The 72,089-nt window shown below is 42.7% G+C and overlaps 2 protein-coding genes across 2 annotated transcripts; one reads left to right on the forward strand and one right to left on the reverse strand.

Annotated features, from left to right (window-relative positions):
• Positions 1-14,614: 14,614 nt before the first annotated feature.
• On the reverse strand, positions 14,615-17,874 carry LOC129106161 (uncharacterized). Its single transcript, XM_054617504.1, has 3 exons — positions 17,308-17,874; positions 17,121-17,204; positions 14,615-16,669 (listed from the first exon to the last, which is right to left on the reverse strand). The coding sequence occupies exons 1-3, from the start codon at positions 17,716-17,718 to the stop codon at positions 14,615-14,617; spliced, it is 2,550 nt and encodes an 849-aa protein (XP_054473479.1). The 5' UTR covers positions 17,719-17,874.
• Positions 17,875-18,838: 964 nt separating this feature from the next.
• On the forward strand, positions 18,839-23,149 carry LOC129106172 (uncharacterized). The gene is made up of 8 exons (XM_054617519.1): positions 18,839-19,382; positions 19,685-19,803; positions 20,011-20,412; positions 20,520-20,730; positions 21,012-21,223; positions 21,303-21,450; positions 21,893-22,002; positions 22,838-23,149. Exons 1-8 carry the CDS (start codon positions 19,343-19,345, stop codon positions 23,147-23,149), a joined length of 1,554 nt encoding a protein of 517 aa, XP_054473494.1. The 5' UTR covers positions 18,839-19,342.
• Positions 23,150-72,089: the final 48,940 nt, after the last annotated feature.

Raw genomic sequence — 72,089 nt, forward strand, 5'->3', positions numbered from 1 at the left:
AGCTCCAATAACCATCTTTGGCTGTTCGATCAAAGGCAAAATTGTGGTTGTGTTTTCAAAATAAGAAAACATGGTCTTTTACAAAGGAAGATATCAATGGTCTGAGCCCAAACAAGCTGAATGCTGTGATGGAACTCTTAGAGCTAGTTCCTTCGAGACAGAAGAAGTTTCGGCAGACCCAGATGTCTTAAGCAGTAACATTTATTGTTTCTCGATCGAGGAGAACAGGGAAACGCCACGTGTGAATCACAGCATACTGCTACCCAATTCTGAAGATGGTGTCGTTGAGCACAGTATTTAACCTTCCCCAGGCCAGCTAAGTTCCACTATATCCAAATAGGGTTAGTTCATCAATTCAATTCAATTCAATTCAGTTTATTTTGTATAGCCCAGAATCACAAATTACAAATTTGCCTCAGAGGGCTTTACAATCTGTGCACATGCGACATCCTCTGTCCTTCCCTCACATCGGCACAGGAAAAACTCCCCTAAAAAACCCCTTTAACAGGGAGAAAAAAGGAAGAAACCTATGGGAGAACGACAGAGGAGGGATCCTTCTCCCAGGATGGACAGAATGCAATAGATGTCATGTGTACAGAATGAGCAGCATAACAGTTCTTAGATACAACACATTCAATGTATATGACATAAATTATTCATATAATAAGACTACTTATAATAACAGCAGCAATTATTACAGTAGAATTATAGCCATGAAAATAGGGATAGTAATGTGACTAATAATAATAATCGTAGTAGCAGTGGGTGTCAGTCGGCTCACAGCAGGAGGCACGACTACGGTCCAGGTACCACAACGATTCATGGAAACCTGCAGAACGAGAAAGCAAAAGGGCTTCAGGGTGGAAGTAAAGCTAAAATGCTTAATGGTACAGGAAATAGTAATAGTAATGTGACTAGTAATAATAATAATGGTGGTAGCAGTCGGTGTCAGCAGGGCCGTAGCAGGATGCACATCCACGGTCCAGGTACAGCCACGATTTATAGAAGCCTGCGAAGCGAGAAAGCACAAAGACTCCAGGGTACAAGCAAGGCAATAAGCGTAATAGTACAGGCAATAATAATAGTAATGTGACTAATAATGATAGTGGTAGTAGTAGTGGGTGTCAGCAGGGCCTCAGTAGGTGGCACGATGACAGTCCAAATATAACCCCGATTCCTGGGAACCTGCGAGGCGAGAAAGCACAAGAACTCCGGGGAAGAAGCAAAATCAGTAATGTGCATAAATAGGAGATTAATACATAAAGAAGGAGGGAGAGAAGAGGAGAGAGGAGCTCAGCGTATCCTAGGTAGTCCCCGACTGTCTAGGCATATAGCAGCATATTTAGGGGCTGGACCAAGGCGAACCTGAACCAGCCCTAACTATAAGCGCTGTAAGAGCCATATTAGACTTCATAAGATGTGTTCAGTTATATAGTAACGAAAAATGTTGAAATGCTCCTTTAGTTACGCTACTGACGACGTCATAGCCAATAGCCCTCAGTTGAGGTTAATCAGTCTGCGGAGCAAGACAGTTTTTTGACCGTAGTGCCAAGTTGAGCACAGAATGAATCTTGTAACTTTGTTTTTTGTCGAGTAAACTTTTAAAATGGAGTTACTGCCTCTGAAGAATCATTTCGCGTCAAGCTCATTGCAAATACGCAGACTGTTACAGTAGTGGTAATGTGGATCACCAGACAGAGAGAAGAATGCCGCTACAAGCGCTATCAAAAAGGAAGGTCTTAAGCCTGCTCTTGAAAGTGGTGAGTGTGTCTGCCCCCCGGACTGAAACTGGAACCTGGTTCCACAGAAGAGGAGCCTGATAACTGAAGGCTCTGGCTCCCATCCTACTTTTATATACTCTAGGAACCACAAGTAACCCTGCATTGATTGAGCGCAGCTCTCTAGTTGGGTAATATGGAACTATAAGTTCCTTAAGATAAGACGGTGCCTGACCAGTTAGAGCTTTGTAGGTAAGTAAAAGAATTTTAAATTCTATTCTTGATTTAACAGGGAGCCAGTGCAGAGAAGCTAATACTGGAGTAATATGATCTCTTTTCTTAGTTTTTGTTAGAACACGTGCTGCAGCATTCTGGATCAACTGTAAAGATCTAAGAGACCTATTAGAGCAGCCTGATAATAAGGAGTTACAGTAATCTAGTCTAGAGGTTTTTTCTGCATCACTTTGAGACAGGATTTGCCTGATTTTCGCAATGTTACGTAAATGAAAAAAGGCTGTCCTTGAGATCTGTTTTATATAAGAGTTAAACGACAGATCCTGGTCAAAGATAACTCCAAGGTTCTTAACGGTAGTGCTGGATGCTAGAGCAATGCCATCTAGAGAAACTATATCGTTAGATAATTGAATTCGAAGGTGATCTGGACCTAGTAGGATAACTTCTGTTTTTTCAGAGTTTAACATTAAAAAGTTACAGGTCATCCAGGTTTTTATGTCCGTAAGTCATGCTTGAAGTCTAGAGAACTGGTTAGTTTCGTCTGGCTTAATTGATAGATACAACTGGGTATCATCTGCATAACAATGAAAGTTTACTGAGTGTTTTCTGATAATATTCCCCAAGGGAAGCATATATAAAGTAAATAAAATAGGTCCAAGAACAGACCCCTGTGGAACTCCGTGACTAACCCTGGTTTTCATCGAGCTTTCATTGTTTACATATACAAACTGAGATCGGTCTGATAAATACGACTTAAACCAGCTAAGTGCGGTTCCTTTAATGCCTATTAGATGCTCCAATCTCTGTAATAGGATTTGGTGATCAATGGTATCAAATGCAGCACTAAGGTCTAGCAATACAAGTACAGAGACAAGTCCTTTGTCTGAAGCTATTAGAAGGTCATTGGTAATTTTCACCAGTGTCGTCTCTGTGCTATGATTCACTCTAAATCCTGACTGAAAATCCTCAAATAAACTATTGTTATGCATAAAGTCACAGAGCTGATTTGCTACTGCTTTCTCAAGGATCTTAGAGAGGAACGGAAGGTTAGATATAGGTCTATAGTTAGCCAACACCTCTGGATCTAGAGTAGGTTTCTTAAGAAGAGGTTTAATTACAGCTAGTTTGAAGGCCTGTGGTACATGGCCCGTCAGTAAAGACAGATTGATAATTTCTAATAAGGAGTTGCTAATTAAAGGTAAAACTTCCTTAAGCAGCCTAGTCGGAATCGGGTCTAAGAGACAGGTGGAAGGTTTAGACTTAGAAATAGTTAAAGTCAATTGTTGAAGGTCGATGGGAGAAAAGCCATCTAAATATATTTCAGGTTCTACAGCTGTGGATCGATCGGTACTGGTTGAGGGCAGTAGATTATACATTTTTTCTCTAATAGTTAGAATCTTATCATTAAAGAAGTTCATGAAGTCACTACTACTGAGGTTTATAGGAATACACGGCTCAACAGAGCTGTGACTCTCTGTCAGCCTGGCTACAGTGCTGAAGAGAACCCTAGGGTTGTTCTTATTTTTCTCTATTAATGCTGAATAATAGGCTGCTCTAGCATTACGGAGTGCCTTCTTATATATTTTAAGACTGTCTCGCCAGACTAACCGCGCTTCATCCACATTGGTGGAACGCCATATCCTTTCAAGTTTTCGCGATATTTGCTTTAAATCGCGGGTTTGAGGATTATACCATGGAGCAAACCTCCTTTCTTTTATTAGCTTCTTTTTTAGAGGAGCTATAGAGTCTAGTGTCATTCGCAGTGAGCATGCAGCACTATCAACAAGATGGTCAATCTGAGACGGACTAAAGCTAGCGTAGGAGTCCTCTGTTATATTGAGCAATGGTACTGAATAAAACCCTGAAGAAATCGCTTCTTTAAATTTAGCTACAGCATTATCAGATAGACATCTAGTGTAGAAACTTTTGCCTAATGGCGTACACTCTGGTAGAACAAATTCAAAGGTTATTAGAAAATGGTCCGATAAAAGAGAGTTCTGTTGAGAGACAATTACATTTTCTACTTCAATACCATAAACCAGAACAAGGTCGAGGGTATGGTTAAAAGAGTGAGTCGGTTTATGTACACACTGACAGAAGCCAATAGAATCTAGTAATGAACCAAACGCAGTACTAAGGCTATCATTATACACATCCACATGAATATTAAAATCCCCTACAATAATAACTTTATCTGTCTTAAGGACTAAACTAGATAAAAACTCTGAGAATTCAGATAGGAATTCAGAATACGCACCTGGTGCACGATACACTATAACAAATAAAATTGACTTTAATGCTTTCCCGCTCGGGTTTGAAAGACTAAGAACAAGGCTTTCAAATGAGTTGTAATTTAATTTAGGTTTAGGGTTTATTAATAGGCTTGAGTCAAAGATAGCTGCTACTCCACCTCCTCGGCCTGTGCCTCGAGGAATATGAGTATTAATATAACTTGGAGGAGTTGATTCATTAAGGCTAACGTACTCTTCATGACAGCCAGGTTTCAGTAAGACAAAATAAATCAATATGATTATCTGATATTAAATCATTTACAAGTACACCCTTAGATGACAGAGATCTAATATTTAAGAGTCCACATTTAACTGTCCTGTTTTGATGCACTGTTGCATCAGTTGCCTTAACTTTTATTAAGTTATTTTGTATAACTCCTCTTCTGTTGACTTTAAATAATTGAAGTGGCCGTGGGGCAGACACAGTCTCTATAGGGTTTTGGGTGGGTAAGTGGGTGGGTAACTGCTCCAAAGGAAGCGCAGAGAGGTGTGAAAGACTGCGACTCTGCTTCTGCTTCCTGGTCTGAACTCTGGGTCATGGATTAGGTCCACTAATGAACTGGGTCAGATTTCTAGAGATGAGATCCGCTCCATCCAAAGTAGGATGGATGCCGTCTCTCCTAATCAGACCAGGTTTTCCCCAGAAAGTATGCCAATTGTCTACGAAGCCCACATTGTTTGCAGGACACCACCTCGACAGCCAGCGGCGGAATGATGACATGCGGCTATACATCTCATCATTGACCAGATTAGGGAGAGGGCCAGAGAATACTACGGAGTCCGACATCGTCTTTGCGTACGAACACACCGATTCCACGTTCAATTTAGTGACCTCCGAGCGACGTAATCGGGTGTCATTACCGCCGACGTGAATAACAATCGTACGGTATTTACGTTTAGCCTTAGCCAGCAGTTTCAAATGGGATTCTATGTCGCCCGCTCTGGCCCCGGGGATGCAGTTAACTATGGCCCCTGTCTTCGCTAACTTCACGTTTCTCAAAATGGAGCTGCCGATCACCAGAGTTGGTTTCTCAGCGGGTGTGTCGCTGAGCGGGGAAAACCGGTTAGAAACGTGAAGCGGTTGGTGGTGCCCCGTGTGCTTCGACATAGAACTATGCTTCCTTCGGACAGTCACCCAGCCTCCCGGCTGCTCGGGGTTGCCGGGGACGGCTAGCAGGAGCTACGTCTGGTTGGCCCGCACCGACTACGGGAGTGGGCTGGCTAACTGCAGTAGCTAACGACTGAGCTTCAATGGTGCGGAACCGGGCCTCTAACTCACTGAGCCTCGCCTCCAACCTAACAAACAAACTACATTTGTTACATGTACCCTTATCAGTAAAGGAGGCAGAGGCATGGCTAAACATGAGACACACTGAGCAGGAGGAGGAGAGAGAGCAGGAGAGAGAGAAGGAGAGAGAGAAGGAGAGAGGAGCGCCATCGCTAGCTGCTAAGCTAAATGAGGCTAGCTAGCGTTAGCAGAACTGAACAACGTGTAAACTGTTGGTTTAAGCGAAAAGTCGCTGAATTAAGATGTGATATGAGTGTTCAAGTGTTTTAAGTGTAAAACAGGTAATTAGCCGCTATAATAAAGAATGTCACACAATTCACTAGTTTTCGCTGGAGCTGCGAAAAGTACGCTATCAACTACGCTGAGAACCGGAAGTGAGGCAACACGCTTACCGCAGTACGTCATTGAATCAATATGACAGACGACTTGGCGATAAATGAGTAATTTATTAAAAAGGTAATTATATGAATGTACGACAGGATTATTAATTAAAGAACAATACAAAACATGAATGAATGGATTTCAGTTAATCAGGCAATATTATATCAAATAGTGAAGGAAAGTTGTGGACTCTTTCTCCTATCCTTACTCTATCCGGTCAATCTATATTATTATTCAAAGCTTCTATATCTCCTACACCAACTCTGGATCATAGTTCAGTTGAATGTTCCTACTTTGTGCCAAGGGGTCCGGAAGCCTTTTGCGGGTCTCTGCCGTTGCTTCAGCGGTCCTGGGGGTATCAGCTCTGCCGTCAGACTTTCCGGTCCGCCGGAGGTGAGGAGGGTGAAGTTGAGGGTTCACGGACCTGTGGCTCTCCGTTGGCTCTCCGCTGGCTCCGGGGTCCTCACTCCGTCAGCAGGCAAAAGTCTCTGAATTCTTTGTGTCTTGCTTCAAGACGGGCGTTGGATCCGATCCGGTGTTTGGAGAGGGATATAGCTCTGAATAGTTCGATAACTGAGACTACTCGCTGATATTCTATAACTAATCTCGTTTGGACGACAATAATTAAATTTGATATCTACGAGATCAACAGATGTTCACTAAAATGAAGGCTTGCTTGAAAGAATAATTCTAAGATGCTCCAAGGAGTTTGAGGAGGAAAAATACTGGCAAAACTGCTGTTTCTAAAAATAAAATAACGGTCATGTGTTAGGATCTCCGTCAGACTAAAAAAGTACAGCTAACATAAACGAACAACGAAAAACCCAAGAGGACAAGAGGAATAAGAGGACGAACAAAGGAAATCTCCTGGTTTTATCTGTTCAGGATAGGTGTTGAGTCCCAGGGTGTGGCTTGATTTTATGGCTTTGTTTTTGCCAAGATTTCGGATTCCTTTGTTTCCTAGTTTCGATGTGTTCTAGTTTGGTAGTTTACCTAACCTAACATTTTAAACAAATAATAAAACATCATAAGTCTAATATGGCTTTTACAGTAATAATATTACATGATTGTGTTATGGAGTAAGGTGTTACTGCACCCCACTGCTGAATAGAGATGTTACCAATACCAGGCCAGTTTGAAGCCATCATTTGTCAGCTAAGACTCATCAGTGATCGGGAGCCCTAATTAACTGTGAGAAACTATGGCTGGACTATAAAAGAGGTTTGCGTGGGGAATTCAATGTCCAACTGAAAATGCCAACAACCACCCTTCCCTCAAGACTTGGAGGCAACTTGATTTTCACTCAGATCGAAAGCTAATGGTATAAAGGCTATATACCCTCTCTCCCTTTCTTCCACTCTCTTCTTTCCCTTCAGCGGGGCTCTTCTGCTGCAAGCAAGGCTGATCGCAAACATGTTTTTAGGGACTCACAGCCATTTCCTCAGTTCCCTAGAAAACACCATGCATCACATTACCTCGTTTATTTCTTCTGTCTGCAGCTCCATGGGTGATTGGCTTGGAAATGAATGTTTGGCGAAGGGATTAACAGATATCCAGCACAAAATGGAATAGATAAAACATCCTTAAGACTGTGTTCACACCAACCAGTTTGGTGCAGTTTGAACTCTGCTTATGAAGCAAGGGATCCTGGCATCCTCCCCACTGAAATTTGAAAGACTTCCTTTCCACTATTCTAATAAAAAATTCAGCATAAATTAATGGTGAAAATGTCTTTATTCATGTAAAGAAAAACATAAAATTCAGGTGCCAAAATAATAACATTTAATAAAATGTAATGCAGTGAGAGTCTCATGTATTCTGTAAAGAATAGATGTTTCATGAATGAGAACAAAAAAGCAATGCACGGGAGTCAGGAACGCAGAGAGAGAATCTCGCTGTCAGAAAGGCGGAGCTTTATAGATGGACAGCACCAGTACCAGGTGCCTCCAACTAGGGCGATCAACACCTTCAGGTACCTGTTACATTAAAGACACATTCACATATACAAGTAAACAAGCCAGGGGACCTTCATACCCTGCGACACAACACCTTGAGAAACAGGTGCGCCTAAACAAACACCTTTAACATGGGAACCCATACGTAGACTACCACTACCTTTAACTGGAAAGATTTAGCGTGCCTGCCAAATGACTCCCCAACACCAGCAGCACCAATGTCAGCCGTGTTTGTTACTTTATGCTCACTGACGTAGCACGACGAAACAGAATGTTTAAATTGCTCCCGCACAATAAGTCCACACAATAGTTAAAAATCATAAACACCTGAAGCAGAGCACCAAAGAGTGAAATGAGTAGTCAGATCACGTGCGAACTCCAGATGACTCTGATACTCTCCTGTTTTCAAGTTCCTAAACTGTTGACGGTAGGCCTCAGTCAGGCCTCAGTCAGCACGCACTGCAGCATTTGCGTGTGCGCTGAATCTGGCCGTTGGCCATGCAAAACTAAACTCATCGCCAAAAAAAGCTACAAAATACTGCATCTCCCAAACAAACGCGCCTGTTACCCGCTATAAGACACACAGTAATTACGCACGCCGGAAAGCGCAACAAGGAATCCAGGGAAAACCCACTCAACATCTAGTGACGTCAACTATGACGTATATTCCCCCCAATTTGTTACGACCTGGCTCTGAAGCCATGACTAAAGAGAGGGAGACGCAGAGTGAAGAGATAAAAACAAGTCATTTATTTAAATAAAGTCAAACCCTAAAACAACTAGGGAAGCGATGGTATGTGATAATCAGTGAAATCAGTGGTGTAGGTGTGTGTAGTGTAAGGAATAGATATTGCATGAATTAGAACAAAACAGCAACGCACAGGGGTCAGGAACGCAAAGAGAGAGAATCTCGCCGTCAGAAAGGTAGGGCTTTATACATGGAGAGCACCAGTACCAGGTGCCTTCAATCGGGCGATCAACACCTGTTGCATTAAAGACACATTCAAATATACAAGTAAACATGCCAGGGGACCTTCATACCCTGCGATACAACAGTGTGGATGTCTTGTGCTTAAGCCTCAAGCACTCTCTCACTCATTATCAACAGTCATTTTATCATTTTAGTAGTTATCATCTCACCTGCAGGCCAATATTTGAAACAGGCCTGTAAATACATCTGCTTTTTTATTGCATCATCTTTTTTGCATTATTTTTATGTTTATCTTGTAATATTTCTGTGAGACCTATATATTTTTTCTCATCTTGACCTGCTTGTAAAATACTGAAAAAGCACTGTGTCTATGCAGAAACTTTACATTGTGAAAGCAAACAGTGATCTGAATTTTAACTGAAAGTTAAAAGTTATTTGAGAAAGAAGAGTTATCAAAGATTGTGAAAAGAAAAACAGTAGTATTGTTGCAGAGGCTCAATAATTACAGGCTGGCTACTCAAAGAGGCGGCTGTGGCACATGAGGTAGAGCGCTTGTCCCGTAACCACAAGGTTGGTGGTTCAAACCCCTCTACCGGCAACATGCCGAGGTGTCCTTGAGCAAGACACCTAACCCCAAGTTGCTCCCCGGGCGCTTCATTGCAGCCCACTGCTCCTCCGGGATGGGTTAAATGCAGAGAAATAATTTCCCCATTGTGGGACTAATAAAGGCTTAATTATTATTATTATATTATATTATATTATATTTGCTGCACTTTAATCCAATACACACTTGCCTGTGTGTACGTGTGTATGTTTGGGTGTGTGTGGTTCTGGAAAGGTAAACAATACAATGTTAGATAAGATAAGAGATAAGATAATCCTTTATTAGTCCCGCAGCGGGGAAATTTACAGGATTACAGCAGCAAAGAGGAAAGTGCAAAACAAGAGACATAGTAAATAAAAAAACACAGATCAAAATAAGTATTATAAATAAGCAAATGAACAGTAAAAACAGTAAAAAAAAACCCGTAAAGAACAGTAGAGAATCCACAGTAACTGAAATATTATATATACAGACAGAAACTATTATAAATATTATATTGCACAGTGTATTAGTGTATTAGTGTCATGTGGTCTGCTGGGAGCAGAGTTGGTTGTGCAGCCTGACAGCAGCAGGAAGGAACACCTTGCGGTACCTCTCCTTCACACACCAGGGGTGAAGCAGCCGGTGGCTGAAGGAGCTGTACAGAGCTGCCAGGGTGTCCTGCATGGGGTGGGAGGTGTTGTCCATCAGGGATGACAGCTTGGCCGTCATCCTCCTGTCTCCCACCACTTCCACTGTATCCAGTGGACACCCCAGCACACTGCTGTTTATTTAGTCTCTTCCTGTCAGCTGTCGAGATGCTGCTGCTCCAGCAGACCACTGCATAAAAAATGGCTGATGCCACCACAGAGTCAAAGAAGGTCTTCAGGAGTGCTCCCTGCACTCCAAAGGACCTCAGTCTCCTCAGCAGATACAGTCTGCTCTGACCCTTTTTGTATAGTGCGTTAGTGTGATCAGTCCAGTCCAGTTTATTGTTCAATGAACACCCAGGTAGTTGTAAGATTTCACAATCTCAATGTCCTTTCCCTGGATGTTCACTGGTTCCGGTGGACAGTGTTTATGTCGCGCAAACCCCTAACTAAGGATTCCCCCAAATACCACAACAGCAGTCGATGGATCAATTATTAACAGAAATGCTTTATTAATACAATTTCATAAAACAAAGAGCACAAGTAAGTCAAATCTACCTATCACTTAATATGGGAGGGAGAAAACCAGGGGGTAGGCTGGTACTCTGGATAACCGTAACCAAACTTTCGTGAGCCAACCTCGACACACTACACCGCACACGTTGCACACCCTACCCCCACTGCAAGCCTATAGACACAGCAAACGTTGAACTCTGCACACTGCACACGCTGAACGCTACACGCTGAACGCTACACACTGCACGCTACACACTGCACGCTACACACTGCACGCTACACACAGCACACGTTGAACACACGTGAGGGGGACCAACCTCAAGAACACAGAAGGAAGGGCTCGCTGAACAATTCAGCCTGGTATCCAACAGGGCCTGCCGTAGCCACCCCCTGGTTTATAGGGGTCCCATACAAGGAGGACAGACTTGTTGATAAAATATCCCTATAACAGACAACAAACAGTAAAAGAGTATAAAATCGTTCGTCCCAACTCGCGCCAGACCAGTCCCTCAAACGGCGAGTTGGAAAAACAAAGCAAAACAAAATAAACAGTGCTCTAGGATGTAGAGTGGAGATCCGTCCGCCGGCGCCGTCCCTCGCTGGTCACGGAGGCCGGAGCGGACCAGAAGACCTGCACCAGATCCTCTAGACAGAACAGACAAAACGATGCGTCAGGGTGATCAGACGTTACGGAATCCGACTCACTCACGCTTACGCTAGAGTACGTCCCTTTCTGACGGGACTCGCAGGCGTTGTAGGGAAACGACGGTACGTCCGAAAGGTCCTTCCTGGCTTGCGAAGTCTGGTCGCGTAGTCCTCCGGAGGTAGCGGGTAGTGATGAGCGGTCCGGGTAGTGATGAGCGGTCCGGGTTGTCGCCATCCAGGCATAAATCCTTGTGTCCTCGGGCTGAGGAGCGCCCCGAACTCCATGTTTTCGCCCCTTTTATTTCCTGGTCTCTTCTTCTGTGTACAGGAAACACTGAAAACACAACGTACACCCCAACCCACAGCGCCCCTAGGGGCAGGGAATATCGGCTCTAGCCAGAGTCTATTGTTCGGGATCTGGGGGGGGGGAAAAGCAGTCTTTTTAGTTAATATACTGTTCCCCCCTTTAGTCGCCTTCCGCGACATTTACCCCGGCGGAAGTCCACCACCAGCTCTTTGGTTTTTACCAGAGTTGATCTGGAGGCAGTTCCGCTGGCACCATCCTATAAAGTCTTGGTTCAGTTCTCTGTATTCCCTGTCGTCACCGGCGGAGATGAGGCCGACGATTGCAGAGTCGTCAGAGAACTTTTGCAGGTGGCAGTTTGCAGAGTTGTACTTGAAGTCCGATGTGTATATGGAGAAGAGGAATGGAGCCAGAACGGTTCCTTGTGGGGGCCCCGTGCTGCAGGACACCAGATCTGACTCACACTCCCGTATCCTCACATACTGTGGACGGTTGGTGAGGTAGTCCAGTATCCATGCAGTGAGGTGGTGGTCCACCCCAGTCTGCTCCAACTTGTCCCTCAGAAGCAAAGGCTGGATGGTGTTGAAGGCACTGGAGAAGTCAAAGAACATGACTCTCACAGTGCTTCCAGCCTTTTCCAGGTGAGAAAGGCATCTTTGTAGCAGGTAGATGACAGCGTCATCCACCCCGATGCCAGATTGATAAGCGAACTGAAGTGGGTCCAAAGATGAGCTCACCAGGGGGTTCACCAGGGGACTGGTACCACGCAGGACGTCTTCCATAGCTGTGGTACCCTCCCCAGCTTCAAGCTCAAGTTGAAGACGTGCTCCACTATCCTGCACAGCTGGTCTGCGCAGGATCTGAGGAGCCTTGAGCTGATGCCGTCCGGACCCGTGGCCTTTCTCACCTTTATCTTCCTCAGTTCTTTTCTCACCTGGTTATTTGAGAAGGACAAGTTGGGGGAAGGGGGCTGTGTGCTGTAGGTTGTTGGAGTGGGGGTGGGGTGCTGGTGGAGTGCAGTGTTTGAGGAGTGTGGAGGGGAGCTGAGTGTTGTGGAAAAGGGGGTGGAGGAGGAGGAAGAGGAAGAGGGGCAATCTACAGGGGGTGCAGACGATGGGGGTTGCAGCAGCAGGGAGGTCTGGGTGGGGGGAGGGGTGGATGGCTGATCAAATCTGTTAAAGAATAAGTTCAGATCATTCACCCACTGTTGGTCCCCCACAGGCTGTTGGTTGGGCCCCTTGTGGCCAGACATGGCCTTGAGGCCCTTCCAGACCCCGCTGGTGTTGTTCTGCTGCAGCTGATCCTCCATCTTCGTCCTGTAGACATTTTTTCCTTCCCTGATCTTCCTCCCCAGCTCCCTCTGCACAGCCCTCAGCTCCTCCTTGTTTCCTGATCTAAAAACCCTCTTCTTCTCCTTGAGGAGGGTCTTTATATCAGCAGTTATCCATAGTTTGCAGTTGGAAAAACACTGTACAGTCCTGGTGGGTACGGTGTTCTCCACACAAAAGTTTATATAGTCCGTTATGGTGTCTGTGAGACCGTCGATGTCCTCCCCATGGGCATCACTGAATACTTCCCACACAGTCGAGTCAAAACAGTCTTTAAGAGCCTCCTCGGCTTCATCGGACCATCGTTTGACTGTGCGGGTCACAGCTGGCTGCCTGCATACAAGAGGTTTGTACACAGCCCAGAGGTGTACCAGGTTGTGGTCAGATCTTCCCAGGGGAGGGAGGGGTGTTGATGTGTATGCCTCCTTGGTGTTGGCATACAACAGGTCCAGGGTTTTGTTGTCTCTGGTGGGGCAGGTGATGTACTGGGTGAATGTGGGCAGAGTGGAGGACGGAGGGGCATGGTTAAAGTCACCAGAGAGGAGGAGGAGGGCATTGGGGTGTTGTGTGAGCAGCCTGCTTTTAGTCGAGTGGATGACGTCACAGGCCGCTTCTCCGTTAGCAAGGGGGGGAATATACGCAGCTATTGTGATTACGTGCAAAAATTCCCTCGGTAGATAGTTCGGCCTCATGCTAACAGCCAACAGCTCAATGTCCTCTGTACAGGTCTGTTCCTTAACAGTGATGTGCCCAGAGTTACACCATCTATCATTCACAAACACTGCCAGGCCTCCTCCCTTCCTCTTACCGCTCTCCGTTGTCCTGTCTGCCCGTATGATGCGGAAGCCGTCCAGTGCAGCGTTCGTGTCCGGAGTCAGCTCGGTTAGCCATGTCTCCGTAAACACCATGACGCTACACTCCCGGTATTCCTTCTGTTGGCAAATCAGTGCTGATAACTCGTCCATCATCATTTCCCATGATCATTTCCCATGATGATGGAGGGAGGACGGGTTTGAAACGTCTCCTCCTGGCGCAACGTTCTGCCCCAGCACGGCATCCCCGTCTCTTCCTCCTCAGTTCACGGGGAACCTCGGGTCTCTCCTCCGGCAGTAGCAGCGGCGTGTCCCGGAGCGCTAACAGCTGACCCCTGGTGTAAACAATGTGCTGAATCTCCGGACACGGTGGAGAAAAGTGCGATAAACTGCAGGTAGACCACGACAAACTTGACGTGTCTTGCTGCCATAGTGCACTACAGTTAGTAAAGTTAAATAAGTAAAAGAAAAGTAACAAAAAATAACACAAATTTAAAGGAAAAAGCTCAGTGGTGAGCAGGAGCTGCTGTAAAAGGCAGCCACTCGCGCCGTGCCGGAAGTAAAAGTTAACAACAGTTCACTTATAATATTTGCCATAGCCTTAAATAGCTGCATATCCTATAGCTTACAACTTAGCTTTAGCAACCAAACTTACAACACTGCAAAAATTAACAATCTAACCAAGTCTTCCAATCTTGTATCTAGCCAAAAAGTATTTTTGATCTTGTTTTGAGAGCAATATACTATGCAAGCACAGAATGAGTAAGATTATTATTCTTGTTTTGAGAATATGTGTCTTTTTATTTCTTAGTTAGTAAGTAGATCCTAAAACTATATATTTTCCACAGAAAGTAAGCTGAATTATGTCAGATACTCTTTCATGACCACTTCTTAGCTTAGAAAACTTGTTTCAAGACCTCCCAGTAAGCATTCACACACACTCTGGTCACAGTTGTAACATGTTTATTCACATTCATTTCACTGTTTAAGTAGAGCAACATCACCAAGATAATATTTTGTCAGAACATACGTGGTGTTTTTGAAACTGACAGGGTAATATGATGTATGATCCACTAGTTTTTCAGCATCGATGAACTCTGTTGCTTGAGCAAGATTAGGCACTGCAACTTCATAGGCTAAAAGATCTCTATTCCAACCCACTGTCTCATAAAGCTGGTACTCAAAACAATACAATGAGCTGTTTACCACATAAATGTTTTTTATAAATCCGAAGACAGGCACTGTCTCATTTGTAGTGGTGATTATTAGAGACCTGTCACTTATGTACTTGTTCCCATTGAGAATAAGCCACTTTACTTTGACTGTGTGTTGTATGCCATAAATCCCCAAAAAATCTCTCATCTTTGCATTAACATACTCCATATTTGCTACTTCTGAGACAGGACCCAATTCTTTCTCATGTAAAAAAATCGGATGCTCCATACCCATTTCATTTTGACAGCATTCAAAAAGCTGATTATGTTTCACAAGTGACTTACAGACATTTTTGAAGTTCAATTTAGATGACCACTGTTTGAAAAAACAGTGCTTTGACTCAAATCTCATGCACATGTGTCTTATCATAGGGCCCAGGGAAAGAATTTGGGAAGGGAGATGCAGCAGGTAATGTTGCTTAGGAATGACATTATTCTCAGGAAAAAGTTGCTTAAACTGTTTCAAATGCAAAACAAACTGAACATACTCATTTTTCTCTATAGTATTCAGCAGAAAAGGCATGATCTTCAGCAATATCAGCATTTGCCCTGAGGACTGTTTAAGTTTGTTATCATTTGATGCCAAGGTACTGACACTTATAGGGCAGGGTTTGTCACGTACATCTACTGGTGACAAAGGAAAACTTTGCATGGCTGAATTGAACACATCCAACTCCATCTGTCCAGACAGAACAAGGTATTTTAACACACACTTAACTTCCATTGGTGCAACACCCTCAAGAATGATGTGCATTATGTCCTGTGGAGTTTGCCGAATGAGGTCAAAGGCTGGAAAATCAACCAGCTTGCTCCTTCTGTTTATACCATAGGTGGTTTTGAGGGCCGATTTCAAGAAGTCTGTGCTGGCCTTTTCTATTTCATGGCACTGTTGAATATGTTTTTCCATTGTCCTTTTTGTAAAGCGCTCTTCATTAAAATTAATTTGCATTTCCTCAAAGGTACATTCACAATGCCTACACTTACTGTATGCAAAACCAACTCCTTCCTTGAAACCAGCAAGCTCATGCTGCGCAAGTGTGTCACCACACACTGAAATTACAGCACCAAATAACTCGAATCCACCACTCTGTGTTTGGATTGTGACACCATTATACAGCAACTTTAAGTCTTCATCAATTCTTTGTAATACAAAATCAACACCACATTTGTCAATATCATCAGCTTTTGCTATAGCAAGGAGTCTGATTGCAGCCAGCTTTGACCTAAACTTGGGGTTTATGTTTCCTAAAGTATAATAAACCATCAGTAATTTATTTACTGAAGCATGTGACCCGAGAGGATTGCAGATCTCTATTTCATCAGTGTATAAAATGATCTGTAAAGCAGAAGGTTTCACTGAAAACAGTGGGTGGGATTTGAAAAGGCTCCCATCAACAATATCATACAAAAATCCATCTTTGTGACAACTCTGTGGCGTGGTGCGGATCATATCAAAAATCCTAGAATTGGACAACAGCTGTTCAAGACTCTTAACCAGGGATATATAGTAAAAGCTTCTGTTTTTAATTCCAAGAACTCTTGATTGTCCTTTTTTAACTCGACAAACCCTCTGAGACATAACTACCTCCTCTGGTTTAACTGGGTTAAAAAGCCTCTGGATGGTGCTGTCTTGCATGTATGTGGTGGCCATGAAGGAGAAAGGATCTTGAAAATTGTCTAATGTTGCCAGTACTTCCTCTTGTAGCTGCTCCACACTGTCTGAATGTCTTTCAAAGATCCTCTTCATTGTGTCCCTCAAGGTGCTCAGAAGAGTAGTTTGATACTGCTGGACTTCAGAAACAATGTTGTTGACGCTCCTCTGAAACACAGTCAAGAATGAAGTGTAAGATACATGATGTTTGTCCAATACAACTAGCATAACCATTCTTAAGACTCATTTGAAGATTGATCATACCAAAATGGTCACTGTCCTTGAACAATGTGGAGCATTTGCATATTCAAAATTACATCAAAATATGTCCCCCCTGTTGCACCAGCATTACAACAATTAAAGCTAACATTAAGTTTTGAAAAATATTGAAATTGAGGATAAATATGGGGCTGTTGTTACTCTGACAGTGGGAATATGAAATTACACTTTTTCCAGAGTCACCAAACACTCTATAGTGTATAATCTAAGAATATAGAGCATTTTAATACTTGCTTTATAAAATCAATTTTCCTACAGCACTTTTAATATTATTAAAGGATAAACATGTAACCATGATGTTAACATTATAATAATATTAACACTGGGTTATGTGCAATACCTGAGACAGGTGACATCTCTCCCTCACATTGATGGCAAATGCAGCTGCACGTCTGATATTTGCACTTGATGCACCAGCTCCTTCCTGTAAATATGTTGTGTTAATAATATACTATGTACATATAAGACTGGTTCACATCAAATGTTGAATAACATTGTCATACAAAATTGACAATATTAGACCTTACCTGATTATCAGGGTGTGGAATCTGATGACATGTAGGCTCTGGGTTCAACATGTCATTTGCGATGACAGGTGTGTTGCCTTCACTGTTGGTCCTTTGCATTCCCCGTGTTTCAGTGGCACAGTCAGAAAAAACTGGGATGTCAAAATGTTCACTTCCAACCCGAGATAGGTCAGGTGTAGCTGATGTCATCCATCCAGTAGGTGGGTGTCCGGTGGCAAAATATAGAGTATGTGTGCGTCTAATATGGTAGTAAAAGGAGTTGAAGACTCTGTATTCAGCAGTACAGCCATCAATCCCGCATATAACACGGAAATCGGGACTGCGACTATGTGCTGTGTTAATATGGCTCAAGAGGGACTTCAATGTTAAGGCAACGAAAACAAAGCAAATCACACACCTCCAACAGGCCATGTTTCGTTGAAAAAGAAATCCGCTGGACAGATGAATGCTGACAGAAGATGTTTAAGCCATCGAAAAATCTCCACTAATCTGAAAAATTAGTATACACTAGAAAAACACAAATAGCAAAAGGGAGTAGTCCAGGTATTTGATCTTTGAAGTAGAACAGCACTGCATAACCGCTTCAATCTGAATCATTTGAACTTTTCGAAATTTTTCGGGCACATACTGACTAGAGCGGTCAATACCAAATCTGGGCGGGAGGGGGGGTGGATCATAGCAAGATTATTTAATTTGCATCGTGATGTGATTATACAGGGATCAATAACCGGCCTATAAATTAAAATATAATTTATAGTTCTAGGATTTGCCAATTATGTATGTTTGTATGTCATTATTATCAGTTTTTTTACACGTTTAACACACTGCACACTGCACCAACCCCCCCCCCCCAGTACCCTCATGTGGTCACGTCTGCCCTGTGACGGTTGGGAGAACTACAGGCTATCTGGACTGGATTCTGCTGCGGTAAGGAGAAAACAACTATATATTAAAAATTATAAAGTTATACATTTTACAATTACGTTATAGTTTTACTCTTCACATTTACTCCACTCATCGCGAAAACTGCGGCCGTATCAATGAATAAGTCGGTCTCCTCAATCTGAAATCCAGCTAGCTAATTTAGCTAATGTTAGATGACTTTGCAGGTTGGGTGCTACACATGGTTAACGTTAGAAGTGTTTTATTATGCTTTTCACCTGCGACTAATCTAACTAACTAAACGTTGTTGATACATTTTTCGCGATATTTTTTTTATCATGTGCTCTATGAATGTGGAACGTGGAAGCAACAGTAACTTGCGGGGAATGGCGCTAATACACATGAAGCGACCAGGTCACCGCAGCCATAGTCTGTGACCGCAGCCATGTGTTGAGGGAGGCCTGCATGATGCCACACAGGCGATTTTGGGGGGGGGGATCTCGCAAAGATCATAGGCTGGCTTAACGTTACAGAACATAACAGCTGTTTAATGTTTTGTTCCGATTAATTCGGTGCTACCCAAGCCAGCCGTAGTGAGTGATGCACTTCTGGTCATTTTCACAAAAATAAAACACCCGTTGTCTTTTATTATGAAGAAAACCATGAGGGTAGAATTTGCGCTTTTATTTTGTAAACAGGAAGTGAACCTCCCCTCGCTAACGTCATAGCTCACTTGAATCCGTCGTAACTCTGTTTTAAATGACGCTATAGCTCCGGTAACGTCGTGTTTTAAAGCTTTTTCGTGTGAGAAAGTAGCAGTTTAGGTCCCCGTTGTTCCGCCAGTTTATCCAAATAACGCTTGTTTGCACTTTTGCTCCGCCGTGCTGGGAGAAGTGCAGACCAGCCCCACCTGTGGTGGTAAATGGTTGAATAATGACATTTAAGTTACTGTTTGCCTTATTGTTTGTCATTTCCACATATAGAATTTAGCCTTTGCTCAGTCACCCTTGCAGCTTATCCAGGTGTCAGATTCTGTCACTTTTTTGACGGCTGAAAGGCTGAAAAACTGATCTAGAGTGATCCAACTTTACCTATCCATGACTTGTGATGTTTTTTTGTGCCTTCCAGGAGCAACTAAAAGAGCCTTAACATCATGGAGGAATTGGATGATGTTACTGTTTCAGTTCTAAATGGTATGTTTAGGTGTTGCTGCATGCTACATAATATTGATGTGTATTACCATTTAACTGAATTATTGATTATGGATGATGATACCGATCTCAGAAACAAAATGTATTTCAGCTATTTTGCTATCTCAAAACTCCTAGTGACTATTTTTTATTTAGATTTATTCTTAGATAATAGATGGAATAACACAGACACTGCAATTGGACTTTATTTACCTTGTCAAGTTGATTAGTGCTAAATTTATAGGTAAAATGGTATATGGTTTTTAATTCTTAAAGGTTTGTTAATGATTTGACTTTGTTTACAGCTGCCAGCATAGATGAGGCCTTACTCCACACCCTCAGTCGGGATGATTTAAGAGACCTTTTTCCTGGGCCAGAGAACTTTCTCAGGAGGAAACAACTGTGGGCTCTTATTAGCCATGAGGTAAGTTTTTGCCTTTTTGGTTCGTCTCTGTCCATGCCGGGTGTTCCTGTGGTGCCTCTGTGAGTTAATAAACTCTTTTTTGTTTTACGGCATTGGGTTTTTTGTCTGTCTGCATCAGGGTCCAGTTCCCTAAACCGTAACATGTTGTTTCTAATTGTGTCTGTCATTTACCTTGTAATAATTGTGTTTTGATTTTTTTTTTCTGAGGATGAGAATGCCACTTTACCAGACAAAGCTGGCCCAGGTGAAACAGGAACTGTGTCATCACTTCAAGGATCACCTCCAGTATCCCCCCACACATCCACTCCTGTGTTGAAGAAAACCTTACAGCTTCCTAGTCCACCAGAATATGTTATATACACAGACACTGAGTTGGAACTGGCTCGTAAGCACCATTTTGAGATAGGTAGAGAGGGGGAATCTGTAATGTCTAAAGAGTTGAGATGCAGGCTGGTGAGGAACACTGTTACCAGCATGATCTCAATCTTAAGAGCAAGTCAACAAGGAGAGGAGCTCCGGTACCCCTCTAAGCATGAGGTCACCGCAATGGCTAAGAGACTAGTGGAGTATTATCCCATGCTACAGGATAAAGATGAACCCATCAAACATGTAAGTGATGGCAATTTTAGCCATATTATTTTCTTGAAAAGTTATTTTTTAAAAAGTTGTGTGATATTCAAAATGTTTTTTTCAATAAGTGACTTTTTTCACCACAGATGAGCATGTACAGTTATCTTCAGAAGAGAATTCTGAATGTGAAGTCCCCACAGAAGAGGAAGGGGCCCAGACCAGAGAGAAGCAGTTCAACCAAAAGACGTCACATTGACTTCTCTCCAAGTGACCAGGGAGAAGATTATGATGCAGACTCAAGTGGTGGATCAACAATTCTTTTGCCACCTAGGGGCAGTTCTGAAGACGACAGTTCAGGTGAGTGAAAATGTGTAATTTTGGCAATAATGATGGACACGAAGGCTAGGTAATACTATTATAGTTTTGTATATAATGATATATTACAGGTATTTAAACTTTACATTGAAGTTATGATTAGGCTTTGATGTATTGTGATGTGACAGTAGTTTTCACTTATTTGATTCCATTGTGTAAAAATTAAAGTATAACAATCAAAATGTTATGTTTGCTGGCTTAAACCTGTCGTATCATTCAGATGACATGTCCAATACCTGTTGCTGATTTGTATTTCCTTTTAGCGGACAAAGATAGTCCGGCAGCACAGGCCAGGCATTACAAGACTCTGCAGGAGATGTACAAAAAACCAAAACCCAACCAAGATGCTGTCTGCCAGATCCTTGACCTTGAGTTTCAATCAAGAAGAGCCTTCATTGACAGTGGCATTCTGAAAGAAGAGGACAGACCAGCAAAGATTTTCGAGGCATATCCATGTTTCAAAGAGCTTCATCATGTAAGATATGCACTTGTTGTTTTTGGCTTCTCCACAAAGCTAGCATTGTTGCAGTTTTTAACACTTATTTGCATTGCAGGTGATGGATGAGCTGCGGCGGATTCTGGCTAAGGACAACAGCAAGTTCATCAATGAAGTAAAGAAGAGATGGGCCGACTTCTGCTCCATGGTGCAGTTTTATGGTGTTTGGAGGAAAGTGTTGAAGCCACCCATGAGCCTGGGTGCAGGTAAGTCATTTTGCTGTCTTTAATACATGTAGCTGTTTCAACAGACACAATTAATAGAACTGTAGTCAATGCATAACACTGATTAAATGATAAAAGAATGACAGTGTTGTTCATTGCAAAGCATTTTTACCTCACCATAACCATGGGGCAGTGGTGGCCTAAAGGTTAGGATCAATCTGGGTGGGGATAGTGAAAAAACAGCACTTGTCCCTCCCTCATTACCACCTGAGCAACTGCTCAGTGGCTGGCAGTTAAGACTGTGGTTGTACTGGGCAGCTTCCAGGTGTGAGTGTGTAACTGTGTGAATGTGATCAGGGCGTTCCTGCAAAAGAGAGCCTCACTCTCAGTAAACCTACCCTGAATAAATAAAGGTTAAATAAAAAAAACCTCATCAGATGCTGGCTAACTTTGAACTAAAACTTGTTTATTTATTCTGTTCTAGTGGAATCCAACATTGCCTTGTTCAGGGCACTACCCACACTCTTCCCCTCACCGTCTGCGCCACCTAAGAAGATGGGACAGGCCAGTGAGGCATTGCTTCATGTCCTTCAGGTGAGTTTGTTCATATTTTGTTAAGAATTAATTGTCATTAATCATTAATTTCCCAAGTGTTTAGTGGCACACACTCTTTAAACAGTGACTGAGGCACAAGTTATTTTCATGATTTCTTAACCTGGCATGTCTTGACCCATGGTCCTATCTTTAGAGCTCCGTTTTCATATACCACATGTCAGTATGGTTGTGTTCATAGATATATACAGCTCTGGAAAAAAATAAGAGACCACTCTCACAAATGTTTCTTAAATCAGCATCTCTACATCTATGGCAGCCAGTCCATTCCAGTGTTTGTTCAATTCCAACACAAGCCTCCTCATTCTACTTATACTGATCAGGTGATCACCTGAACCAAATCTTATTTTATGAGGATTACAAAAAGATTACAAAAAACACTGCTGTGATTAAAGATTGAGATTATCCCACCAATAATGATTTCTAAACTCTTCCTTAGTTAAAATATAAGTGTTGTGTTGTTTAAAAATGAATATGAACATGGTTTTTTTTACATTATTCGAGGTCTGAATACACTGCATCTTTGTTTGTTATTTTGACCAGTTTTCATTTTCTGCAAATAAATGCAATAAATGGCAATATTTTAATTTCAAATATGAGAGAAATGTCAGCACTTTATAGAATGAAACAAAAATGTTAATTTTACTCAAACGCATACCTATAAATAGTAAAACCAGCAAAACCTATCTCTTAATTTTTTCCAGAGCTGTAGATGTACATAATGGTGTTTAAAAAAATCTCAGTTCACTTGCCCAAGCAGTTTTTCACTTTTTTAGTATACCATAAAGAAACTTCTGTTTTTTGTTTTCTTCTTCAGCCAACAGAAGAGCCAGCCATCTACCTCCAGAAGAGAACCCTCTTCAGCCCTGTTTTGGTCTTTGATGGGTCCCGCTGTCTTCTGGCAATTGGAAACACTCCTGTCACTACATTTGCCAAAGAAGAACTTGGTGAAGGGTTGCTGTATCTGATGGGTTATTACTATACCCTGCATCTCACCTATCCTAAGTGTGTGGCGACCATTCTCTCTGTCATTCAGACAGAGGTCTTACAGGACAGTATCCACGACCGAGACACCACAGGCTCGTACAAAAGAGTCATGGCAGAGTGGAATGCTTTCATTAAGAAATAGAGCTATTCAGGCTGTTCAGCCATGTTCTGTCTTATGAGATTGAGATATTTCATTGTTATCAAAGATAATGAGGTCATAGCCTCTTACCTCTGGGTTTCAGAGGTTAATTTTGCAAATATTATGTTATGATTGTAAATATTGTAAGGAATCTGCAAACACTTCAAATAAATGCTGTTAACAATATTCTCTGTGTATGATTTTAAATGTATTGATTTAAGATAAAAGCTAATCATAACTCTTGAATTAAGAAGAATCAGCTTGTTAAGTTGCTCTGGATTTATGTTTTTTTCACTCAATTTGAGAAAGAAACAAAAGGTGAAATAAGAATTGAAAAGCTAGTTTTGAGATTATTTGACTTGCATACAGTACTTGGAATGAGTGTTTCACCACTTATTTTAAGATATTTCTCACTTGCCTAATATGTATTTATTTTTTCTTATTTTAAGAAATCTTACCAAGTGTGATTATCTTACTGCACTGGCAGATTATTTCACTTAATTTTAGCTTATATCTGCTCAAACCAAGTATTTATTTCTTATATTAAGCCTATTAATTTTTGCAGTGAAGCTAACGAAAGTGAAAGTATCCTAGTCACAGTGAGCATAACAGAACCTAGGACTTCGCCTGCCATTTAAATAGTTTTCAATAAACTGTATGCATCCTTGTCAGCAATATGTACATAAAGGTAGAATTATAACAGACTGTCCGGCATATAATTATAAACATTGCGGGATCGTGCGGTGCCGTAATCGCTGGTAAATTACGTATTTCTACCGCTATTTATAAACACCATAATGACAGAATCATAAAGAGAACAATAATAATGGTACATCCGGTAAATAAACATCATGACTTACATTTCTCTGGATGCACACAGGAATGCAAACTGTCTCTCTGTGTAGCACATCTAACCTTAACAGATGAAAATAAGTCTGAATCATGCTGCTCTCACTCACTACGATAAAGAACAGTAGAAACTAAGCGGCCGAGTCTGTGACAGCGCCCCTAGTGGCTGGGCCCTAAAATAGCCAGTCCTATTGTGTCCTTCAAAACAAGTATTGTAGTATTTTTGTTAAAAAGCTTAACTTATTTCTCATAATCTATCCAGCTCAGCCCACTGCTGTAGCTCTGCCTGAGCTACATATAACTACATTTCAAAAATACATAGAACACGTATTTAAGGCAAAGCAGCGCTGGATGTGTCACATGTGTCAGTGTGGCAGACTTCCCCCTGTGCCCTTTGTTGACTGCATTTTAAATCTACTGCACTGACTGGAATAATTCACTCTCACTGCTCTTTTAAACACCCCATTCCATCCCTGCAGATACCTAAAGCATTTTAATTTGTACTAGGCAGAACATTTTGACTAAATTATTGTTTTGGAGACATTTTTGCAGCATACATACAAACAAGCAAGCAGGAATCCCTTTCTCTTTATCCGAGCAGCAATGCTGAGATTTGATTGTTATTTTCCCTCCATCCTCATTCTTCCTCTCAAAATGCTGCACTTATGGACAAGCCTGCAATGATCATGTGCACTTATTAACAATATTGTGATGGAGTGTTCATTAACAAGGAGCTGAAGAGACTATTCACAGCTCCCCATCCAACATCGACCCCCAATCTTGTGATCCCTCTTTAAAACATTGGTGTTTTGCACAATACATGCAAGCACACAGCCGCTCTAGGCCTTTGGGATTAAAGTCTCATACAAGAAGCACTTCCAAACGCTGTGTGATAATCAATTTGATGTTGCATAAAGGTCATTTCTACTCTTTTAAAGAAACTGAGAACTCTGATTAATATTTCATACATTCATTGATTCTCAGTGACCTTTGATAGGAGAGGGGGTCAATTATCTTACACAGAAAATTATGAATGAAAGCGTTCCTTCTGCTGCATAATGTTTTAAATGCCACATTCATCATAGTTACCAAGGCTGGCAAGAAGAATACACAGTGAAGGAGTATGTGGTTTTTCAGTTGATTTGTTTACTCTCGGTTCATACTTGGGTAATTAGAGGGGCAGAGAGAGTCAAGACAGAGTTCAGATAGGCTTCATAGAATATGGGCCGGCCTCTGAGTCAACTAGAGGCAGAACACACAATGAAGACACATTGAAAACAACTGAAGTGATGCAGCGCAACAGCATCTCTGATGTAACTGGTGGTATTGGCGGCTGTGGCGTAGTGGAGAGCAAGGTAGTTCTCCAATCAGAGGGTCGGTGGTTCGATACCTGGCTTCGGCAGTCGATGTGTCCTTGGGCAAGACACTTAACCCCAAGTTGCTCCCGAAGGCTTGCCATCGGTGTGGACTGGATGTTGCATGAATGTTAGTTAGAGTCTGATGGTGGCACCTTGCCTGTCATCAGTGTGTGAATGGGTGAATGATATGTAATATACTGCTGATTGTAAGTCGCTTTGGATAAAAGCGTCTGCTAAATGACTGTAATGTAATGTAATGTATTGTAGAAAACACTCTCCTTATTAAATAAAAGCTTGTTTCTTTCACTTGTGATTCTGATTGTGAATAGCTGCTACTTGGGAGTGTGATGTAACTGCTGTATGTGTATGTGAGGTGTACTGCAGAGGAAGCAGTGTTAAGAGTGTAGTGGTTTGTATGAGCATGTCTCAGATAGAGCATAAACAGTAATACCAAGGCCACTCATTCAGCCCTTCCTGAACAGGCTCTATGGAATCTCTACCTGTCTGTCTGTGTCTTCTTTGCATTATTCAAGGTTCACTCATCCAATCTACTTCACACTTGACAGGTGTTTAGCAAGCGAACCTATGGAGTCTTTTGTCCAATTTGGTGCAATTTGGATACACGGCTCTTCGGATATTAATAAAATTTGAATAAACAAGCACACGGTGCTCTGTAAAGCACTGGGGGCGGAGCTTCAGAACTCATTGTGGTGGGGTTTTTTTTTGGTTTTTTTAGGGTGGATTAACAGTCAGTTGCATATATTACCAGTGTACCCGGGACGGAGCACCACAGTGGAGGTTGTGGTTGCGGGGAGGGGGGGTTCATTCATCCATCCAACCGCTTATCCAGTTAAGGGTCGCGGGGGTGCTGGAGCCAATCCCAGCTGTCAATGGGCGAAGGCAGGGTACACCCTGGACAGGTCGCCAGCCTATCACAGGGCAGACATATATAGACAGACAACCACTCACGCTCACATTCACACCTACGGGCAATTTCAGAGTCATCAATTAACCTAACCTGCATGTCTTTGGACTGTGGGAGGAAGCCGGAGAACCCGGAGAGAACCCACGCTGACACAGGGAGAACATGCAAACTCCACACAGAAGGTTGTCTGGCCCGGGAATTGAACCCCGGCCCCTCTTGCTGTGAGGCGACAGTGCTAACCACTACACCACCGTGCAGCGGGTTCATTCATATTTATACAAAATATGAATGAATAAATAAATATATAAATCAATATAATAATTACAGTGTGAGTAATGAGTGTGGGAGGAGATAAAAAAAATAAGATGTGTTAATGACAAAAAATTAAATATTAATTAATATATAATAACATAATAACAATAATAGCAATAATTTAAAATAATAATGCTAATATCTGCAATAATAATAATAATAATAACATCATCACAATAATAACATAAAATTGTTAGAAATAGTGACAAAAATGTTACTAAATAATGTTAGTAATGTAATAGCAATCGGATTTTCTGACGCAGCTATGTGCCATCTCGCCTTCCGTTCTCCTCCTAGGTGATTTTAACATCCACATTGACAACACGGACTGCAAATCTGCTACAATGCTTCAACTTCACACAACATATCAACTTCCCCACTCACAGCCGTGGTCACATCCTGGATTTGGTCTGCTCCACTGGTCTCACAATACATCAACTCTCCAGCCTCAACCTCAATATCTCGGACCACCTGGCTATCACCATGGACATTAATGTCCCTGTCCCCATCCCAAAAGACAAGTGTATATCCTTCCGAAATCTCAAATCTATCTCCCCCCCAACTCTTTCTGCCTCTCTTGCCAGTGCAATGTCGGCCTCCCATCCCCCGCTGTCTGATAATCCATCCGATCTTGTAAACTAATACAATGACACACTCTCCTCCTGTCTTGATCTGCTGGCTCCCATTAAAACCAAAACTGTTTCATTCACACACTCAGCTCCCTGCTATACTCCTGAACTTCACCAAATGAAGTCCCGTAAGCGCCAGCTTGAAAGACCGGAAGAAAACCGGTTTAACAGTCCATTTCCAAGCCCACACCGACAACAATACAAAGACGCTCTCATCTCAGCCCGGTCCAACTACTACTCTCAGCTCATTCACTCTGGCTCCTCCAACCCTAAGGCTCTCTTCTCCACAATCAACAAACTCCTGAAACCCAAGGACAACACCTCCAAATCCTTCACAGTGAACAAGTGCAACTCTTTCCTCATTTTTCCAAACAAAAATTGATACTATTGACAGCAACCTGAACAACTCACCCGCCCTTTCCATCTCTCCACCTGCCCCCCCACTTTCCACCCCTCATCCCCTTTCTCAGTTCTCCCGTGTCCCCAATGGAGCTGTCTAGCTTCACAACAGGAATGAGAAGCTCCACCTGTCTCCTGGATTCCATCCCATCCAATCTGGTCAAGGACTGTCTCACAGCCATCTCACCACTCATCACAGCAATCATTAACTCCTCCCTCAGCTCTGGCTCAGTCCCTGATACACGTAAACTGGCTGCTGTCACCCCCATCCTCAAAAAACCTGGACTTGACCCTGACACCATGAACAACTTCCGGCCCACCTCCAATCTTCCCTTTCCGTCAAAAATACTGGAACATGTTGTCGCCGCACAACTGAGAGCCCACCTCATCTCCAACGATCTGTTAAAGCCATTTTAATCCGGTTTCTGCTCACAGCACAGCACTGAAACTGCCCTCCTTAAAGTCACCAACGACCTGCTCCTCTCCTCAGACTCTGGTCACCTCAACATTCTCATTCTCCTCGACCTCACTGCAGCTTTCGACACCATCAACCACAGCATTCTTCTCTCCCGCCTCAACTCCTCCCTCAACATCACTGTTACTGCTCTCTCCTGGCTGAAATCATATCTCACAAACAGACAGTTCATCAGTATCAACAACTGCACCTCCTCCACCGCTCCTCTGTCCCAAAGCGTCCCCCAGGGTTCGGTGCTTGGTCCTCTTTTGTTCATCCTCTACCTGCTCCCTCTTGGAAATATCATACGTCAACACGGTCTCCACTTCCACTGTTACGCCGATGACGTCCAGCTCTACATCTCCACTAAAGCCATCAACACTGTTACTCACTACACTCTGACCAACTGCCTCATTGACATTAAATCATGGATGCAAAGCAACTTCCTGAAACTGTGATAAATCGGACATGATCATCATTGGTCCCTCACAAAAACCAGTCACAACTTCTGCCTCACCATCGACAACTCCACTCTGTCTCCGTCCACACACATCCGCAACCTTGGAGTCGTGTTTGACAGCAACCTCTCCTTTGAACACCATGCCAATCAAATCACCAGAACTGCATTTTTCCATCTAAAAAACATCGCCCGTCTCCGCCCATCACTCTCCCTACCTGCTGCTGAAACCCTGATCCATGCCTCCATCACCTCCAGAATCGACTATTGCAACAGCATTCTTCATGGCACATCAACCAAAGTCCTAAATAAACTCCAATACATCCAGAACTCTGCTGCTCGTCTGCTCACCCACTCCCGCTCCCGTGATCACATCACCCCTGTTCTTCAGAAACTCCACTGGCTTCTCGTCCCATAACGGATCCAATACAAAGTCCTGCTCCTCACCCACAAAGCCCTCCATAATCAGGCCCCCTCCGACCTGCTCCATCACCACACTCCGTCCCGTCGGCTATGCTCCTCTGATGCCAACCTCCTATCTCTGCCAGTCAGGACCAAGCACCAGACATGGGGCGACAGAGCCTTCTCAATAGCTGCCCCCTCCCTCTGGAACTCTCTCCCCAAACACATCCGAGACTGCAATGTTCTTTCAATGTTCAAATCAGAAATCAAAACTCACCTCTTCAAAACTGCTTTTAATGTCTGATTAATGCTGTTTTTTAAGTTTTAAGTTTTTAGTGTGTAGCTCTTAATGATGATTTTAAATGTCTGTAAAGCATCTTTGAGTACTCTGAAAAGTGCTCTATAAATAAAATGTATTATTATTATTATTATTATTATTATTATTATTATTATTATTATTATCATCATCAGTAGTAATATTATGAGCACAAAAAGAAAGGGGAAAAAAGGGGAGACTAGAATAAATATAATAATAGGCTATGATATAGATAAATACTATATAGTTAAAGGACAGAACCAGAATCAATAATAATAATAATATTATAATTGTATATTTGTGCATGTATGTATGTATGTATGTATGTATGTATGTATGTATGTATGTATGTATCTATGTGGATTTCAATTGGTGGACAGGCAAAAGGAAAATAATAAATAATAATGAATTAATAGATAACAATGACTACAATTTTAAAATTACTAGGGTGGGTGGTGTCACATTTGTAAAAACAATAAAGGAGTGATGGAGTTAGGTTTCTGTTGTTCCCTAGTTGTATTTTGTTGTTGTTCTCCTTCCCCTCCCTTTTTCGTGTCTCCCCTCTTCTGCAGGGCGTGTGTGTGTGTGTGTACGTGTGGCAGGAGGGCATGGCTGGCTGCTGATCAGACACACCGACTCTCAGTCAACTCATCATCCTCAGACTACATAAGCTTGGCTTCAACTCCACCTCATTGCCAGATAATTCCGTTTCCATTCGGTGCTTTCGATTCGTACTCTTATGTGTGGTGTCCCTGATTTCCAGTTTCTGAGGATAGTTTTCTTGGTGATAGTTAGGGCTATGAGGCGCAATCAGCGGTTTGTTTTGTTCTGATTAATTGTTGATATGCAGATACAGTGGGTACGGAAAGTATTTTTCACCCTTTGTTTCATTGCAGCCATTTGCTAAAATCGAAAAATTTCGCATTAATGTACACTCAGCAACCCATCTTGACAGAAAAAAACAGAAATGTAGACATTTTTGCAAATTTATTAAAAAAGAAAAACTGAAATATCACATGGTCATAAGTATTCAGACCCTTTGCTCAGTATTGAGTAGAAGCACCCTTTTGAGCTAGTACAGCCATGAGTCTTCTTGGGAATGATGCAACAAGTTTCTCACACCTGGATTTGGGGATCCTCTGCCATTCTTCCTTGCAGATCCTCTCCAGTTCTGTCAGGTTGGATGGTGAACGTTGGTGGACAGCCATTTTCAGGTCTCTCCAGAGATGCTCAATTGGGTTTAGGTCAGGGCTCTGGCTGGGCCAGTCAAGAATGGTCACAGACTTGTTCCGAAGCCACTCCTTTGTTATTTTAGCTGTGTGCTTCGGGTCATTGTCTTGTTGGAAGGTGAACCTTCGGCCCAGTCTGAGGTCCTGAGCACTCTGGAGGAGGTTTTCTTCCAGGATATCTCTGTACTTGGCCGCATTCATCTTTCCTTCAATTGCAACCAGTCGTCCTGTCCCTGCAGCTGAAAAACACCCCCATAGCATGATGCTGCCACCACCATGTTTCACTGTTGGGATTGTATTGGGCAGGTGATGAGCAGTGCCTGGTTTTCTCCACACATACCGCTTAGAATTAACGCCAAAAAGTTCAATCTTGGTCTCATCAGACCAGAGAATCTTATTTCTCATAGTTTGGGAGTCCTCCATGTGTTTTTTGGCAAACTCTATGCGGGCTTTCATATGTCTTGCACTGAGGAGAGGCTTCCGTCGGGCCACTCTGCCATAAAGCCCCGACTGGTGGAGGGCTGCAGTGATAGTTGACTTTGTGGAACTTTCTCCCATCTCCCTACTGCATCTCTGGAGCTCAGCCACAGTGATCTTTGGGTTCTTCTTTACCTCTCTCACCAAGGCTCTTCTCCCACGATTGCTCAGTTTGGCTGGACGGCCAGGTCTAGGAAGAGTTCTGGTCATCCCATACTTCTTCCATTTAAGGATTATGGAGGCCACTGTGCTCTTAGGAACCTTGAGTGCTGCAGAAATTCTTTTGTAACCTTGGCCAGATCTGTGCCTTGCCACAATTCTGTCTCTGAGCTCCTTGGGCAGTTCCTTCGACCTCATGATTCTCATTTGTTCTGACATGCACTGTGAGCTGTAAGGTCTTATATAGACAGGTGTGTGCCTTTCCTAATCAAGTCCAATCAGTTTAATTAAACATAGCTGGACTCCAATGAAGGAGTAGAACCATCTCAAGGAGGATCAGAAGAAATGGACAGCATGTGAGTTAAATATGAGTGTCACAGCAAAGGGTCTGAATACTTATGACCATGTGATATTTCAGTTTTTCTTTTTTAATACATTTGCAAAAATTTCTACATTTCTGTTTTTTTCTGTCAAGATGGGTTGCTGAGTGTACTTTAATGGGGAAAAAAATGAACTTTTTCGATTTTAGCAAATGGCTGCAATGAAACAAAGAGTGAAAAATTTAAAGGGGTCTGAATACTTTCCGTACCCACTGTATTCTTTGCTCCCTGTGGGAGCATGAAGTGGGGGAATGAAACCAGGTTGTTATTACTGAAGATGTGTTCCAGATGCGTGATACCTTTTTCTGACCATGTGTGGAGATTTAGTGGTTTCTTGTGTCTTAGAAAATCGGGGTTGTTCCAGATGGGGCTCAAATTTGAAGGTGTAAAAGTGGCGTTTGTGATTTTGTGGAATTTCCACCAGCCTGTCAGAGTTTTATTTAAATGAAAATCAGTGTTATTACTCTAATATTGGCAGACTTCTTTACACAGATATGTAATGTCAGGAAATTGGTCATGACTCTTAGGTCATCGCTTCTTGACGAAAATGGTGCTGTTAAAACCATCCCTTTGATACAACCTTCCCTGGTCTCCCCTAACTATTAGAGATAAAGGCCAAAAACTTGAATTATTTCCTAACAAACATGTTCACTCTTTTTCTGTCCATTATATAGGAGGAGCTTGAAGTTCTATCTGCCTGGAATGACCTATACACATATTGTACCAGTGAAAGTGGCACTGAAAACGACTTCCAGCGGTCACAGGCTGTTGTGCTTACATATTTACGTTGTTTGCCTAACTCAGTTTGTTTCAAATAGCTGACCATCTCAGCTCCCTGGACTACTACAAATACATAACAAAAATGGCACCCTGGAAAAAGTATTCAACAGGGAATTTGGAGCTTGAGATCTCTTGTGGAGGTGCAGCTTGATCATCAGCGCACAATTTCACAAGCTTAACTCACCTAAACGTCGAAAGAGATGTTTCTTTGATGACAATATAACTATCAACCGATCATTTTCACATTTTTTTTTTTGCAGTTTCAATGTCTCTCTGTAGAATATATCATACAAATGAAATGAAAAAATATATATATATATATATTTTTAACCCAACACTTCCTGTATTCGTTTCAAATTAAAAGCCCTCTAGCGTTTCTGTGTTTCTAGCATGCGAGCAGCAGCAGTTCAGCGAGGTAGCCATGGTTCCTTCATGGCAGGATGGACAATTGCTCAGGGCAAAAGGAAAGCATTGGTCAGGGCTGTTAATTTTTGTGTTGTTTTTATGTTGCTTTTTTGGCTAGCTATTCGACATCCTTGTTGCTGATCAGCTGTTATAAATCTACATGCTAGTGATAGTAGCATCCTGGTCTTGATTAGGTGACAAACATTTTCTATTGGATTCAAGTCAGGTGATTGGCTGGGCTATTCTAGCACTTCTTTCTCTGAAACCAATTGAGAGTTTCCTTGGCTGTGTGTTTGGGATCATTGTCTTGCTGAAATGTCCACCCTCATTTCATCTTCATCGTCCTTGTAGATGGCAGCAGATTTCTTATCAAGAATGTCTCGGTACATTTTTCCATTCATCCTTCCTTCAATTATATGAAGTTTGCTAGTGCCGTATGCTGAAAAACAGCCCCACACCAGAATGTTCCCACCTCCAAACTTCACTGTTGGTATGGTGTTTTTGGGGTGATGTGCAGTGCCATTTCACCTCCGAACATGGTGTGTATTATGGCATTCAAAGAGTTCAATTTCGGTCTCATCTGACCAGACTATATTCTCCCAGTATTTCACAGGCTTGTCTAAATGTTGTGCAGCAAACTTTAAATGACCTTCAACATGCTTTTTCTTCAGCAATGGAGCGTGCATACAGGCCACGGCAGTTCAGTGCATTATTTATTGTTTTCTTTGAAACGATTGTACCTGCTAATTCCCGGTCTTTCTGAAGATCTCCACAAGTTGTCCTTGGCTCTTGGACAACTCTTCTGATAATTATTTTCACTCCTCTGTCAGAAATCTTGCGAGGAGCATCTGGTTAACTTATTTGTTTGGTTTTCTTTGTATGTGTGGATTACTTGGGTTGTTACTGATATCTGGTGAACATTTCATGTCAATAGCACCTTTAGAAATATATTTACTGAGAAAAATGGTGACGTGTTCAATACTTATTTTGACCGCTGTGTATATATATTCCTATCTTCCCTTTATGCCTTTGTGTCAACAAAAATATTATTTGGTATCTAAACTGTGTAAGAACAAATGTACTGTATACACTACTGAGAATGATGACAATTTAGCCAATAGATTCTTCAACAAAATGGTTGTTTTGAGTGACTAACAGAGTTGAACAGATAAGCAAGTGATTTGTGCCATAGTGCTCTTTTCACAAATTAATAACATTCTCAAAAAGCAAGAGAAAACTGAGCAATTGTAGAATTGCTAATTCTTCTACTTTTGATATAAGATATTTACACCACTTATTTTAGGCATGTATTTGAGGAAATTCTCCACCACATCGCTCTTCACATATCCCAAAGCAGCTTGCTCTAATATGACAGGCGCAATCTTCATAGGAAGATATTTCTCCCTAGCCCATCCAAAATCAATGATTCGACCTACACTCTCCCACTGGTGCTGTCCAAAATCATGCCTTAGAAATGGCACTTTAAGAGCATTGGTCATAGAATTCACTCCAGAATTCTGAGAGACAATCTCTCACAACTCCTCCATCATCATACCCCATCTCAGGTGTTCTATCTGGCAGTACAAGCTGGATTTTGATGTTAACATCTTGAAGTCCATCATCACAGAAATGTGCCATGAGCTCTGGCAGTACCTGCCCTCTGTGAACAACCAATATTCTCTTCACTCCCTCGCTTGATGGCATGGTTTTTGGTGAAACAGGCAGTGTATCATCTAAATTCTGTTGCTCATTTTCAGAAAAACCAAAAGTTGCTGTTCTCTTTTGGAAACATCCTCACTACAACAACATTTTCATCGCTTGTAGTGCTTCTAAGAACTATTCCTTCAGGGTTGACTGTTTCAAATGTAGCAGATGGCGGCGCTGTAGCAACACTAAAGTACAATTGTCCAACTGTTATTACATTGTCACCTGTAACCTCTTGGTAATCTTTGAAATCTAACTCATAATATGTTAAGGGCCCCACACTAGTTCTCCTGTCAGAAAAGAACAGGCCAATTGCTCGCTGAATCAAATCCTTTTTCTGAGCATCCTTTTGAAACGTCAACTTTTCTTGTTACACCTCCTCGTCTGGCTCTCACTTGCTTAAAAGCCTGTTTTTCATTATCATAATGCATCCATCTTATTTAAAATGTTCTCATTGTCTTCAAAGCATTTCTTTTCTGAGATTGTTGTGAGTGCTCCCCTTGGTTTGTGCTGCTGCCTCTTTAATCGCAAGGTTTTCTTTTGGCCAATTTTTGTTTAGATTTTAAAAAGGCTTTGATTTTTGACTGTTGTGGCTGTGCCCCTTCCGCTGACAAAATCTTAACACTGCTAGGCGATCACCATATGATGGCAAATAAGACATTAATTATTCATCTGTCATCAGCTGTATGGTGCTGGCATTGATCTAAACATAAGCATTAGATAACCTAATCATTTTTGATAATATTTAGTTATCTACAGTTTAATAAAACAGGAATACATCCAAGCTCATGTTTATTTTTTAGAAACAATAATAGGTGTCTCTGAAAAGGACAGTTGTTTGACTCAAATATTCTGCTTTTGCAGTGAAGTACCTTCTCATGCTCAGCATGCTCTATTGTTTCCTCAGGAACATTTCTCTGTCTCAAGAAGTTATTCGGATCATCCATCTTTGAGCATGCATTACAAGGAAAGGTATTGGAGGATTTCATCATACATACGTATATCATGTTTATACAACAAGAGTCTTGTGCGAGGAAACTTTGCATTTGTACTGTAATACTAATACTCCAGTCAATCCAAATATGAAGCCCTAGGCCTAGTTCTTTTTCAAATCTGTGACACCACTACTGTATTCTGCAATGCACCATGGCTGATATTGACATGAATTTGAAAGGCATTGAAACAGGTTGTGAACTGTAAATGTAGCTTATATAAAAGGCGAGTCACTAAATATTGTTTTGAGGTCTGATGCACCCGCTCTAACTAGGTTTCAGTACAAACTGCTGTTGTAAATGCAGAAAAGTCTTGGTAAAATACATTTTTTGTAACAGTTTGGTAATACCATCTTAATCTTGATCCGTGCCAAAATTTGAAAATTAAATCATACAATGTAGTATGAACTACTGTCCCCTATATATCCCCTATATATCTTTTCAATTTTAAAAATCACATAATATTCTAATGACTCATGATAGTTCAGTCTACATTTGTAAACATGAACAATCCTCTCCTAAACCTGAAAAAAGCTAGGGATGGCTATTGGTAGGATTTTATTGATACTAGCTTCAACTCTTTTGAAAATGGTTAGTCATTATTATATATTTCTTCCTCCTTTGGGAGTTCGACATTTTTAAATGTAAATATGGGTTTTTTCCCATGCCAAATAAATCCTGAAATTATTTATTCAATTCAGAAAATTGTTTTGTGGTAATTTCTACAGGGAGTGCTTGAAATAGGAAGAGCTATTGTGGGAGAATGTTCATGTTTACAGAATCAATTATATGACTGAGACCAAGGAAAGAAAGAGTTCCATCTATGTATCTCATCTTTAATTTTTATTAAAAAGGGGGGCGTAATATATCTCTGCCAATGTTGAGAGTTTTTTTGGTAAGTGTATTTATTCCTAAGTATTTCAACGAGTTCTGGTCCCAGTTAAAGTTAAATTACTCTCTCTCTCTTTTTTGGGGGATGTAGAATTAAAAGTCGAAATCTTTATTTTAGGGAGATTTAGTTTTTATCCTGCATATCTACCAAATGTTTCTAACAGGTTCCTTAATTCCAAAAAACGAATGAGGGGGTACTTAAATTGATCAAGATATCATCGGCGTAAAATAATGGTAACTGAAGGATACCCCTTTCTTTTTAACCAGGCCGAAGGTTTAGCATATAGTGCACGAATGCCCTTAATAAAATTGTTGTGCATGCCAAATCTTTCAAGGACTTTATATAAGAAAGGCCAGCTAACTGAATCAAAGGCTTTCTCAGCATCCAAACTAACTAGGTAGGCTTCAAGATTGTTCTGTTGGATATGGTTCAATGATTGCCTGATGTTGTCTTGGGTTTGTCTTTGTGCAATAAATCTAGTCTGGTCATTATTTACAAGTTGAGCAAGGATAGCTGTGTGTAATTTGTAGTCGAAATTCAACACCTATGAGATCCACATTCTAGTTTGTCTTTTCCTTCTTTGTGGATAACGGAGATCACTGCCTCGCTCCAAGATGGAGGTATGTTGCTGTCTGTTAAAGAGTACTCTTGAGCTAACTTAAGTCCACCAATTTGGAAGAATCTTGGTTAGTCTGGTGAGATAGTCTTAAAATATATAAGAAAGCACTCCGTAATGCCAGAGCAGCCTATTATTCAGCATTAATAGAGAAAAATAAGAACAACCCTAGGGTTCTCTTCAGCACTGTAACCAAGCTGACAGAGAGATGATACGATTCTAACTATGGCGGCTGTGGCACATGAGGTAGAGCGCTTGTCCCATAACCACAAGGTTGGTGGTTCAAACCCCTCTACCGGCAACATGCCGAGGTGTCCTTGAGCAAGACATCTAACCCCAAGTTGCTCCCCGGGCGCTTCATTGCAGCCCACTGCTCCTCCGGGATGGGTTAAATGCAGAGAAATAATTTCCCCATTGTGGGACTAATAAAGGATTGATTATTATTAGAGACAAAATTGATAATCTCCTGCCCTCAACCAATACCAATCTATCCTCAAATACAGTAACCTTAGAAACAGCTGTAGATCCTGATATATATTTAGATGGCTTTTTTTCCCATTGACCTTCAACAATTGACTTGAACTATTTCTAAGTCAAAACCTTCCACCTGTCTCTTAGACCCGATCCCGACTAGGCTGCTTAAGGAAGTTTTACCTTTAGTTAGCAATTCTTTATTAGAAATGATCAATTTGCCTTTACTAACGGGCCATGTACCAAAGTCCTTCAAACCGTCCTGTTGTGTTCGGGTCAAATCTGACCGATTTACAACTTTAATCAATCATAAATATTGTGTTTTACATCTGATTGCCTCAAGGCCTTATGATATCATCCACACTAGGCATTTGAACATATAAAATTGCTGATCTTTCATTGAATTTTGAGTGGTTCAGTCAACTTTGTAACACCCATGGTGTTCCCGGTCAAAAGTGATGTATATCCACAGCAGTTATTCATGTAAACCACTAGTCTGTTTACAGCTTGAAAAGGTGTTAAATAAAATTTGGTGATGATTAATGTTTTTTCTGGTAATGTAATGGCAGCTAAAACAGACCGGTCAAATTTGACCGGGAACACTTAAGTAAGGAGGGAGAAACGAACACGACAGGAGGGTTAAGAAACCCACTCTTGATCCAGAGGTGTTGACTAACTATAGACCTATATCTAACCTTCCCTTCGTCTCTAAGATCCTTAAGAAAGCAGTCGGAAATCAGCTGTGTGACTTTTGACATAACAATAGTTTATTTGAGAATTTTTCATTCAGGATTAAGAGTGAATCATAGCACAGAGACAGCACTGTTGAAAATTAAAAATGACCTTCTAATTGCATCCGACAAAGGACTTGTCTCTGTACTTGTATGGTTAGGTCTATGCTATAGGCCTAGACTGCCGGGGGACTACCTAGAATACACTGAGCTCCTCTCTCCTCTTTTCTCTCTCCATCTTTATGTATTCATGTCCTATTTATGCACATTACTGACTTTCTTCCCTGGAGTCCTTGTGCTTTCTGGCCTCGCATGTTTCAATGAATCGTGGTGGTGCCTGGCCTGTAGTCGTGGCTCCTGCTGTGGCCCTGCTGACACCCACTGCTACTACCATTATTATTATTATTATTAGTCACATTACTATTACTGTTCCCTATATCATTATTATAATTCTACTATAATCATTGCTGCTGTTATTAGTATTTTTCCTTCATTAATCTGCTTACTACTCTTATTATATGAATCATCTATCCATCCATCCATCTTCCTCCGCTTATCCGGGGCAGACGAGATATATAATCCCTCCAGCGTGTTCTGGGTCTACCCCGGGGCCTCTTACCAGTTGGACGTGCCTGGAAAACCTCTAAAGGGAGGCGTCCAGGGGGCATCCTGATCAGATGCCCGAACCACCTAAGCTGGCCCCTTTCAACGCGAAGGAGCAGCGGCTCTACTCCGAGCTCCCTCCGGATGTCTGAGCTCCTCACTCTATCTCTAAGGCTGAGCCCAGCCACCCTACGAAGGATGCTCATTTCGGCCGCTTGTATCCGCGATCTCATTCTTTCGGTCACTTCCCAAAGCTCATGACCATAGGTGAGGGTTGGAGCGTAGATGGACTGGTAAATCGAGAGCTTTGCCTTACGGCTCAGCTCCTCCTTCACCACAACGGTCCAGTACAACGCCCGCATTACTGCTGACGCTGCACCGAACCGCCTGTCCATCTCCCGTTCCATTTTACCCTCACTCGTGAATAAGATCCCGAGATACTTGAACTCCCTAGCTTGGGGCAGTGACTCACTCCCAATGCAGAGGGTTCAATCCACCGTTTTCCGGAAGAGAACCATGGCCTCAGACTTGGAGGTACTGACTCTCATCCCGACTGCTTCACACTCGGCTGTGAACCGCCCAAATGCGTGCTGAAGGTCACGTTCTGAAGGAGCCAACAGAACCACATCATCTGCAAAAAGCAGGGATGTGATTCTGAGGTCCCCAAACCGGAAACTCTCCTCCCCCCGGCTGCACCTTGAAATCCTGTCAATTAAAATCACAAACAGGATTGGTGACAAGGGGCAGCCCTGGCGGAGGCCAACACGCACTGGGAACAAGCCAGACTTTGTGCCGAGTATCTGGACACGGCTGTCACTTTGGTCAGGTACCCCATATTCCCGCAGTATATAGCAGCATATACCGTGCCCCTCTGGGAGTCCTGACAGGACTCCCAGAGGGACACGGTCAAAGGCCTTCTCCAAGTCCACAAAACACATGTAGACTGGTTGAGCAAACTCCCATGCCCCCTCCAACAGACCTGCAAGGGTAAAGAGCTGGTCCACTGTTCCGCGGCCAGGACGGAATCCGCATTGCTCCTCCTGAATCCGAGGTTCGACAATCGGCAAGAGCCTCCTTTCCAGCACCCTGGAGTAGACTTTCCCGTGGAGGCTGAGCAGTGTGATACCCCTATAATTGGAGCACACTCTCCGGTCCCCATTTTTGAAAATGGGAACCACCACCCCGGTCTGCCACTCCACAGGCACTGTACCCGACTTCCAGCAACACTGAAGAGACATGTCAGCCAAGACAGCCCAACAATGTCCAGAGCCTTTAGCATCTCCGGTCAAATCTCATCCACTACTGGCGCCTTGCCGCTGAAGAGCTTTTTGACTACCTCATATGGACGAGTCTTGCCCTCAGTCTTCAGACTCTGCCTCTTCCACAGAGAACGTGTTGGTCGGGTTCAGAAGCTCCTCAAAGTGTTCTTTCCACCGCTCGACAATATCCCCCGCCCGGGTCTGCAGTTCTCCCCCCCTGCTGAGCACAGCCTGAGACAAGCCCTGCCTCCCCTTTTTGAGTCGTCTCACGGTTTGCCAGAACTTCCTTGAGGCCAGTCGAAAGTCCTCCATGGCCTCTCCTAACTCCTCCCACACCCGTTGTTTTGCCTCAGCAACTGCTGTAACTGCAGCCCTTCAGGCCAACGGTTACCTGCCTGCTGATTCAGGAGACCATTGGGTCAGCCAAGCCCGAAAGGCCTCCTTCTTCAGCTTGACGGCCTCCTTCACCGCTGGTGTCCAGAACTTCTGGCAGCAGCTTCCACAATGGAGGATCTGAACATGGCCCACTCGGATTCCATGTCCCCAGCCTCCCCCGGGATGCACGAGAAATTATTCCGGAGGTGGGAGTTGATGACCTCACAGACAGGGTCCTCAGCCAGACGTTGCCAGTTCACCCTCACCACACGTTTGTGTTTACCGGGTCTGTCCGGGAGCCTCCCCCACCACCTGATCCAACTCACCACCAGGTGGTGATCAGTTGACAGCACTGCTCCTCTCTTCAACCGAGTGTCCAAGACATACGGCCGCAGGTCTGATGACACAACTACAAAGTCGATCATAGACCTTTGGCCTAGGGTGTTCTGTTACCAAGTACACTTATGAACCTCCCTATGCTCAAACATGGTGTTTGTTATGGACAGTCCATGACTAGCACAGAAGTCCAACAACAAAGCACCACTCAAGTTCAGATCGGGCAGGCCGTTCCTCCCAATCACACCCCTCCAGGTTTCTCCGTCGTTACCCACATGAGCGTTGAAGTCTCCCAGAAGAACTATGGAGTCCCCAGTTGGCACCTTTTCCAGAACGCCACCCAAGGACTCCAAGAAGGCCGCATACTCTGAACTGCCGTTTGGTGCATAGGTACAAACGACAGTCAGAGACTTCCCCTCGCAATTCGCAGTCGCAGGAAGGCGACCCTCTCGTTCTCCGGGGAAAACTCCAAAACAGCGGCGCTCAGCCAGGGGCTCGTGAGTATCCCCACACCCGCCCAGTGCCTCTCACCCTGGGCAACTCCAACCCCTCTCCAGGAGTTTGGTTACAGAACCAGTGCTATGCGTGGAGGTGAGCCCAACTATATCTAGTTGGTACCGCTCCACCTCAAGCACCAACTCCAGTTCCTTCCCCGCCAGAGAGGTGACATTCCACGTCCTTAGAGCTAGACTTTGATGCCGGGGGTCAGCACGCCCAGGTTCCCGCCCCTGCCTGCCGCCCGGCTCACATTGCACCCGACCCTAATGCCTACCCCTGCGGATGGTGGGTCCACAGGGCGGTGGCACTATGTAGATGTTTCGGGCTGGGCCCGGCCGGGCCCCATGCACCATGGCCCGGCCACCAGATGCTCACCGGCGAGCTCCCCTCCCAGGTCTGGCTCCAGGAGGGTGCCCCGGTTTCCCTTTTCCGGGCGAGGTGCCACAACTTTGTATCGTCCCATTCATTTAGGGTCTGTGAATTGCTCTTAGTCTGACCCCTCCCCTGAGACCACTTTGCCTTGGGAGACCCTACCAGGAGCTATTGCCCCTGACAACACAGGTCTCAGGATCACTGGGGCACACAAATCCCTCCAAGGTGGGAATTCATTGGAGGAGTATATGAATAATTTATGTCATATTCATAGAATGTTTTGTAACTCTGTTATGTTGTTCATTCTGTACACATGACAATTATTGCATATCTGTCCATCCTGGGAGAAGGATCCCTCCTCTGTCGCTCTCCCATAGGTTTCTTCCTTTTTTCTCCCTGTTAAATGTTTTTTTAGGGGAGTTTTTCCTGTGCCGATGTGAGGGTTCCGGGACAGAGGATGTCTCATGTCTACAGATTCTAAAGCTCTCTGAGGCAAATTTGTCATTTGTGATTTTGGGCTAAAAAAATAAACAAAATTGAATTGAATTAAGGTTGTATTGCAAGCCCTAAGAAGGCCTGGCACTAATTCAAATCAATTATTATTTTGAGCCTGACTCATAATATTTCTGTTTTTGTAAATATCTCTTTATTTTTCTTTTCTACGACTATAATATGTTTATTTCATTCCTAACTTTCTTTATTTTTATCAGCAAACCCGTTTTTTGTTCACTTGTATGAACCCCCTCCACTACCCCATGACCCTTAATAAAGAATTTTAAAAACTAGAGACACTGTGTCTATAGTTTTTTTTATTCTTTATTAAGGGTCATTAGTCTTAATTGTTTTTCTTTATTTTCATGGGCACAGTAAGATATCCCATACTATTGCTGAATCAACTTCCCTGTAATCATTTTCTTCAAGAAACATTTTCATTTCCTTTCTCATTTGGATCTTAAATTTCAGGTTGTTTAGGATACTTGTATTCAATCTCTACAATGTTTTCCCAACTTTGTTGCTGATAAGTACAGTGCAAGACAGAGGTGCATGATAAGATAAATTAATTCTTCCAATATCACAGCTATGCATTCTATGCATTCTATCTCCACAGATCTAATATGCCAAACTCTGCCAGTAGAGCGTTACATTTTTTTTGCGATGATGTAGTGTTCAAGTTTTTTGAGGAATCTAGTTTTGGGTTATGACAGATGTTCAAATCTCCACCACATATGACAATTCCCAGTGCCCCTATCATTAAATCAAATATTTTTCTGTAAAAAACTCAATCACTTCCAGTGGGGGGGGGGGGGGCATAGACATTACATAATGTTAATGAAAGATAATCTATCTTTCCTAAGACTATTATATATTTCCCTTCCTTGTCTGTTACCTTTGAAAGTTGTTCAAATTATACTTTTTGTGATATTAAATTTGCTATTGCTTAAAGTTTTACACTTCAAATATCTCTCCCCAGGAACAAACATAAAACCAAAAAAAAGGTGAAACAGTTTTTAACGGAACATCTCTGAAACGGTTTATAACAGTTGTTGCCGATGCAGAGGCGCGATTTAAATGAGCCTTAAAGGACTTTTTAAAGTCAAAGTTCCTATAAGGGAGAGTCCCACTTGGCGACAGTGGTGGGACCCTAAAGTGTGGCAGCATGATAGAAGATCTAAACAAAATTAGCACTTAAGCACTTTGGGGGGGAAGTCACGGCCAACATAGAAGCGAACATTGTTGTAAAATAATTCTCTTTTCTGCCATGCTCTGCGGAGCATCTCTTCCTTCGTCCGGTAGCTCCCAATACTGACCACTATCGATCGGGTCTTTGACTGCGGGCCATTAGGCTTTGGTGCCAGTGCTCGGTGTGCCCGTTCTATTCTGAGTTCTCTATCACAGGGTATATCGAGCGCGTTTTCAGCAGGTTAGTCAGAAAACCATATCGGTCATATCGGTGCCCTCGTTTTCTTCGGGTATACCGTAAATCCTTAAATTATCCCTACGCGCCCGCCCCGGAAGCTGCTTCGACTGTCTTGTCTCAGTTCAGGTTAATATTCTATCACCTTTCTGGTCGTCCTACTTCTAGTAGTAACCCCTTTCTCTATTATTAAAAAGAAGTTGCACTGGGATTGACCATAAAACAGTTTTTTGGGGTTATTTCACAAAACAGTCAGTTGCGTGACTTCTTTCCAATCAGTCTTTTTAACACCCTGGATCCATAATTCCCTCAGAATATTGAACATTTCCCATTCATCTTTTCTGCAGTTGGTGCAGTTTACCACTCAACAACTTCATGTCATCTCAGCTTTTGAGCTTGGCTCTGCTAGAAATCCCATGAAGAGTTCTGCCTCCCCCTCCCTTAAAAGTGCGTCTCTGTCATGACGTTGCACAGAAAATATTGAGAGGTATTAGTGGAAAGCAGTAAATTATTTGAACCACTGTCAAAGCAGAAGTGATCTAGTCACACTGGTCTTCCCCCTGAATCATGGTTAAAATGGTTGCTCCCAGCATTTTATATGTTAAGATGGTACAAATGATTGAGTTAACTTATTTAACTGCTTTAACACAAAGTCATGTACATGTCTTAAGCACAGTTGTGTGCGCATGAATTTAGTTATGTTTATACGCTTAATCTGGTGGCGTGCCATAACAACCCTAACCTGTCACAGCTCTGCCCCTTCTCCCCTGCCACTCTATCTCTCACTCACCTAATCAGTTCATTCAGTGCACCTGTCAGCCACACCCACCTCATCAGCTCAATCACTCTCACCTGCCCACTCTGCTGCACCTACTCACCTTAGTATTCAAACCCCAGTCACTTGTTGCCAGATCGTTCTCCACATTCATGCCAGACTTTCCAGCGTTTTCCCTCCGACTGATTTCCCGTTGCCGACACTGCCTGTTTGGACTTCTCTGCCTTGCCCCTGCCCCGGTAAACGACTCAGCTTTCTGTCCCCGACCACGAGTTTAACCTCCGCTTCCTCTGGTTTCTGTCTGCCTGCTCCCCTGACGGCTTGGCGTTCCACTGGTTGGGTTTCTCCACGTGAGTTGATCCAAGCCTGGTTTCCTGTTCCTGAATAAAGCTTCTTCCTACTACTGCTTTTGGGTCCTTACCATGCCCGTTAGATAACTAGTGATGCTAATAGGGTGCAGTTAGAGGTATAGCAGATTTGAAATGTTTAATCAGAAGACCAAACAGTGAAACTGAAACTAAATTACTGATAAAATAAAAAGGTTAAAATTTTGTGAATGAATATATTACAAAGGACAAAAATCCCATAATGTTCAGCAATATTTCAACAATCGATGACAAGTTTGGTAATTATGTAACTAAATACAACTTGCCCTAATTCAGTAATCGAGCAGAATAACAAAAAAATTAAACTTATGTGATATTTGTCTGATCTTTGCCAAAGTATAGATTTAAAACCACCAATCCTTTATTTTATTAAATTCAATCAAACTGGTGTATGACTGAGGATTGAAGCTTCAGCGGAATTTAGCTAATAAACTCAAATCAAGAAACATTTTCTTGGTTTAGGCACCTCATTCACGATATCTTCTGATAGAAACCATTGTATCTGTAGCTGCTATACTTAGTGCCCCTACAGTGTATGTATCAAAACCTGCAGGTATAAATCCCAGTTCATGTGTGAAACATGACATCCTCTGCATGACTTCTGAAAAAACATTTCTTGAGATTCTGTCACAGTTTTACTTCCATACACTCCTGTCATTAGCTGTTCACCTGCCTGTCTATTTCTCTCAGCTCACAGCCCAGCCCCCTCTCTCTCTCTCTCCACACTCTCCCTCACTCACCTAATCAGCCTCATGCAGAGCACCTGTCTGCCACACCCATCTCATCAGCACAATCCCTCTCACCTGCTCACTCTGCTGCACTGCTCACCTCAGTATAAATACCCCAGTCTCACACACACTCACTGCCAGATCGTTCGTTGCATTCATGCCAGACCTTCCAGCAATTTCCCATGGACTGATTCCCCGTTGCCGACCCTGCCTGTCTGGACTTCCCTGCCTTGCCTGTGCCCCGGTCAACGACTCAGCCTTCTGTCCCCGACCACCGGATTCCTACCTTGCCTTTGCCTCGGTTAGCCACCTTAGCCTTCTGTCCCCGACCACGAGTTTAGCCTCCGCTTCCTCTGGTTTCCGTCTGCCTGATCCCCTGCCTGTTTCCCTGACGGCTAGGCGCGCTCCCGATAGGAATATCCGCTGTGAGTCATATCCTGCCTGTCTGTCTGCTGTGTGCTCAGCTTTCAATAAAGCTTCTGAAACGTACTCAGTCGTACTGCTTTTGGGTCCACACCACACCCGTGACAGATTCTGAGATTTCTTATTTGTGACCAGCCCCACCACATTAACACATTTAGTACTGTCAAGGATTGAAATATCAATGTATTAATGACTGCAACCTATGGTCGAGAAACTATCTTCCATTTATGTACATCCTGTTTGTCATGACAGAAAAACAAGATGATAGATCTATTTTTTGTGCATCCAGTGCAGAGACATGTCCAGAAAGTGTTTAGCCTGGTTTGGCATAAAGACTGATAGCAGGGAAAAACTGCTAGTCTAGTTCCATCATAAGAAAAATAATACAGAAGAATCCAAACCTGTCTGATTAAATGTCATAACCTCTTAACCATTAATTGGTGAGTTTTTGTAGCATAACTCTTTTCAAATGTGCGTTAGAAGGTGTGTAACTTTATTTAGGGTGACTGTGGCTCAGTGGAGAGCAGGGTCGTCCTCCAATCAGAGGATCGGCGGTTCGATCCCCGTGGGCAAGACACTAAACCCCGAGTTGCTCCCGAAGGCTGTGCGTGGATGTTGTATGAATGTTAGTTAGACTTAGAGTCCTGATGTGCAGGTGGCACCTTGCATGAATGGGTGTGAATGGGTGAATGGCTTTGAGTGGTCGGAAGACTAGAAAAGCGCTATACAAGTACAGTCCATTCACCATTTACCATTTCAATCTGTGTGTGTATAATCAGATTTGTGAATGTCACAGGAATCTGCAAAAGCGTAATCAAATTTGAAATTGTATTGAGATTTGTAAGTGTGTGGACAAATTTATGAATCAGTACATACATCTTTAAATGTGTGGACAACCCTGTAAATGGAGGGTTGAAAATTCTCAAGTATATTGCTGGAAGAGCTGGAAATACAGACAAGTTACAACTCTTTCGTTTTAAAAGTGACTTTTGCTTGACTCTGCAAATGTGTTTGGATATTTGTCTGTACCATTATGTCCACCTCAGTTTTAAGACAGCCTACACACCACCAGCCAGCAGTAACATGTGGTCAAGGCAATCTGGCTTGTAAACAAGTGAACAGGGGAGCTGAGGTCTCTATATAAAAATCACTGTAACGTTCACATTCCTCAATGGGGCTTTTTAAGGTGTAATTTTGTAAAATAGTCATGAAATGCAATCTATTAGTTTTGTGTTCAGGGACAGAAATTGTTGTTTTTTGTATTTTTTTGTGTAGCATGAAACAACTTCTTTTTTTGGATCATATAATGTTAAAAAAAGTTAGGTTAAGGCAAAGAGACCACTAAGTTAGGTTAAGGAAAAACATTGTTGGACTTAGAATAACTATGAACAGACAACAAACGAATGTTAGATTAAAGCCAAAAAAAACAAAACACCACAACACTTATTAGGGACACAAGGTGTCAAACACCAGTCTCAAAGTTGTAAGTCCTGTGTGTGTCCTGTCGCCATCCAGGCCACCGTAACTGCTCTTTGTAGATATTCAAAACTACGTCAATTGATCTCCATGTCACATGGATGCTCCTAATTTGTGCGTACTCTATGAAAAATTATCCTAATCAGCTATCCGTTGGCATTGTTTTCGCCATATGCGACATGAAAAAAAGCGAACAATTTCTATCCATGTAAACAAAACCAATAGATTGAATTTCCCTGACCACTTCAAAATCTGCCATGATAGTGGCTGTAAAGATGAAAATTTACAAAGCTACCCAGCTCGCTAAGATTTAAACCGAAAATTCCTCATTTAAGCCTACCTACTGTGGCAGAATAGGTTTTCTCATTTCTTCTTGCCCACTAATCTTTTCTGTTAGCCATCTGGTTTCCCAGCGATTATAAGGTATGTACTTTTTTTCCAGTTTACTGTGCTACTCGTTTCTTGCCTGTATTATTTGCGTTATATCTGCCTCTGCTCCCTTGCTTTGCAGAGTAGCTGGCTCTTCTCCTTGCTAACTTGCTAACTTCAGATTGCTTCTATTTGACCTCTTGCTTAATGTATCTCTTTTTATTGCCCTATGGTCTGCTGTCAACAGTGATCGAGCCACAGACTTACAGCTCCAACCCTTCCACAGTTCTCTGGTATGTATTCGAGAGTTGAATTACTTTTAATTCAATTGGACTTCATAATTATTAACTCTGTGTTTTTTCAGTCACTTCGGGGCCAAGCTGCGCAATATGGCAATTGCCAAATTCCCAGTCTTCACTCCCCAGCGCAACGGCTGTTTAGTCTTTACGCTTCTATGCAGTCATTGTCCTGATGACTACTGATTACATTATACTTTTTTTATTGTTTTCTGTTTGTTTGGCACCATAACTGGTTTCGGCTCAGGATTTGCCGTAGGTTGCTGAGTTCGGCCAGATAACAGAAGCTGTCCATTTAGGACACTAAGAATGCTATTGGTTTCCCTGTTAAGATATAAACAATGTTTTCTTATTTGACTTTCTTTTATGATCCTATTTACTGTCAAGCTGCATTAAGTTTATGTTAAAGATATATTGCCTTTTTGTATTTCCTGTGTGGTTTTCTTTTGTATTAGATTTTTCAATTTTCCCTGTGTGTGTGTGTGTGGTGTGTGTGGTGTGTGTGGTGTGTGTGGTGTGTGGTGTGTGGTGTGTGGTGTGTGGTTTGTCTGGCCCAGTAGGGAGTGCTGTGTTTTTAGTTATTTTTTTCAAGTTTACAAATCTGTAATTCACAAACTTGCTTTAATTTGCACCCTCTCTCTAAATGTAAATGATGGTATTGGTAGTGGTAAAATAAGCTATTTTTATGAAATAAAACCATTAACTATTACAGTTTTTTACCATCGCTAATACATATTTTGGAAAACATGGCTAATTTTCTAAGAAAACACACCCTCATATAGCCTGCAAAATGAAGCACTTAATTCAAAGCTCCATTAACACTTTCCAGAATCAAACTTTATCTCCAAATGATACACACTTCTTTCATTTTGCTAAATGTTTGTCCAACTAACTATGCAGTTTTGCTTTATCAAAAGCTTTCTTTGGTGGCAGAGAGATTATTCTACAGAAATATGTGCAGAAACACAAATATACTGTTGAAACAAACATGCACTATACAAAACATTACCTTTGTGTGAACTAAAAATATGCTTTCTTGGCTATAAATCAAGTAAATACCCAGCCCTGGACAGCATTTAGATCAACTTTTAACTGGGGGCGACTGTGTATCAGTGGTAGAGGTTGTCCCTCAATCAGGGGATCAGCAGTTTGATCCCCGGCTCCACTAGTCCATGTCAATGTGTCCTTCGGCAAGACAATTAACCCCAAGTTGCTCCGGCAGGCTGTTCCAGCGTTGCATAAATGGTTTGAATGTTATTTAGAGTCCTGATGGGCATCGCATGGTAGTCCCTGTCATCAGTGTATGAATGGGTGTGAATGGGTGAATGATGACATGCAGTGTTAAAGCGCTTTGAGTGGTCGGAAGACTTGAAAAGCTCTATTCAAGTACAGTCCATTTACTATTTAATTCAATTCAATTACATTTATTTTGTATAGCCCAAAATTACAAGTTTGCCTCAGAGGGCTTTACAATCTGTACACATGCGACATCCTCTGTCCTTCCCTCACATTGGCACAGGAAAAACTCCCCTAAAAAAAACCTTTAAAACCTATGGGAGAGCGACAGAGGAGGGATCCTTCTCCCAGGATGGACATAAATGCAATAGATGTCATGTGTACAGAATGAAAAACATAACAGAGTTGCAACACATTCAATGTATATGACATAAATTATTCAAATAATAAAAGTAGTAAGCAGAGTAACAAAGGAAAAAATAAAGACTACTTATAATAACAGCAGCAATGACTATAGTGTAATTATAATATTGATATAGATATATAAATATAGATTTACCATACTCATTCTTCCTCAATCTCACCCTCCCTTTATCTCTACCTCTCGCTACTATGTCGGCCTCCATTGTTAGGTAGGTAGGCCTACTCTCCTGTAAAATGTCTCCTGGCGGTACGCAGTATTGGTCGTGGACGTTAGGACTCGGTGGACTGGAAGGATTGGGGTCCGGAGGAACAACCTTGGACCTCTGCAAGCCACGTAATGGACCCTGCTGTCATCCAGGACATCCCTCGCCACCATCCTAATCAACCTGGAACGTCAGGTGCCGTCCCTAGAGAGGGGGGTACTGTCATGTGTATTCCTGCTTCTTAGTAGATAATGAAATGTCAAAATAAAAGTTGACCTGTTATATTCTGGTTACTCACCTCTCCTCTTGTTTATGAGACTTCACTTCCTACCCTTGTGTGTTTTCCGATTTGATGATTGTCCACACCGCCCAGATTGGATTCACCTGTGTCTAATCATCCTCACCTCCCAAGCGTATTTAGCCTTTGTGTTTCCCTGTCTCTCTGCCAGTTTGTCTTTGTCCCGGAGCCTAGCGTACCAGGGTTTTTCTTAGTATTAGTGTTCCTGTGATTCCTGATCCTTGCATGTCTCCTTTTTTGCCTCATTCTTCCCTGCTTTGTTTGCCTGATTACCTGATGGATCTCCTATGTACCAAATCTGTTTAATGATTAAATTCTGTTTTACTGAATCTTATCCTGCTCTCTGGGACATGCTTTTGAGTCCTCTTTTTTCCCTCTGGGTCTACCAGTTGTAACATATGTTACATAGTAAATTTAAGTTGTCTTAATTAAGTTGGTTTTTTTTTTTTTTCCTTTTAAATCAAACCTTTTGTATGTCCTTTGGTGAGAACAATTGATTTGTTTGTGGAAATATAACGTAGCAAAATGGAGTCTGTATGAGATACAAAAACATTTGACAAAAGAAAAAAAGTTTGAGCACTCAAAATCTGACTCATTCCAAAGGACAAGTAGGGAGCAAATTCATGTATGAAAGTAGACCTTAAGCGTTTGCATGTTTCTGTGTTTATGAAAAGACTATTTATACCCACAAATTCTCAAATAGTGAAAAAGCCAGTCCTCGAATATAGCATGTCTGTTGGGGAAAAACACAATAGGTAACTGTAATAGCACACATGGTAATATATAATAACAGTAAATTTCCCAATAATGATATGTATCAAATGACCATCATTGTGTTAGGCTCATGTTAATAAAAGTCAGCATGTCCTGTGTAGCGTATATCCACCGTGAGATTGTCAATGAGAAGATCTAAACTTCCTTCTGGAACCGCTCTCACGACCTATAAGGGCGCTAAGTGGTTGAACTATCTTAAGATAAGACTTTGGGTCACTCTTGGGGTGACCCTATGTTTTATGACCCCACCTTTCTGGGTTTTATGAGCATTCACATTCCTAAGGAAAAAGAGAATCATCCAATTGTAATCAACAAGTTAAAGAAACCTTAACTTGATATTTTAGTTCTAGTCATAGTAAATTCTTAGATGTTTTAATACAGATTATAAAATATGAGTTTATAAAGTTATGTATAGTTAACTTCATGGTAGCTAACTCTGTTTGCAATTATTTTATTTTCCTGCCATATAACCTTATCTCAACCCCAGCACAGGACAACAGAGGGGGGAGAGGTGATCCCCCAGCCTCTTTCTTGTGTCTCACAGGACACTAATGTGCTGAAATGTTGAGATTAATGTTATCCATTCATTTATTATGCATATAGGTATGATATTGTAAGAAAGACATTTATATATATATATCTACATAGCTCTGTATCATGATAACAATGTCTATCTATGATGTGGTAGTTGTTAATTCATTCTGTCTTTAATTCAAAATCAGGTTTCATTCAGTGATTCAAATCAAACTATTGTGCCATTGTGCAGCTGAGATAGCACAGAGTTCAATAATGGAAGAGTTTAAAATACATTTTAAGCAACTAGTGTTAATTCGATAAAGTAAGGTTAAAGGAAATAATCAAGATAGCTCTTAAGATGGGAGGGGTGCAATAGAACTACCCTCTTTCTCAAGAAGATAAAGCAAGGAGACGTCAGAGGACTTCTCTCTCTCTAGTCTTCACTTCAACTCTGGACGTTGAAGCTGAAGGGTGGTCTCCTCCACCCTTCACCCCCCCCCCTACAAAAATACTACAAATATGATTGATTGACTTTGAATCCTGCACACCAGTCCTCTCCCTCGTGGCTCTGCCGGTTCTGCCTCTTCTCTGGTATTCCGTTCCTGGTCTAACTATGGCCCTTCTGTGTCGTCTGATGTGCCATGCAGCTCCGACCTGCGATGCACCAACGTGTTGAAGATTAATTCCAGCAACTATTGAGAGCAACCAACTCTTAAACTGGCAAAGATGCCCTAATGACCCCTGCTGCTACAAAGGGGGCTGAAAGCGACTCATCCTCCTGCTGAGAGAGAGGAAGACGAGGAAGATCGGTTCAAGCCGAACCTCAACGAAGAAGAAGACCAGGTTACGAAGACATCAGTTAAAGCCGAATCAACTGCCACTAAGCCAGAGATGGAAGAGTGCGATTCAAGAAACTACAATCATCCAACCAGATGCAGAGGCCTTCAGAGGAACAGCCGCCATTCCATGCAGCTTTACCTCCAATCTGCCCATCAGAGCCGTCAGGTGAAACAATGACATTTCCAGAAGTAGATGAGTTTGATGTACCCAGGCCAAATTAATTTAAGTCACATTATAAAATAATCTTATATATAAATATCTTAGACCAAAAGATCAAAATTTGTAGTAGTTTAGCAATGTAGTTTGGCTAATAAATATTTCATTTAAAAATAACTTGATCATTTGATTTGTGTGAATATGAAATGATAGGTCAATGTACACCTTGAGAAGAACTCTGTAGCAACCCTGAGATTAAGATATAATTGATTAATATCACATTTTGAAGTTTTCCCTATTTTTCCAAAATAGGGGGGCGTCCAACTTAAATCCTATGTCAAATTATGTTAGTTAAACTAATGGTGGTAAGTCCGAATACCATTGTTCTTTTATACTAATTTAAGGGTTTCTAAATCATAATTGAGTTATTAATGCTAGTTACATATCCTGATATTAATTATTTATTATTTATTAAATCTTCTACCAGCAACAACATTACACCTGCAAGTGTTTCACACTATAAGTCTGCCAGAGATGGAAGTATAGATTCTGAATAACTTGAGAAGTTTATTATGAAACCGGTGAAGTGTTAAGTTGGCATAAACAGTAAGAGCAGCATCATTAAATTAAATCGTCAAATTTAAGCAGAATACTGGGAGGATTGTTTCATTGACGAAAATGGAAAAGGGGTTGGAATTAACTAGTGAGTAAGAACACTATTAATGATTAAAAGAAGAGCAGCAGAGTTGTATAAATATGTCTCTTGATGATGCTGTGGAAATATACATTATAATGATTTCATCAAGAGAACAGGTAAATAAGAAGGTTGCGTGAGTTTGCAGTAAGAGCAAATAGCATCAAAAGGAAATTAAAACAGAAGCATATCAGAAAAAAGACAAATGTCTTTCTTACAATATTATAAAATATACTAGAAGAATGACATAAAGGCTTGTTTCTTATATCAGTCTGTTTTGCTTAGTTTATTGCCTCAGGTTATTTGCAGTATATATTTTTTTTATTGTTTGAATGTATCTCGGCGATACCTTGGGATAAAACCATTCAGAACCCTTTGGTATATTTAATAAAAATAATGCCACCAAGCCTGAAATTAAGCAGTTTTATTTCAGAAAAGCTTATAATTTGAAATATCACAATTTTCACACAAGGGCTGTAATAAAAAAAAATATATGTATATATAAATATATATGAAAACCTGACTGTTTAGAGGTATATTACTGGCAAGGAAGACAGGATGAACAGATCTCACGATTCCAGGTTATTATCTTTATAGCAACAGTAAACTCTTTAGCTTTGACAGTGATTGATGTTGAATTTAATAGCATGTCTTAAATGTGGTTTTAAGGCACAGATTCAGAATTCCCTGGCTTGTTAACTTAAGTAATTGCAGGGAGGTTGTGCAGGCATCACTCATCAGGGTTCTTTTTGGGTTTTGCTTGTGATTTGGCAGATTAATTTAAAAAATAATGGAGGGAGATGATTAGAGGGATGTGTCAAAGTGAGGAGGCAGCTTGTGAATGACAGAGCTCTGATGCACTGTTTGAGTGGCAACACACATACACACAGACACATCTTGCATTTCATTATTAAATAGATTTGTACATTTCTATTAATGTCTAAATCTTCCAAAAATATCTGAAATACATGGTTTATAGTTATCCTGTGTGACAGTGACATTTCAATGTACTTTGAAATTCATATTACAGGAAATAACTCACGCCATTTTAAAGAATGCTGCAAGTGGATAATGCGTTTAGGATTTCAAGTGAAAATATATTTTTATTGAAAATCCCTAATCCTCAATGGTAGGAGTTTTTTTGGCTCTTGGCAACACCAAGGCTGCCAAGTTTTAAGCATTGACCATGAATCTCGCGCAACTGACACTCGCATGCTCTCCTGCTAAACATCAATTTTCTCAAAGTGAGAATGAAATGTATAACTTATAACACAACTCAACTTATTGATGGCGCCACGCGAGTGGCTGCCTCTTACAGCAGCTCCTGCTCACCTGTGAGCTCTTTCCTTTAAATTGTGTTTTTTTGTTACTTTCTGTTACTTTCTTTTACTTATTTCATTTTTGTAAACACTTGTGCACTATGGCAGTGAGGCACGTAGAGTCTACCTGCAGTTTTTTGCACTTTTCACCTCCGTGCCCGGAGTTTCAGCCCGCAGCCATGGCCCCCTTTGTTTACAGCAGGGGTCAGCTGTTAGCGCTCCGGGACACGGCGCTGCTGCTGCTGGAGGAGAGACCCGAGGTTCCCTGTGAGCTGAGGAGGAGGAGACGGGGATGCCGTGCTGGGGCAGAACGTCGAGCCAGGACGAGACTTTTTAAACCCGTCCTCCCCTCCATCATCATGGGAAACGTACGGTCTCTCCCCAACAAGATGGACGAGTTATCAGCACTGACTCGCCATCAGAAGGAATACCGGGAGTGTAGCGTCATGGTGTTCACGGAGACATGACTCCGGACACCAACGCTGCACTGGACGGGTTCCGCATCATCCGGGCAGATGTGATAGATTGATTTTATTAGAAAATGTTAAAAAGGTTAACAGGGTAAATTTAGTAGTTAATCTATGATCGACTTGTTGAGCCTTTTTGAGAGAGGACACTGGGGGATTGATTAGTCATGCCTGCAGCGGCCGGAAGGGGGAGCTCACGGCCACGATGCCTCATTCTCAATGAAGCTGCTACAGAGAAAGCATCGTGTCCGAGCACCTTTATTGATTTCTCCCCTTTTCAGGGTGTAACATTTTGGAGGCACCGCTGGGATGAATGTGACGAGGACCAGCTGTCCCAGATAGACGTCCCGATCATCATTCAACCCTTTACATCTACAGCCAGGGTGGACGATAGCGTATGGTGGTTCAACAACTGCGTAGAGAGACTTGAATGCAATCTGAGGTTAACCATGGGTGCCAGGAGAGCTACGTTGTCTCATCTACAAAGAGAAGGTTCTGCATCACATTGACATTGTCCACGGGTCAGAGACTGAAATGGATTCTTCGGAGCTAGAGAACTTGAAACTAGAAGTTGGTGGCGCCCTGTACACATTAACAAGAGATGCTTTGATTGAAGTTTGTGATTTTCTACTTATTGCTGGTTCACAAGTTGAAAATGTATCAGGTAAAAGTCGCTCCTCTCTCATTTCACATGTCACAAGGCACTTAGAGAGAGAAGAGTTAGATGAACTTGAGGATCAGGGTATGGCAGAGCTACTTATTTTGAATGATAAAATTGATGAGTTGCAACAGGCTGCTAAAAATAGTGCCCTAGAACAGGTAGCCTCAGATGCCAAAGAGACAGATTTGGTGCAAGAGCAGGTCGTTCAGCCTTCAGAAAGAGAACGGTTGCAAAAAGAGATAGAGACTCTACAATTAGCATTAGCGTTATCACTACAGGAGAAACCAGACCAAACCAGTGGAGCCAAGAAGTTAGTGAGTGGGGAAGGTATCAGTGCTAAACAACACCATGTCTCTGCTCAACAGACCCCCCAACCTCGTCTCTCATTACAGTGGAACAGAGAATTTAAAATATCAGGCCAGATTGGTGAGCCAGGACAAAAAGACAAACTTACCTTCTCCAGTCTAGCACACCAAATTGAGCAAGGCATCAGTAAGGGATTTCCTGAAATAGAAATAGTTGATGCAGTGATTAGAGCAATAGCACCAGGCTTACAATTACGCAGCTACCTGGAGGGAAAAAGCAACCTTACCTTACTTACCTTGAGGAGGATTCTCAGGTCCCATTATCAAGAAAAGGGAGCAACAGAACTGTACAAACAACTCACTTCAGAGGTCCAGAGTAGTAAGGAAACCCCACAAAATTTCCTGATCCGCACCCTAGATTTGAGACAAAAAATCCTGTTTGCTTCACAGAAAGCAGAATCCGGTCTAAGATATGATCCTGTCCTTGTACAGAGTATGTTTCTCCATACCATTCTGACAGGCCTGCAAAATGATAGCATTAGAAGTGACCTCCAGACGTACCTGCAACGAACAACAGTGATGAGCTGCTCCTCGAGAAACTCAACATTGCTTGTGCAAACAAATCAGAGAGTCAATTCGACAGCCTAACCCAGCACAGACACAGTATCTGGCTTCACCTGTACCACAGGAATACATCCCTCCTCCCCAGTTCCAGTATCCACCACAAAGCCGCTGGCCTCCCCCAGGACCAGGACAAAGAGGAGAGACAGCTCAATATCAACGAGGGTTTGCACCACAGCACCAGTACCCTCCCCCGAATCGTGCACGACTGAGAAATTGTATTGGCTGCCAGCAAAGTGGAAGTGAGTATTGCTCCCATTGCTACAGATGCGGTAGCAGTGAACACTTCCTCGCAGGTTGCAGGGTGAGAGGGACCAGACAAGACAAGGATGGTCCTTTAAACGGAGTAGGGTTACCCCCACGGGACAGGGAGTAACCAGCAACAGTGAAATGTCCCAACAGCACTGCTCCCACTGTGGTGTCACTGTGAAAAACCAAAGACTCAAAAGATGTGCATCCTGTAAAAAAGACATTTACTGTTCTAAAATCTGTCAGGCTGAGCATTGGCCAAAACATAGAAAACGATGTAACCAGCGCTCTCACCCAAGGACAAGTACCACCCGCACCAAGAAAGAGGACAGCCATTCTCGTCTTGTTGCTCTGGTAGGGAAACGGTGTATGGTTGAGTGCTACATACAAGGTCGTAGAACTCAAGCATTATGGGATACAGGCTCGCAAGTCTGCATTGTTGATGAAAAGTAGAAAAGGAGACATTTGCCACACGAGAAGTTAAGAGATGTCTCTGAGTTACTTGATGCAACCGACGATTTGAAAATCACAGCTGCTAACGGACAGAGCATGCCTTATAAAGGTTTCATTGAAGTCACTTTTGGGTTAGCTGCAGAGGGAGCCCACCCCAAAGAACTTGTTGTCCCCATGCTAGTGATGAAAGGCGGAAGTCTTTCACAGCCCATCTTAGGCTTTAATGTCATTGAGCAAATAGTAAAAACCAGTGCTACAGAACGTGACGCTACGGGAAGAGAGAAGTTGCATGAGACAGTAAAAGCGGCTTTCCCTAGTCTTGGGAAAGAAAATGTTACAGCCTTTATTAATCTGGTGACTGCTGAACAGTCATGTGACTATGTTGTGAGAACGACAAAAGAGAAAGTCATCGTATACAAACACACCTCTGTTCAGATTGACTGTAAAGTGCAGACACGGCCACTGAAGAAAGACACCACACTTCTCTTTGAGCCTGACATAAATCCTCAGTGGGCTGAAGGCCTTGAGTTTTGTGAGACGTTGGTGAAGCTCAGAAGTGGTGTTTCACCTTACGTTGTCCTTGATGTGCAAAATCCCACTGAGTTGTCAGGAAGAACTGTTGTGGGTACCTTACAGCAAGTCCAGGCTGTGTATCCAGCTACTGTTTTAGAGAAACCCAATCATTGCCCTCCAGTGTCGGTGAGTCAAGTGAATGCAGAGAGTGAGCAAGTTACTGACCTTCCATGGAACCCACCAATCGACCTGAGCCACCTGAATGAACCTGAAAGAGAAGCAGTGCAGAACATGCTTCGCGAGGAATGCTCCTCTTTTTCCAAATCAGATGACGACATCGGATGTATTGAGAAGTTGAAGCTGAGCATATCGTTGAAGGATACGGATCCTGTAGCACGCACTTACCTGTCGGTGCCGAAGCCGCTATATAAAGAGATGAAAGACTACCTGCACAACCTTATTGCGCAGGGATGGGTGAAGAAATCCAACTCACCTTATGAATTAGAATTAGAATTAGAAAAACTTTATTTATCCCAAAATGGGCAATTTCGTTCACAGTTTCCCGTCTCACATAATAAATTACTTAATAAAATAAATACAATAAATAGCAATAGGAGATAGACAAAAACATATATCAAAGGCAGTCCAACACACATTTAACTCACAATTCATTTCAACCCGTCAGTAACAACCACCCTGCCCCCGGAAACACCCAGCAACACTGGTGTGCTCTCCACCTACTCCTGACTTTTGTCATCATTTAGTAACCTGATGGTTGCAGGGATAAAAGAGTGGGAGTACCTCATTGTTCTTGTCCTAATTGAACAGTAGCGCCGCCCTGAAGGCATTAGTTTAAATTCTTTACTGAGGACATGGTCAGGCTGACTGATAATGCATTTAGCTTTCTGGACTGCTTGTTTGTTCCACAATGAACTTATGCTCTTGAGCTGGATGCCAGTGATCTTAGAGCAGATCTTCACAATTTTATTTAAACTATTCATGTCCTTCACTGACAGACTTTTAGTCCAGCATATGAATGAAAAAGTTAAAAGACTCTCAATGAAAGATTGGTAAAAAATTCTCAAAATGACTTTAGAGACACTGAAAGAGTTCAGCATTCTCAACAGGTGAACTCTTTGTTGTCCCTTTTTAACAATTACCTCAGTATTTGGATGAAATTTAAGCTGGTTATCAAATACTGTGCCTAGATATTTGTAGGTGTCTACAAGTTGGACTTCCTCCCCATGGATGACACTTGGTTTGAGCGCTCCCTTCACTTTCCTAAAATCTATGACTAGCTCCTTTGTTTTTTCTACATTTAGATCTAAGAAGTTGTTATCACACCAATTAACAAACGATGTCAAAGCAAGGCCATGGCTGCAATGTGGACCTTGGAAAAGGGACAGCAACGCAGTGTCGTCTGAGAATTTAGCTAGATAACTTCCCTGTTGAGAGGACCTACAGCTATCTGTGTACAAAATGAACAACAGGGGTGAGAGTACGCACCCTTGAGGTGAACCAGTATTCGATGTAATGGCCTGGGACAAGTGTCCATTTACAGAGACCCTCTGAGTTCTGTCTGTTAAGAAGTTTAAAAGCAACAACAGTATCTGATGGGGTAACTCAAACTCAGCAGCTAGTCTCTCAATTAAAATATGTGGCTGCATCTTATTGAAAGCAGAAGAAAAGTCTGCAAATAACAATCTAGCATGAGATCCAGGCTTTTCTAAATGTTTATACATTGTGTCTAAAAGGAAGAGTTTTGCATCATCTACACCTTTCCCAGTTTGATATGCAAACTGCAATGGGTCAAGTTTACCACTGACCAGGGACATGATTTCATCCTTAATAATTTTTTCAAAAATTTTCATTACTAAGGATGTAAGTGCTACTGGTCTGAAGTCTTTTAGCTCTTTGGGATTTTTTGATTTCGCTACTGGTATTATAGTGGAGCTCTTCCATATCTGAGGTATCTGGCCTTTCTTAGCACACATATTAAAGAGTGGAGTAAATACCACACTGAGCTGGTCAGCACAGTAACGCAGTGTGCGTCCGCAAACAGCATCAGGGCCAGCAGCTTTCATAATATTTACTCTCTTAAACAGAGTTGTTACTAGTTCCTGGGCTATCACAATGTCATTGTGAGGGACAAGAGAGTCCCTCCACATAGAAATGTTGCCTCACCGGTTGTCTGTGTAAGGAAAAAGGATGGCAGCCTACGTCTTTGCATAGATTACCGAGAATTAAACAAAAAGACCCAGCCAGATAGACAACCGATTCCTCGAGTGCAGGACATCCTTGACAGTCTTGGTGGCCACTCGTGGTTCTCATTGTTAGACCAAGGAAAGGCCTACCATCAGGGCTTTATTGATGAAGATAGCAGGCCTTTGACTGCATTTGTGACCCCATGGGGCCTGTACGAATGGATAAGGATTCCATTCGGGCTAATGAACGCACCCGCAGCCTTTCAACGCTGTATGGAGGAGTGTTTGGAAGACGTGCGGGACAACATCTGTGTGCCCTACCTGGATGACACACTAGTGTACAGTCAATCGTTTGAGGATCATGTAAACCACGTCAGAAAAGTGCTTCAGCTGTTAAGGAAGTACGGGATCAAACTAAAACCCAGCAAGTGCGAAATATTTAAACACAAGGTCCGCTATCTGGGAAGAGTCGTTTCAGCTGAAGGTAGCAAGATCGATCCAGCTGACACCATCGCTGTGAGAGCCTTGAAAGATAAGAGACCGAGCAATGTAGGAGAGCTACGATCTATTATGGGCTTGTTAAGTTATTACAGGAACTACATACAGGACTTTTCCCGTATCGCGGGGCCACTTTACAACTTGCTGAAAGGGACAACAGAAGACAACAATGTGCCACAAAACAGGGTAAACACAAGATGAGTTACATGGAAGAGTAAAGGAGTGCTGTCAAACAAACCAATTGTGTGGACGGAAGAACATCAATGCATATTGGAGCGGCTAATAGACTGTCTGGTAGAGCCACCAGTTCTTGGGTTCCCAGACTTCTCACAACCATTTGTCCTCCATACCGATGCCTCAAACCAAGGCCTCGGGGCAGTCCTATACCAACGACAGGATGATAAACTCCGTGTGATAGCCTACGGTTCCCGGACACTGACAGCCTCTGAACGGAATTACCATCTCCACTCAGGAAAATTGGAATTTCTCGCCTTAAAGTGGGCAGTTACAGAAAAATTCAGGGATTACCTGTATTATGCACCTACTTTCACTGTGTTTAGTGATAATAATCCGCTTACTTATGTCCTGTCAAGTGCCAAGCTCAACGCAACTGGATACAGATGGGTTGTGGAGCTTGCAGACTTCCATTTTACCATCCGATACCGTCCAGGTAAAGAAAATGTGGATGCTGACAGTCTGTCAAGAATGCCTGTAAATATCGAGGAGATGATGGGACAGTGTACCAAAGAGTTGGCATCAGATTGTGTGGCAGCGACAACCCAAGCTGTTGAGACCCAAGACTCCATCTCACCATGGGTCTGTCCTGTACTTACCTCTCTACAATGTACAGCAGTCAGTGAAGAGACGCACAAACCATTCTCAGTTGCTGAGATTCGACAAGCACAGGAAGATGACAAAAACATTGGTCCAGTAATGCAGTGCATTACTGGACCAAGTGTCTACTGCGTGGATGGGAAAGTCTTCATATTGATGAAGATGGCATTCTTCGCAGGAAGACAACAAACAGAACACAGCTTGTATTACCTGAGAGGTATACGACCACTGTACTAAAAGAGTTGCATGATGAGATGGGCCATCAAGGCATTGATCGAACAACATCACTGATCAGAGATAGATTCTTTTGGCCTTATATGCAAAAAGAAATTGAACATTATGTGGCAAGGACTTGTACTTGCCTGAAGCAAAAGACACCCTGCAAAGAAACACGGGCACCTGTCACCAGTATTGTCACCACTCAGCCATTTGAACTCGTGTCGATAGATTTTCTCCACTTGGACAAATGTAGTGGCGGATATGAGTATATACTAGTAATCGTTGATCACTTCACACGTTTTGCACAGGCTTACGCCACCACCTCCAAGTCTGCCAGAACAGTTGCTGATCGAATATTCAACGATTATGCCCTGAAGTTTGGACTGCCGACACGAATACACCATGATCAAGGCGGCGAATTCGAGAACCAGCTCTTCGCCCAGCTTAAAAAGAACTGTGGTGTATTAGGATCGCGAACGACACCCTATCACCGGCAAGGAAATGGGCAAGTCGAGCGTTTTAATCGAACATTGCTGCAAATGCTAAAGACTCTTACAGATAAACAGAAGTCAAACTGGATCGAGAATCATGCATCGTAACCTTTTGCTACCGTGTGATCACTTACCCATGGAAAGCCAGCCAAAAGCAGCGTCCAAGCAAAAGAAAAGGATGACGGAGACAGCTGCAGAAAAGGCAAATCAGGAAGAGGAAGATGACGAAGAGGAATGTGGATATTATCACGAGCCACTGGTACATCCTCAAGTGCCCATTGCGGATAGGACCATGGAGCTAGATGACACACAAGGGGACAGTGACCAAGAGACACCAGTGTTGAGCGCTGACAGGCCAGTGGTTGAAGAAAGGCCCATAACAAACATAAGTGAGTTTGAGACACACGAGGAGAATGTGCTGCAGGAAGATGATAATCGGAGTGAAAATGTACAACCTGTTGAAGAAGACACAGTTAAGACAATTAGAACATACCAGGTTGAAGACCCTTGGTTCGTGAACGTTGTGATGTCGGGACGACATCTAACTTTGCAGGGGAGTGTGTGATAGATTGATTTTATTAGAAAATGTTAAAAAGGTTAACAGGGTAAATTTAGTAGTTAATCTATGATGCCTCATTCTCAATGAAGCTGCTACAGAGAAAGCATCGTGTCCGAGCACCTTTATTGATTTCTCCCCTTTTCAGGGTGTAACACAGACAGGACAACGGAGAGCGGTAAGAGGAAGGGAGGAGGTCTGGCAGTGTTTGTGAATGATAGATGGTAACTCTGGGCACATCACTGTTAAAGAGCAGACCTGTACAGAGGACATTGAGCTGTTGGCCGTTAGCATGAGGCCGGTATATTTACCGAGGGAATTCTTCCACGTTATCACGATAGCTGCGTATATTCCCCCTCTGCTAATGGAGAAGCGGCCTGTGACGTCATACGCTCGGTGATAGGCAGGCTGCTGACACAACATCCCAATGCCCTCCTCCTCCTCTCTGGTGACTTTAACCATGCCCCTCCATCCTCCACTCTGCTGACCGTCACCCAGTACATCACCTGCCCCACCAGAGACAACAGAACCCTGGACCTGCTGTATGCCAACACCAAGGAGGCATACACCTCATCACCCCTCCCTCCCCTGGGAAGATCTGACCACAACCAGGTGCACCTCCGGCCTGTGTACAAACCTCTTGTGCACAGGCAGCCAGCTGTGACCCGCACAGTCAAAAGATGGTCCGATGAAGCCGAGGAGGCTCTTAAGGACTGTTTCGACTCGACTGTGTGGGAAGTGTTCAGTGATGCCCATGGGGAGGACATCGATGGTCTCACAGACACCGTAACGGAATACATAAACTTTTGTGTGGAGAACACCGTACCCACCAGGACTGTACGGTGTTTTTCCAACAGCAAACCCTGGATCAATCCAGATATAAAGACCCTCCTCAAGGAGAAGAAGAGGGTCTTTAGGTCAGGAAACAAGGAGGAGCTGAGGACTGTGCAGAGGGAGCTGAGGAGGAAGATAAGGGAAGGGAAACATGTCTACAGGACAAAGATGGAGGATCAGCTGCAGCAGAACAACATCAGCGGAGTCTAGAAGAGCCTCGAGGCCATGTCTGGCCACAAGGGGCCCAACCAACAGCCTGTGGGGGACCAACAGTGGGTGAATGATCTGAACTCATTCTTTAACAGATTTGATCAGCCACCCACCCCTCCCCCACCCAGACCTCCCTGCCGCTGCAGCCCCCATCGTCTGCACCCCCTGTGGATTACCCACCCTCTTCTTCCTCCTCCTCCACCCCCTTGTCCACAACACTCGGCTCCCCTCCACACTCCTCAAACACTGCACTCCACCAACACCCCACCCCCACCCCCACTCCAACAACCTACAGCACACAGCCCCCTTCCCCCAACTTGTCCCTCTCAATTAACCAGGTGAGAAAAGAACTGAAGAGAATAAAGGTGAGAATAGCCACGGGTCCGGACGGCATCAGCTCAAGGATCCTCAGATCCTGCGCAGACCAGCTGTGCAGGATAGTGGAGCACATCTTTAACTTGAGCTTGAAGCTGGGGAGGGTACCACAGCTATGGAAGACGTCCTGCGTGGTACCAGTCCCAAAGACCCCGGGGGCCAAGGACTTCAGCAGCTTCAGGCCGGTGGCATTAACATCCCACCTAAAGAAGACCCTGGAGCGGCTGGTGGTCTGCTGGAGCAGCAGCATCTCAGCAGCCGACAAGAAGAGACTCAATAAGCTTGTCAGGAAGGCCAGCAGTGTGCTGGGGTGTCCACTGGATACGGTGGAGGTGGTGGGAGACAGGAGGATGATGGCCAAGCTATCATCCCTGATGAACAACACCTCTCACCCCATGCAGGACACCCTGGCAGCTCTGTGCAGCTCCTTCAGCCACCGGCTGCTTCACCCCCGGTGTGAAGGAGAGGTACCACAGGTCCTTCCTTCCTGCTGCTGTCAGGTTGCACAACCAACTCTGCTCCCAGCAGACCACATGACACACGACAATAAAAACATGACAATAAAAACCTGTGCAATACATTACACTGTGCAATAATAGTTAAAATAGTTTTTTCTGTCTGTAAATGTAATATTTCAGTTATTGTTGTTTCTTATTGCTTATTTATAATACTTGTTTTTTTTATCTTGTCTTTCTTCTACTATGTCTCTTGTGTGCACTTTACTCTATGCTGCTGTAAGCCTGCAAATTTCCCCGCTGCGGGACTAATAAAGGATTATCTTATCTTATCTTATCTAATTGCTGTGGACTCAATAAAAACTGAAAATAAATAGAAACTTAAATATACAGAGAGGCATGGACTGATTGCCAATGTTATTAATGATGCATCATGTTTCAGATGACCATTCTGTCTTTCCTTGGCATCAGCAGCTGTCGGTACAAACTGTTTGTTATGATATGTATGACGGTATCAACCAGTGAATACGAGGAAAAAACTCATTCACTACCAAGAACAGATTGGTAATAGTAGGAGAATCAGCGAACAGCCATGATAGACGGGAACCGGGCGGTTAGGGTTGGCAGCCCAACCTGCATCATCTGAGAAGAACAACTCAAAGCAAGCTACAGATCAATGGTGAAATTACCCCAGCAATGCCTTACAGGGGAGGGGGGGTGAGCATCCCAGCCAGACAGACCAGAGAATAACAACATATGGCAATGGAAATACAACTATCAGGGGACACTCCTGGTGATACGCAGAAGGAGTCACCCTACAGTGCCTAGAATCTTTAAGCGACCCAAGACTCAGCCTCAAGGAAACCCTTAACAAAGAACAACACAGCTTACAAGATCTACAAACTCAGGCAAGTGCTGATGAGCTTGCCTGAAGCATCCAACAGAGCGACCAACCAACTGGAAGCCTGGTTTAATTGTGGTAGATGAGTCAGGTCTACCTGGCAAGTTCAAGGCCTGGATTAACCAACTGGACACCATTGGTTTTTGAGGTCCTGATCTCCACAGTAGAGAGCTTTGAGAAGATCAGCATATTCCTCAGAAGGTGACTTCGACAACCTCAGAGCCTGAGCAGCATTGCTCACTGTGAGAGTAACAACAACCTGAAGCTCCCAATCTGCACCCTGAATAAAAAAAATGATGGTGACCTAGACAAGAGAGGTGCTACAATACCTTGAGTCCTGTGACCAAGTAGTCTCCAAGACTGTGAGGCCGCTGCCTTACGGCTAAGGCACAGCATGCAAGTGGGCATGGTGACTCATACGAGGGCTGGCCTGAATAGCAACACAAGACCACGCTATGACAAGGCACAGGAAAAAGACAGGAGAGTTCTGATCCAAAAGGAGGTGCATTTATCAATGGAGGAGGAGCAAGCCATTAAGATGGTTTCAATGCAACAACAGGAAGCCCGGAAAAATGGGAGCAAGCAGCAGAATGCAAGTTCTCATCTGTCGATGAGCAAAAAGCTGTGCCTAAATGTGCCCCATTGATCCAGGCTGTCTAAGCCCTTCCAACTCTTTCTGCTGTGTGAAGTTGGAGTCACTACCGGGCTGTGGATGCTGGAAAACCTCTGCTGATCAGCTGCTATTTGAAAGCCCTGGGGGAGACAGGTTACTGCCAACACTATGACCAAGTCCTAAAGGCCATAGTTGACACATTATGCAATGGGATCAGTCACTGCAGGCACCTACGTTCAGTAAAGACCACTGCTTTTGTCAAGGCTGAAGAGATGCCAACACAAGCTCCGAGCCTGGTGGCCTCACTGTAGCTTCAAAGCATGTCATCCTCCTAGAACTTACCGTTCCTTGGGTGGATTGCTTTTCAGGGGACCAACGAGCGGAAGAGTATCCTGAGTTGGTGGCTCAATGCCACAACAGCTGATAGCTAGCAGATGCAAGGCCATCGATGTTGGATTTAAGAATAGGCAAGCCAGTCAGTTTACAAGGCCTGCAACTTGCTAGGCATCCCAGGGGGCCAAGAGGCAAACGTCCAACAAGCCTGTCACACAGGCAGCCAAAATGGCATCAAGGTGGCTGTGGATTAGGAGAGACTTCAGTTCATGCCTCCCATCTCGAAAAACATCTTGAGACTGTGAGGGCGTGGGATCAGCAGCTCCAATGCTTGAAATGTTGGCCATTGTGGAACTGGAAGGAATTTATCAAGAACTACAGTCGGACTGTTGACAACTGTTGAAGTTTGCGAAACCTCAGCTGAAGTTATGGTTTTTTGAAGCGTCTTTAACTGCTTTAAAGTCTGGTTGTTGGTGTCTGATTGTTGAGAGACCCAAAACACCTGTTAGCCCCAGGTAAAATTACCGATAATATGTTGATGTGCATCATCAAGATGTATTGTACAACCTATTTCAGTTTTTAGGCCTACATGGACATGCAGTCTTGGAAGTTTTATTTTCAGTGATAATTTTACTTTTAGTAATTTTACTTTCAGTGAAAAGCCAGAAATGGTGTGACTATCATATACGTAGTATACAGTGAAAATTTGGAAGAGAAGGTCTGGGTGATGCATGAATATTCAAAGCATCTGACTTCATTATTGGATAAAAAGGTAGTTTGTTTTATCCGTCTCTTAGTGGCCTAACATTAACTTTATACAGCAGACAAAAATTATGAGAAATTGTATAGGGCAGACAGAAAAAGTCTTACCCATCTCCCTCCATTTTTGTTTATATACTACTTTCACTGTGTGGAAATTGTTACTTAGCTTTTTTTTGTAAATGCCACTAAGTTAAGTTACTTAACATTAAGAATTGTTTTTTATCAAACATATGCAAGTCAATTTTACTTGCAACTTTCTTCCTTACATAAAATGTATTCACCCTTGGGAAGTAAATTTTATTTTAAAATCTAATTACAAAACCCCTGTAAAAATAAATTGTATAATTCATGGTTATTTAACTAGCTTTTCTTTACGTTTTCTTATGAACAATATTATGTAATATTTTCATTAATATGCCATCCACCTACCACTACTCTACACCGCAATTAAAATTGCATTAATTAATCTGGGCTACATTTTAATCAATGCAATTGTCTTAACATAAAGCTTCTACAAAACATGAAACAACAGCTGCTTTTAAACTACAGTAACTTTATTTGCCAACACTTGGAAAGAGGTAACTGGTTACAGACATACACCAATACCAACATATATAGTCTGTAGAGATATATTCAGGACATCAAGCTAAAGAAAGAGCTTCTGAAACAGTTCAAATGTGTATTGGAAAATATGTGGGCAGCTAAAGTTCATTGCCTAGATAAAGTGCAGAAGGCAAGCCTTTGCCACATTTTTACAGTCATCAAGAACCTCTGTTCTCTTGATGCCAATCGACACAGGGGTGAAGCCTTCCTGTGCTGCATTTCCATATAGGATACAGATCTTGACATGATGAGCATAGTCCTTATAGAGGACTATGCTCATCATGTCCTCTATAATCTGAAGCGTCTTCTACATGTTTTTGACATCTTGTCAAAAACATGTGAATCAAATGTCAACAGACAACACATATTTTCTATAAAGTTCCTGATTATACAGAGTGTAGGGTTGTAGAGGCCAATGAATAAAGTCTACAGATACAATAATGCAACGGAAATAAGATGCTCACAGCAAGGCATTGGTTAAATGCTTGGTTAGTATTTAGGTAAGTACTGATTCAATAATATTTATGTAGATAAAGACTGAAGGTAAATTAGTTATTATGTCATGAATTTCTTTTTAACCTATTTCTCTGTCAGACCTAAACCTAGTTCAAGCCTTTTGTGTATTAAGTGTAAATTCAGACCACTCAGGTTACCACATTCTTTTTTTCTTTAAAGATAAACTGGCATTTAAAAAAAAAACCAGAGATGTTAAAATCACAGTTATTCGATTCAACGTCAAAACAAATTCAAAACTGAATAAAAAATGATAGAGAAATAAATGACACAATTGAATATATCGAATTTTTTTTTTTAAAGATTTTAGCTTCATTATATGTTGAGAAATCTTCAAGTCTGACCTTACTACTGTGTCTGAAAATTCTTTAATATTCGTTTAATTAAAAAACATTTTTCCCCCACAAATAGTGGCACATGTATGTCTGTGTGTATATTGGGGATGTGCATGAGAGTGTTTTTTGTGCGTGTGTGTCAGCACAGAGCTCACTTCAACAAGGTTATTCCTCCCCCCACATCGACGGAGCACAGCAGGTCGAGCACTGCGTCCTCAGGCCTTTCCAAGAGATACCCTATAGGTGAATGACTGTTAAAGGTTGGGTAAAATCCGGTGAAAACAGTACCGAAAACATGAACAGAAATTTTGCGTCTGTAATGAGGGCCCAAGTTTACAAGCACCATAGCCTAACAAGCTAGCAACCTAAACTGAGCAGCTCAAGCTACTATTCAGTACTCAAACACTGACTTTCACTTAAGACTCAACAGGAATGTACGGCGTTAATTAGGCATATAACCTACCCCAATGGCTCCCGTCCATGAATTTTCTCTCATCCGGTTAAACTCTGCTGTCCTTGCCAAGATCCTGTCATTTCCCCATTTCGCTGAAGGAAACCGCAAATTCTCCTCTGACATAACCCCCTGAGCATGCGCAAAGCTGCCAGGTTCACTCCTATTAGCCAAGTACATTTTACTTTGTTGTGTCAGGTTGTACTGTTAATACTGTAGTTTAGGTAATATACTTGGTGTGAATGACCAAATTTGCTTATCAAAATAAGGATACATAAGTACAAACCAACACTATGTAACTTATTAAGTAAAAGGTGACATTATAAAGTAAAAGCACTGCAATAATAATTAAAGCTGCAAGCAGCGATGATTGGGCCCTCGCACTGCGTGCACGTCGGGTACCGGCGGGACGCGGGCTCAAGAGGCGGCGAACGCGACGTTCGAAATTATGTTCAGCAAAAATTCCAACACTACCTGTATCCACGATGAAGCAAAAGTGAACACAGATACATTTCGTACTGTAGACCACGATTTAAATGTCAAGTAAATCTGATGCTGCTTGTCACATGAGATGAGATAAGATAATCCTTTTTTCCTCCTCCTGTCCATCAGGGATGATAGCTTAACCATCATCCTCCTGTCTCCCACCACTTCCACTGTATCTAGTGTACACCACAGGACTGAGCTGGCCTTCTTAACCAGTTTGTTAAGTCTCTTTGTGTCGGCTGTCGCGATGCTGCTGCTCCAGCAGACCACTCCATAGAAGATGGCTGATGCCACCACAGAGTCTAAAAAGGTCCTCAGGAGTGCTCCCTGCACTCTGGAAAACCTCAGTCTCTTCCGGATGGGTTTAGAGCATGGTTCCAGGATACTTTATTTTAAGTCTACATGTGATATTTGTGTCTACCAAATTTCATACATTTAGGTAAAACGTACTGCGAGGGCTGCTTCAAGCATTTTTAGACCTTTAAAAACACCTTTGTTTTCATGGCGAACAATGCGTCGCCACGGTAACGGCGTTCCACGAAACAACAAACTTTTGAAAACTTTTAATCACTAAGGTCTTTAGATTATACTGACCGAATTTGAAGTGGATCTGATGAATTCCCTAGGAGGAGTTCGTTAAAGTGTAGCGCCTGTAAATGACCGAAAAAGTGATGAAAATGCACACAAAAATCAAAATAGCTGACTTCCGGTTTGGTCCACATGAGATACATATGCCTAGCAAATTTCATCCATCTAGGTCAAACGTAGCGCTGGGGCAGCTTATTTGAAAATTTGTAGGGGGCGCTGTCGAGGCAATTTCAAACGGCAAAGCACGAATCTGATACAAAATATTTATTTACATCACTTATTAGACATAAGATAAGATAAGATAAGATAATCCTTTATTAGTCCCGCAGCGGGGAAATTTGCAGGCTTACAGCAGCATAGAGTAAAGTGTACACAAGAGACATAGTAGAAGAAAAACAAGATAAAAATTAAAAATTAAAAAAAATTAAAAAAGTATTATAAATAAGCAATAAAAAAAAATCAACAACAATAACTGAAATATTATATTTACAGACAGAAAAAACTATTTTAACTATTATTGCACAGTGTAATGTATTGCACAGGTTTTTATTGTCATGTTTTTATTGTCATGTGTCATGTGGTCTGCTGGGAGCAGAGTTGGTTGTGCAACCTGACAGCAGCAGGAAGGAAGGACCTGCGGTACCTCTCCTTCACACACCGGAGGTGAAGCAGCCGGTGGCTGAAGGAGCTGCACAGAGCTGCCAGGGTGTCCTGCATGGGGTGGGAGGTGTTGTTCATCAGGGATGACAGCTTGGCCATCATCCTCCTGTCTCCCACCACCGCCACCGTATCCAGTGGACACCCCAGCACACTGCTGGCCTTCCTGACAAGCTTATTGAGTCTCTTCTTGTCGGCTGCTGAGATGCTGCTGCTCCAGCAGACCACTGCATAAAAAATGGCTGATGCCACCACAGAGTTGAAAAAGGTCCTCAGGAGTGCTCCCTGCACTCCAAAGGACCTCAGTCTCCTCAGCAGATAGAGTCTGCTCTGACCCTTTTTAAAAAGTGCATTTGTATGATTAGTCCAGTCCAGTTTATTGTTCAAGTGAACACCCAATGTCCTGTCCCTGGATGTTAACTGGTTCCGGAGGACAGTGTTTACCCCGGCGGAAGTCCACCACCAGCTCTTTGGTTTTACCAGAGTTGATCTGGAGGCGGTTCCGCCGGCACCATCCTATGAAGTCCTGGTTCAGTTCTCTGTATTCCCTCTCATCGCCGGCGGAGATGAGGCCGACGATTGCAGAGTCGTCAGAGAACTTTTGCAGGTGGCAGGTAGCAGAGTTGTATGTGAAGTCTGATGTGTATATGGAGAAGAGGAATGGAGCCAGAACGGTTCCTTGTGGGGCCCCTGTGCTGCAGGACACCCGATCTGACTCACACTCCCTTATCCTCACATACTGTGGACGGTTGGTGAGGTAGTCCAGGATCCACGCAGTGAGGTGGTGGTCCACCCCAGTCTGCTCCAGCTTGTCCCTCAGAAGCAAAGGCTGGATGGTGTTGAAGGCACTGGAGAAGTCGAAGAACATGACTCTCACAGTGCTTCCAGCCTTTTCCAGGTGAGAAAGGCATCTTTGTAGCAGGTAGATGACAGCGTCATCCACCCCGATGCCAGATTGGTAGGTGAACTGAAGAGGGTCCAAAGATGAGATCACCAGGGGGCGGAGGTGCACAAGGACCAGTCGCTCCAGGGTCTTCATCAGGTGGGATGTTAATGCCAACCGCCTGAAGCTGCTGAAGTCCTTGGCCCCCGGGGTCTTTGGGACTGGTACCACGCAGGACGTCTTCCATAGCTGTGGTACCCTCCCCAGCTTCAAGCTCAAGTTAAAGATGTGCTTCACTATCCTGCACAGCTGGTCTGCGCAGGATCTGAGGAGCCTTGAGCTGATGCCGTCCGGACCCGTGGCTTTTCTCACCTTTATTCTCTTCAGTTCTTTTCTCACCTGGTTAATTGAGAGGGACAAGTTGGGGGAAGGGGGCTGTGTGCTGTAGGTTGTTGGAGTGGGGGTGGGGGTGTTGGTGGAGTGCAGTGTTTGAGGAGTGTGGAGGGGAGCCGAGTGTTGTGGAAAAGGGGGTGGAGGAGGAGGAAGAAGAGTGGGGGGTAATCCACAGGGGGTGCAGACGATGGGGGCTGCAGCGGCAGGGAGGTCTGGGTGGGGGAGGGGTGGGTGGCTGATCAAATCTGTTAAAGAATGAGTTCAGATCATTCA

Source organism: Anoplopoma fimbria, chromosome 17 (assembly GCF_027596085.1).
Source record: "Anoplopoma fimbria isolate UVic2021 breed Golden Eagle Sablefish chromosome 17, Afim_UVic_2022, whole genome shotgun sequence".
Classification (NCBI taxonomy): Eukaryota; Metazoa; Chordata; class Actinopteri; order Perciformes; family Anoplopomatidae; genus Anoplopoma; species Anoplopoma fimbria.

Excerpts from the sequence above, each read along its gene's own strand:
- LOC129106172 (XM_054617519.1), top strand. The coding sequence starts at position 19,343 with ATGGAGGAATTGGATGATGTTACTGTTTCAGTTCTAAATG. Across the intron at positions 20,413-20,519 it reads AAGATGAACCCATCAAACAT|ATGAGCATGTACAGTTATCT; the intron begins GTAAGTGATGGC and ends TTTTCACCACAG. Across the intron at positions 21,224-21,302 it reads GTTTCAAAGAGCTTCATCAT|GTGATGGATGAGCTGCGGCG; the intron begins GTAAGATATGCA and ends TTTGCATTGCAG.
- LOC129106161 (XM_054617504.1), bottom strand. The coding sequence starts at position 17,718 with ATGGCCTGTTGGAGGTGTGTGATTTGCTTTGTTTTCGTTGCCTTAACA. Across the intron at positions 17,205-17,307 it reads TTCCACACCCTGATAATCAG|GAAGGAGCTGGTGCATCAAG; the intron begins GTAAGGTCTAAT and ends ACATATTTACAG. Across the intron at positions 16,670-17,120 it reads AGAGATGTCACCTGTCTCAG|AGGAGCGTCAACAACATTGT; the intron begins GTATTGCACATA and ends ACTGTGTTTCAG.